The following is a 72,089-nucleotide window of genomic DNA, read 5'->3' on the forward strand; positions in this document are numbered from 1 at the left end:
TAGGGGGTTGCCATTATGAAAGTTTATGGATTGGGGATGATATACTTTTGGGCTAGGTTAGTTAAATAGATGATGTTTAGTTCAATTCTTGGAAATCTGTTGAAATTGTTTATATATATATTGGTTTTGTAAATGATATATGAATATGATGCAAAGTTTTGGAAATGATATTGAATGGATGATGTTTAGTTGTCATTTGATGTATATTTGTCGTTTATATATAGTTGAATTTTTGGACCAATGAGAGCATAATTCAGGAAGAATAATATAAAATAAATTACAATTAAAAAAATGAAAAATTGCTTGACGGTTTTCAAATGTCATTAACAATACATTTCTTGATGGTTTGCAAATGTCATAAATAACAAAATTCTTGACGGTTCTAAAATGTCATTAAAAAGCACTCTTGACGGTTTCCAAATGTCATGGAAAAGAGTACTCTTGACGGTTATTAAATGTCATGAAAAATGAACTCTTGACGGTTTGTAAATGTCATGAAAATTGAATACTTGACGATTTTAAAATGTCATGAAAAATGCACTCTTGACGGTTTTCAAATGTCATGAAAAATTCACTCTTGACGGTTTTGAAATGTCATGAATAATCGTATTCTTGATGGTTTTCGGGCTTCATCATCTCTTGACGGTTCAAAACAGTCATAAAAACGTATCCTCTTGACGGTTCTCAACTGTCATGAAAAATTGAATACTTGACGGTTAAAAAGTGTCAACGATATCAATTCTTGACACTTTTTACAATCGTCAAGAAAATGGCCTTTCTTGACACTGGATTCAACGACGGTTTTAAAACCGTCAAGAATACTCATTCTTGACCGTTTAAAACCGTCAAGAGAGTCAGTTTTTGTAGTAGTGGATACACTTGATATGTTGTTGATACAATTGCTCAACTGTTGATATACTCAATCAATTAAATACACTTTGGTGCACTAAGAATGATACGCTTTATATATCGTTGATACATGTTATATATCGTTGATACACTTGTTATTGTTTGTTGATACACTATTTAATACACTTAATCACTTGCTAAACTTTGTTGATACATATTATTAGTTTGAAACACTTGATATGTGGTTGATACACTTGTTCAACTATTGATACACTCAATCAATTAAATACACTTGATGCACTAAGAATGATACACTTTATATATTGTTGATACACTTGTTTGTTTGCTAATACATTTTATAGATGTAATACACTTAATCACTTGCTAAACTTCATTAATACATATTATTAGTTTGAAACACTTGATATGTTGTTGATACACTTGTGAAACTGTTGATACACTTTATGTATTGTCAATATAGTTGATGCACCTGATGCACTAAGCATGATACACTTTATGTATTGTCGATATAGTTGTTATGGTATGTTTACAATCTTAAGAACATGTTGAACATCATTATTGTCTATAGTCAACAAATTAAAACTAAAAGTTCAATACATGACTCAACCTGAATTTCAATATGAATCAAGTTCACAAAAGAATCAAATGATGATATCACTCCATCAACCAAAACACAATTTGTTTTGTAATCCACGTAGTAATGTTGCTCATCCCATTGACCACTCTGAAAAACAATTACTGCCAATTTAACCATAACTACAATGAACTGCAACAATTTTGGGAAAATAAAAAACACGTAGTAAGTTATCAGTCAACTAATACATATAATATAAGTATATCATACCGCTGATATAAAAAACTGATACAAATTAAAAAAAAAAAAAAACAGAACCGAAACGTAACTAAATAAAACCAAACTGATCTACAAAGTTCCTTTCGATAAAAGATATTAGGAACAAATAAAAGAGATGAGGAAGAACAAATCGTAGCCCTAATTTTAATAAATAATATATGAGCAATTCACAGAAATAATATTAGGGCTTCAAAAAAGGGGAAGAAATACATACATAATTCTTATTTTCCCTAAAGAAAAAATGAGAAGAATAGGAGAAGAAGACGAGGAGAAGATGATAAAAATAAAAAAATAAAAAAAATAAAAGAAGCTGACGAAGAGGGAGAAATCTAAAAGAACAAAATTGAAGAGAGAAGAGAAGGACGAGAGAAGAGGCAGAAGAAGACGAGGAGAAGAGAAATAGGTGAATAAGAGAAATGGTGGTGAAGAAGAACGACAGAGAAGAAAAGAAGAAAACGGAAAATGAAGGAGAACAATAAAGAAAAACGAGAGAGAGAAAATAGCAGAGAAGGGCAATTTTGGAATAATAAAAAAATAAGATAAGAAATATCAACCAAAATTAAAAAGTTGCTATATTTGCAAAATTGAAAGGTACTGCTAATATCTAAATTAGATTTTTATTGTGTCATCTAATACAATTTCCCTAAATAAAATAATGATAAATTAGTAATTTACCTAGAGAGCTCACACTTTAATTATACGTATGTTTAAAATACGTCTAACATATAAAACCTAAACCATGCTTCTAGGGTTTCGATTTTCAACAACATCTGCCATTGCCATTACAATCACCTGAATGCAACTTTTAACTTTCAAAGGAGATGACCCGAGAACGGAAAATAGAACAAAGGTAATCAATGGCAATCACTAGTACAAGAGTGATGAGTGGTTCAAGGGCCCGAGTGAAAACCAACTGAAGTTATTGAAATGAAGAGAGAAAAGGAAACGGAGGGATGTCTGTTTAGTTTTGTTTCATTTATTACAACTTTGTAAGGTTCAAGTTTAAATATAACTGTCTAAGTTTGGTTATTCTAAGAATTTGCTTGAGGTTTTATGATATTCAGTCTAACAATTTCCGCAAATGCTGAATCACTTGTGTGATCTTTGTGCAATTATGCAATTTTTTCTGTTCTATTGGTTATGTAGGATTCTGCTAATGGTCAAAGGCAACCATGTTTAGATTTATTTTAATATTTCCTAAAGGAAGAAGGAATTGGATGTACTATTTCTTTAATGTTTCTTCCTCCTTCCTGTATTCTTCAGTTGTTGCAACCCAAGTTATTTAGTAATTAACCTCTGTTGTATCTTTCCCTTCTACAGTAATTTTACCACCTTTTGATGCCAAAAGTAGTGAACAAAAGAATGAGGTTCCAGTTGACATCAAATTACCAGTGAAACATATACTTTCCAAGGAACTTCAGGTAAATGACTTCTTATTGGCCTATATTTTTCTATTAAAGTTTAATTAATTGATATCTAACCTACACGTTTCCAAACATTATTTGCAGCTTTATTTTGACAAAATCACAAAGCTTGTTGTTCGTAGATCCAGTAGGACCTTTTTAAGAAGGCATTAGTGAGTTTAGCTATGGACTCGGGACTTCACCCATTGGTTCCTTATTTTACGTGTTATATAGCTGATGAGGTATAAATTTTGAGCACAAGAGATCTCTATAGATTGGATTAGAATTTCTTGAGATATTTTATTTTAAATTTAATGTTGTTGATTCTCTAAAGATATCAGCTGGTTGCTCGTGGACCGGGTGATTATTCCCTTCTTTTTGCTTTTATGCATGTCGTTTGTAGTCTTCTTCAGAACCTTCATATCCACATTGAACCTTGTGTAAGTTGAATTCAACATATCCGTTGTATGTTGTATAATCTTCTTTTTCTGAAGGTTGAGTTGAGATTCATGAATGTCTAAGTTCAGTAGTATTGCGAGGACAACTCATTAATCTTCTAACGTGGCTATATTTCATGAGCAGGACATTTCAATTATACTCCTTTTGTGATAAACTCAAAGTCAGGTGAGTTTTTCTGCGAGATTCTTCGGGTTGTGTCTTAATTAGCCTTTACGTGTAGTATTCTTGTTTTTTCCTCCCTTCCAATTGTATATGATCAATGAAGGTAACATTTGTTTGATTGTGTGTTTTCTTTTGTTTTTATTTATATATTAGGGCTTGAAAAACATTGAGGTATGTTTTCTTATATCATTTTTTGGTGTCTATGAGTTCTATTGTATTTCTTCATGTGATAAATATTTTCTGTATTCAAGAGGTACGTGTTTCACATTTTTAGGTGATATTTTCACACTTTTATGAAACTTTTTAGTTTTCAAGTTCATAGATTTGATGTAAAGTTAACTAAGTTTTCTTATGTTTAAGTTTTACATTGATTTGGAGCTTATCTATGTGGTTATGTTGTAGATTATATTGTTTTGTCAGTAAAGTTTGATTTAGAGCTTAATAGTATTAATGCAAGTGACGTTCACATATTATGTTTATTCTTTTGTTTTTTTTCTTAGTTGTATCGAGATATGTTTTCTTATATCCTTTTTGTTGATTTTTAGTTTTTCTTGATTATTTCAACACTAAGCATGGTTATAGTAGCTTAAATTCTTAAGTTATTTAGCTAACAATGAGAATCTCTTTCAAATGTTTGTTGGCCATATTAGTCATGCTTATAATTTGAATAATTTGTGTTTGTAGTTCATCTTTTATTTTTACCTTAGCTTCTTTTAAAAAGTTTATTTGTGTGCTTATTAAGAAGGTAAAATATACTCGACACATACTTAATGAATGTTGATTAAAGTTCATTTTCGATAAATTTACAGGTATTTGAAGAATTCAGGACCATGAGATCGATCGAATCCATTTATTGCATTAGTTTGATTAGATTTGGTCACTCATACATGTATTACAGTTAATTTATATAATTATCTCTTGGATTGTTGTAAAACCTTTATCGACAATGTAATTTAAATTTTTTATTATCAATATAAAGATCTTTCTAAACATATGTGGGTAATGTTGGATCATGAATTTTACCATTTTTTTTACAGCAGAAAAATGTCAAAATAAGTAAATATATGAAAGAAAATTGTGTTGTGAATTGAAAAATAACGACTCTAGAAAAGTGTCGACATATAAGCATTTATTCAACATATAAGCATTTATTACATAGGAACAGTATTGTGAGAGCACATTTCTTGACAAGTCATATGTAATAAAACGTTAAAACATGACACGAAATAAGTGTCATCGATAACGAAAAAATGACATGAATAAACAGATTATCACATGAACAACAACATTTTTTTCACGTCGAGTTATAGATAATGGTGACATATTTATTGCGTCAAGGTAAAGGTATTAATAACACAATCTTGGTGTCATCTAAGCATATTTAACCACACTTTTTTCGAGGTGTCGTTAAATAGTCTTTCTTGACAGGGCTTCAATGACGCAAAAATGGTGTTGCTGAAACTCTTTACGATGATTTTGTTCAAACCTAAATTAAATGTATAGACATTTGTAAGGTCATTGGATTTTCGAAACACAATGTATTTTTCAAACTCAGATATTGTGTTAGACCCTAACCTAATCTATTATTTCTTTGGTGTAGAATATCAAACCAAATCTTTCCTAAATCTTTATATATCCATAATATCTCCATTTATTTATCCTAATCGAACCTCTATATCTAATAAATGTTTATATATTTATCTAATAAAAATATTTCCTAATTGAACATTTATCTTTAATAAATGTTTTTATATTTATTTTCAAAAATTTCTAAAATATATATTTAACTAATCCATTATATCTATTTTTCTAAGGTTTCCAAAAAAATATAGGTTTAATAAAGTTTCGAGATATCTTATTCCTTTTTATTATTTTAATCTTGAATTATACTAATTATATCTATCTTTAATAAACTTTTATTTAATTTTTTTTTCAAAAATAACAAAATATTTCCTTAATAAACTTTATAAAACAACATATTAAATATTTTGTTATTATATTAGATCCAATTTCATTTATCTAAAATATGAAAAAAAATTCAGTCCATCTAAACCTCTTAACTAGTTTGGAAATTGCCATATTTCTTAAATAAAATTCAAACTCTTAGAAGATTGTAAATAGAAGAGAAGGTTTTCACTTGATTTTGCAGAAAACAAGGAAGAAAACATTTCCATTAGATTGTAGACAGAAGAGAAGAAAAGGTTTTCAAACCGCTATTTTAAAGAAAATGACAAATGGCAGAGAAACGACAGAGTTCTGTGGCGTTTTTCAATGGTTTTGTAGTATACCTCGTCGCCACTGGTTTTCAACAATTCCGGCTCTGTGAATGTATGTTTCTGGGAGGTTGGCATTGATTCTCAATGAAGATGAAGAAGATGAAACGATTTGGAAGAGAATTTAGGGTTTTTATTGTTTGTTTGAAGTTTTGGATTTTGGTTTTGGGAAAAACTAAGAATGTTTTAATTTGATGTTATTTTGGAATATGTGTCTTAATTATGGTGTATTTCTGTTTTCACGATTGTACTTTAGAATATGTCATTTGTACTAGAGTAGAAGTATTTAAGTCCTATTTATAATAATTTATTATTTCATTTTTTCGTTTTTGCCATTTTTATAATCAAAATAAAATTTTGCTATAAACTTCATTTTTGGCTATTCATCTAGTTGCCCCTATTTATTCTGTTAGCCCAAAATCAACTCCTCAATGACAAAACTAATTTGATTTGATTTTGAATTGAATTAGTTTATGCTCGTTTTAATTATCACATAGGTTTAATGCTAAGATTTAAAAAACAAGTCTAAAAAAGGATTTTTTTAAAAATAAAAGTTTAGTTTAAGTTTTTTTTGCCATTTTAAAAAGGGAAATTTTCATAAATATAACATACTACTAAAATATTTACGGCACGTGTAACAAAGTTCATAAAGTTAGCAATTTTCTAAATATTTTAGGTTTCCCTTCCGTTTTTCTTCTTCTCTCCGCTGCAATTTTTTTCTATCGCCTTTCTTCCTTTACTTTTCTTTTTTCCGCTGCAATTTCTTTCCATCATCTTTCTTCTTTTTATCTTCTTTTTTTACGTTGTTTAAATTTAAGTAACCAAATCTGATTTCTTCCTATCGTCTTTCTTCTTTTTCTTTTTTTTTCGTTGCATTCATCGTCTTTCTTCTTTTCCTCCTTTTTTTTACGTCGTTTAGATTAGAGTAACTAAATCTAAAAGATCGTGTGTAAAGAATCTTAAAAAAAATCGTTTAGATTGAAGTAGCCAAATCTAAACGATCATGTAAAAAAATAAATGATCGTGTACCAAAAGAATTTTGAAAAAACAAACGATCGTGTAAACAAATCTAAATGATTGTGTACCAAAATAATCTTAAAAAAATTCGTTAGCCAAACCTAAATGATCGTGTACCAAATTTTGAAAAAAAAGAATCGTTTAGATTTGGGGTAGCCAAATCTAAACAATTGTGTAACCAAATTTAAACGACCGTGTAACCAAATCAAAATGATCGTATAACTCAATTAAAAGATCATGTAACCAATTTAAACGATAGAATTGAAAAAATAAATCGTTTAGATTTGGCTATCCAGATCTAAACGACCAAATTTAAACGATTGTTTACCAAACAATAGCCAAATTTAAACGATCCTGTACGAAATATATTACGCGTGTTGTTGACGGGCCATTTTTGGTATTTTTTATTGTGGATCTGTGGGTTTTTTTTCATTTTTAGAATTGTTCTATACGGTGTAAATATTTTTTCACTTTATTATATTTTTTAAAAGACCCATTTTAAAAAGTAGCAAAATATTGAAACTATTTACAAAATATAGGAAAATTCATCAAACTTTCTATAGGTCACTTAAGTTTTTTTTTTTCGCTATATTTCATAAATAGTTTCTTTTTTTTTCTATTCATAACCATTTTCTCCCAAAACAAAACATAAAAATTAAGAATATAAAGTTAAAAATAAGGTTTTTTTCAAAAATAGAACAAAGCGCGAAAATATTTATACCGTAAAGAATAATTTTGAAAAAAGAAAAAACCCACAAACCCACAATGTGAAATAACAAAAATACCTTGAGATTAATCGATCACACAAGCATGAAGAAACAATTTTATACTCGGTGTAAATGTTCTTATACCCTTATACCAAGTCTAAAGATTTTGTAACCTAAACGATCTTGTACCCTTGTATCTAGTCTAAATGATCTTGTACCAAATCTAAACAATATTATACCAAGTCTAAACAATCTTGTACCCTTGTACTTAGTCTAAACAATCTTGTACCCAATCTAAACGATCCTGTGAGGTTCTGATCTGGAGAAAAGAAGTTTTATCGAAGAGAATCCTTGCGGGAAAGTTATTTCAGATAAAGTGTAAGTATAGGACATCCCGCGAGAAAGGATGTGAAAAAAGAAAAGGCGATGCGAAGAGAAATGCTTAAGTTTAAGGTCTATCGGGTGAAGTTAAGCGACCCGATAAGAATAGCTAGTAAGGAAGAAGCTTACTGGATGCCACGAGTTAGGCGTTTAAAATGTAACACTCTAAAATTTTGAGGTCAATTTCTTAACACTATTATCCTAATTTTTTTTTAGATTTTATTTTTGTCGGGTGTTATATTTTTTGGGTTGGTAAGAAAAAGGAAAAGAAAATGAAAAGGGAGGATATAAGTTTTATAATAAGACAATATAATATAATATAATATAAATTATATTATTATTATTATTATTATTATTATATTGTTAATATTTCATTTTTTAAAAAAAAACTAAATTCATCATCGTCTTCTTCATTCCCAACCGACGCCCCCCCCAACTCTCATCTTTAATCTCTTCTCTTCTTTTCTTCGTCCGCCGTCACAGCCATCGAGTCCCTGTCTTCTCCCCGTGTGTCATTCGACGAAGCCCATCCGCCACAGCCGCGCATCCCTTCGTTCGCCGGCTAGATCTATCTTTGTTTGCAAAGTCTGGCAGTCGCGCATAGTGGAGCATTTTGCGTCGTATTTCCAGTCTTCCTTTATCTGTCAACCGCTGCCATCTGAGTCCCTCTTCATCCTTCGTCCGCCGCGTCCTCGCAAGACCCAGCCACCACTTCTGTCTTTATCTAACCCGACCCCAGCCATCTCCTTTTCCTAGCCGAGCCACACTTGTTTCTCCCTTGCTCAATGTTGTCTGAATCACTTAGTGTTCTGCCGCTTTTGCTTCATTGTAAGTTTCGAGGTAAGGACAAAATTGTGAGTTTTATAGTTGTTTCCTTAGCCGTTTTAAGAGTAATGGTCGGATTAAAATGTTGGATTAATTGGTCGAGTTAACTTTTGATCCTTGAAGGTGCTTTAAAGAGGTGACACTTGAATTCTTGGATTATATAGCAGGTTTGGTTGGAGTTCGATTCTCTATTTTGCTTGAGTAAGTTGTAAAAAATTGGTTTTGGATGTGTTGGTTGAGTGACTTTGCTTGTTATAGTGTTTGAACCCTTATATCTACATTTAGGTAGATTCATTGGACTTTGACTTAAGCAAGGATAATTTGTTGTTATCTCAAGGTAAGGGAATTCCTACTACTGGACTCCATTTGAAATGTAGAATGCAATGACTGATATGAACGATAGATTATATTGTCGTACTTGACTGAATGATATGCATTTCTATGGAGAGTATTAATAGTATACGTCTTGACTGATTTCATACGTTTTAGTTGTTATGCATAGTTCGTAAATTGTGATCGGGATGTCATGTGTAGTCTAAGCATACCGAAGGGTTGTGCTATTGATGGAGTTTGAATGTTTGGGCTCTTTTGTGAAAATTGCTTTGACTGATAGGTCGTGCTGTTGACTGAATATAGATGATAGGAATTTGACATAGATGGTGGGGATTGACCTATTATGTTTAACTTGGCTGTATTGACGGGTCGTGCTGTTAGTTGAAAATAGATGATGATCAGACTATCAGGTGTACTTACATATTAATGGTTTGTACTCTGGAATGGAATTTCATTTCTAACTGTGGTGTGTAGCTTAGTTGCATTTATTGGCTAAGGGCACTGTGACTATACTCAGATTGCTTGACTGATTACGCACAAAGATTGTACCATTAGTTGAGATGTTTCATATATGATTGTTATGGACTGTTTAGACTGGACTTAGGGGTAACTGTTAGCTTTATCTATGAGGTAGCGTACCTTGCAGGCTTGGTGTCCTTCAGGATCACTAGACTGTTGTGTATCCTTTGGGATCGCTAGATTGATATGTGTATCCAACGGGATCACTAGGCTGATATGTGTATCCGACGGGATCACTAGACTGATATGTGCATCCCACGGGATCACTAGACTGTTATGTTGCAGGGTACCCCTTAATAGAAAGCTAACCGTTATTTCCCCCTAACGGGACCAATAGGGGGTTCCTTACTGGGTATATTTTATACTCACCATTTTTATATTTAACTTTTTCAGGTAAAGGTAACATGCGAGGCAAGTTGGTGAGGGGCAAGAAGGATTCGTGAATGTCATAGGGGGATGTCTAATTTAATGCTTCCGCTAGACGTTTTTTTTTTTTTTTTTTTTTTGTTATCTTAAATTATTTTGAGGATGGAAATGAGTCAAATTTTAGGATATTTAATTGTTTTGTTTGATAGTTTCCTAGGCGGTTATGTGAACCTTTGAAGTTTGTTTTAAACAGGGTTCGAAAACAGTTTTTCTATAGTCTTAGATGTTATTTGAATTTAAACATGATTTATAAAACTACTTTTCGTTTTGGTGATGTGTCTTGGCAACTTAGTCTAAAAAGTTGGGTCGTTACAGTTTAAGCATAGTAAAGTAGGGAGAAATACCTACACCCAAGGGAAAGAGGCAAGAAAGTAGATGTCTTGTTGAGATGACTTGACAACTCGTTGAGGAAAGTAAATGTCTGTCACTTCTTGAGAAGAGAATAAAGAGAGTCGGGCGATTAAAAAGTTTAGCTTTCCAAAGAGATAAGATGGACATCTCATGGGAATGTCTAATCGTCGCTGGCATTTAGCCTACAAGGCTTGGGTTGGTAGCATGGCGTGGTGAATTAGTAAGGTGACACATGTAAAGCATGGAAGTGACCCTTGGATACGGACGACCACTATAAATAAGGCCAAAGACCAAAGGTAAAAGGGATTTTTGTTCGAAAATGTTAGATTTTTTAATAAAGATAATAAGGAAAAGTTCTAAGTGTTGAATGGTCGGTTGAAAGAACTGCTAGGTGAGAAGAGAAATCCAAAAGCAGAGTAGAAAGAAGTTGAGGTTAAGTATTTTCGTGAGTGATAAAACAGATTTCAAATGCGATTTCTAAATTATTATTTGTGGTTAAATATTTTTTGTGCTTGAATACTAGTTTATGAATAAATGTTTGTGAATGATTTTTCATAATGTAAAAAGAGTATTTCTATATAAATGAATGGTTGTCGTAACGAGAACGTTTATATTTATGATCTTGGTATTGGAAAGAAATGCTTTTATGAATGTGGTGTTGCATGTATTCTTTCATAATACTGCATGACTTTATTACTCTTGTGATAATCTACGATAGGAGTAAGCTATAAGCTAATACTCCCTTGTTGTTATCGTGTGGATTATGCATTGTGGTGTGGTATGATATATTGCAAGACGCTGGTAGAAATCTCAAGTAACTCGTGTGATGCTGGTAAATTGTGAATTTTCGGTCTCGGTGAGGTTGTGATGAGACATTAGTTGAATGTGAATCCCAGATCTGAGAAAGATTGAATGTGACGAGGCACTGGTGGAAATCCGAAGTAACTCGCGAGATGCTAATTGAGTGTGACTCCTAGGTCCACGCGAGGGGAGAATCTTAGGTTTTAGTGATGAGCATGATTGCGAGATGATCTATATGGTGCTTGTTGTACTGATAGTTGAATTGTTTGTGGCTTGATGTGAAGAGATTTATATATTGCGGTTTAACCTTATTATTGTTGATTTGTTGTGTTTTCCCCCAAAAAGGTTTTCTCAAACTCGTCACTTATTAAGTCCATTTGACTAACTTTTTAAGTTTTCTCCTCCTCAGGTCATCAGATGTTGAAGCCAAGCAAAGGATGGATCCCAAACTTTGTAGCCTAGTTAAGGAGGTAAGTCAGAGTTACTCTATAGTCTTATGCAGCATGATAACTGTGTCATCTTATCTCGCGTCTAAGAAGCCAGTTGGTAAGCGCATTGCTCCTTGGCGCAAATGTCTCAATTTAGAAGGAAGGTGAGTGTAACACTTAGGTTGGTGTAGCCAAACCCGAGAAGGGCAGAGAGCCAAAGAGCTGACATAGAAAAAGGAAGCCCTAAACGTTTTTTGCAAAGTTAGGAGGTTAGGCGATCGAGGTAAAGAATGAAGTGACGTCTTTACACCTCTAGGTACCTTGCCACAAGGAACAATGTTTATCGGTGAAGAAGGAAAATGAGTCTTATACTCCTAAATACCTTAGTGTGAAGAGAAAAGCACCTTGGTGGAAAGAAGAAGGACGATTTGAATATGAGACTTGGTTTTATTTTTATGCAAAGCAAAGTTAAGCATTGCATTTGTATTTTATGAACATTGTAAAAGTGTTAGATTAATAAAGAGAGAAAGTTTGATTTATTATTCTGCTGAGTTTATCTTTGTGCTTATCGTCTACAAGTTGTTGAGTTTAAGTAATAAAGGTTAGGCGACAAAGCTAAGTTGAAGAGTTGTTTTTCATTGCACGAGTTTTGAAAGTCTCTGAGACTCAAGGAAGGAGCTTCGCAAAGAGACAAGTGAATGAGTTGCTTCGTTTACTAGGCGTTCATGCGTCATCTTACAGAAAGGTACGCGAGGGATCTCTAGCGGCCTATCTGGTCGCATGGAGTGACATTTAGGGTGGGGTGTGACAGATTTTGTACCAAATCTAAACGATCTTGCACCCTTGCACCTAGTTTAGACGATCTTGAATCCTTGTACCCAGCCTAAACAACCCTTATATCTAGTCTAAACGATCTTGTACCAAAGCTAAACAATCTATTAGTGATAATTTGCTTTCGGATAGACAATTAATCATTTACATATATGTACATGATCGTTTATATCCTATACAAATATTGTTTAGATCTTGTAGCAAGAAAAAAAAAAGAAAATGAGAGATGAAGAAGAAGTAAGAAATTTTGGAAAAGGAAATGAAGAAATTCCAAACAATAAGTGGAAATATGAAGAGGAGAAATAATAATATGATGAAATTAATAATATGAGGAAGAGAAAAATAAATCACAAAGAAGAAGAAGAAGAAAAATAATTGAAAATTAGTCTCGCAATAATCAAAATCTAATAATGGCTAATATGAAATTTATGAAAATGTGATTGGCTTCACGAGCTTTTCGTAAATGGTTATATGAATCTTTAGGGGCCGTTTTGAGGAAGGAAAAGATTATGGGGGGAAAAGATTATGTGTGGAAAAGATTATGATAATACTTGGGTTATGAAAAAAGTTGGATTATGATAAGATGTGTTTGTAGGAAGAATTATAGGAGAATGATTATGAAAGTTATTTATTATTATTATTATGTTTTTAAATTCGTATTCTAAATTCAATACACAAATATTTATATATTTAATTTACCAAATTGTCATGTTTTCATAAAACAAGTTCTATTAGTTTTCTTAAATACGATGTCCATTTTCAACGTTTTTTACGCAAGCATTTCGTGCCAATAAATTATTAATTTTTTAAAAATTCGTATTCTAACTCTAATACACAAACTATATATATTTAATTTACCAAATCGCCCTAGTTTTCGTAAAACAATTTCCAGTAATTTTTTCAAAGACGATGTCCATTTTCAATCTTTTTTAACGTTGGGTTGTTATGTGGGAATAAATTATACTTTTGTTTTTTAATTGATATTCTAAATGCAATACACAAATTGCTTATATTTAATAATTGATTTAAACCAATGACTGACAACATAATTTCATTCAAACGAAACGATATACGAAGAACAAAATATTTTATAGGAAGAGAGTTAGCAAAAATTATTAATTTTTTTAAATTCATATTCGAACTCTAATACACAAATTTCGTATATTTAATTTATTAAATAGTCATATTTTTCATAAAACAATTTGCAATAATTTTTTAAAATACGATGTCCATTTTCAACCTTTTTTACGTAATTGTTACGTGCAAGTAAATTATTAATTTTACTTTAAAATTCATATAATAAATCCAATACACAAATTTCGTATATTTAATTTATCAAATCGTCCTTGCTTTCGAGGAGCAAAAAAATAAAAATAAAAATAAATAATCAAACGATGTAATCACAATAAATTACCTAATATAAGAGTAAAGAAAAGAAATGAAACTTTTAAATTCATGTAATTGTACCACATTCCTAACTTAAAAATAAGATATGTTTTTTAAATAAGAAGATTAAAATTAACAAATCTCATGAGTATAGAAATTATAAATGAGAAAAAAATAGATTAAATAATATTTAAACTTCAATGAGTTAATTGTAAATAAGGAAGGGTTGAACAATCGAGAGATTGAGGAAGAGTTAGGATAACCCTTCCCCAAATGTGGATTATGTTATATAATTCTTCTATTCCTCCAAACACAATCTAAAATGTAAATTTACCTTAAAAATATATTCAAGACTATTACAAAAATCACTTAGCATGTGTCATCGTTATCAAAAGAAAATGGATAATGTAGATTCTTCTTTTTCCAAAAATATAATTTCTAAAACATTTTATCATATTTAACATTCACGTAAAGTTTTGGGAAACTTACATAAATGTAACAAAACTCTAAACTATTTACGGTCCGTGTAATAAAACCCATCAAGTTAGCCATTTTTTAAATATTCTAGGTTTGCTCTTCCATATTTCTTTTCTTCCTCGTGATTCGTCTTATTCATGTTATTTTGTCTTCCCCGTCTTCCCCTACGATTTCGTCTTTCTTCTTTTCTCTTTTTCTTTTCTGCGATTTCTTTCCATCATCTTTCTTATTTTTCAATTCTTTATTTATATCGTTTAATCTTTCCATCGTTTTTTTCTTTTCCTCTTCATTTTTTTCACTTCGATTTTTTTCCATCATCTTTCTACTTTTCCTCTTCTTTTCGCTGCGATTTCTTTCCATCGTCTTTCTTCTTTTCTTTTTTTTACGCGTTTACATTTGGGTAATTAAATCTAAACGACTATGCATAAGACTGTGTACAACAAAATAACAAAATCTAAAAGATCGTGTATAAAGAATCTTGAAAAAAATCATTTAGATTGGAATAGCCAAATGTAAATGATCGTGTAAAAAAAAATAAAAGATTGTGTATAAAGAATCTTGAAAAAAAATCATTTAGATTAGAGTAGCCAAATGTAAACGATCGTGTAAAAAAAATAAAAGATCGTGTATAAAAAATCTTGAAAAAAAAAAACATTTGGATTGGAGTAGCCAAATGTAAACGATCATGTAAAAGGAAAAAAATAAACCATCATATAAATAAATCTAAACGATCGTGTAAAGAAATCTAAATGATCGTGTACCAAAATAATTAAAAAAATTGTGTACCAAATTTTTAAAAAAAAATCATTTAGATTTCGAACGATCGTGTAACAAAATTAAACGATGGAATTGAAAAGAAATTGTAGGCATATCTAAACGATCGCGTATAAATTGTAGTCATATCTAAATGATCGCGTTGTAGCCATATCTAAACGATCGCTTATAAATTGTAGTCATATCTAAACAATCGCATATAAATTATAGTCATATCTAAACGATCGTGTTGTAGCCATATCTAAACGATCACGTATATATTGAACCATATCTAAACGATCACAAATATATTACGAGCCGTTATTGACAGCATAGTTGATCGAACATTTTTGGTATTTTACACGGTGTGCCTTTGGGCTTTTTTCGTTTTTAGAATTCTATCGAGTGTAAATATTTTGCCGTTTTTTTTATATTTTTGAAAAGACACCTAAAGCTTTTGATTATGTTTATATGAAAAATTGAGACTTTGACATACTCACGTGGAGTTTTTCATTTCATAATGTAAATATTTTGTATATGGGTCTTTTCAAAAATATAAAAAAGTGGCAAAATATTTACACCCTATAAAACAATTCCGAAAATGGAAAAAGCCCAAAGACCCTAAAATATAAAAAATGCCCCGTCAACAACGCACGCCTAATATATTTGCGATCATTTAGATTTGGTTATTGTTTGATACGTGATCGTTTAGATATGACTACAATTTATATGCGATTGTTTAGATATGACTACAATTTATCTTTTCAATTTAATCGTTTAATTTTGTTACACGATCATTTACTTTTTTTACCCGATCGTTTACATTTAGCTACTCCAATCTAAATGAATTTTTCTTCAAAATTCTTTATACACGATCCTTTACATTTGCCTACTCCAATCTAAATAATTTTTTTTCAAAATTTTTTATACACGATTTTTTAGATTTTGTTATTTTTTTTTTGTACATAATCTTTTACATAAATCGCAAAAGGAAGAGGAAAAGTACGAAAGATGATGGAAAGAAATCGAAAAAAAGAAAAAGAAAGTCGAAATCGCTACAAATGACTAGAGATGAAAGACCTAAAATATTTAAAAGATGATTAATTCTATCGACTTTATTACACATTAGATTGACACTAAGTTTCCCTTTTGTAAATGTATATTTTTACGATTTCCCTTATCTTAAACAATAAATAACCTTATTTGTAGATACAATGTAAAAAAAAAAAAAAAAAAAAAAAAAAAAAAAAAAAAAAAAAAAAAAAAAAAAAAGAGAGAAAAAAACCAAATTGAGAAGGCGATGAGGAAGAAATTGCGAGGATTTCCACGCACAATTCAAGATTAGGGTTTCCTTCTCTTTCCTCTTTTCGTGTTCTCTCTCCTCTTTTTGTGTTTTTCTTCCTCTTTTCTTCTGCAGTTCTTCCCTAATTGGGGCTTTGATCTCTGACTTTTAAATTCTCTTCCTTACTTTGAAATTTGTTTCCTTAGTGATTTGATCGACTTTCTGATGTTGCTTGCCTTCAATTTCTGAATTTGAATGAATCTTTAGAGCACGTTCGTTGAAGAAGGCAGAGATGGATGATGGAGAGGGTGGGTTCGGTGAGGGTGTGGATCAGATTGATCAGTTCCATCGGAACGAGGCCATTTCGGCCGTTGCTGATGATGGTTTCTTGGGCGAAGATGAGGATGAATACGAGGACCTGTATAACGATGTTAATGTTGGGGAGGGGTTCCTTCAGTCGTTGAGGAAGAACGATGATTTGGGATTCAAGAGGGAGGAGGAACCCAAGATGGAGCCTCCTGCACCTGTACCACCCACTTCCGGTGCTTCCATACCTGGTATCGGTGGAGGTGCAACTGAAGTTACTGGTCTAGGAGATGCCGGTGGGCATACTGTTTCGGAGAGAGTAACAGAGGGTTACAACCAGATTCCAGATTCAAGAACGAATGAGATGGCTATCAGAGGTGGGGTGGGATCGGGGCCGCCTGTAGGTGGCGGAGTTGGGATTAGGGTTGAATTAGGGCAAGGGAGTAAACCCAATGAGTTGGAGGAGCGAAGTAGCAATAACGTAGCTGGGCATCAGGCTCCGCAACAGCCACAGCTGCAGCCGCAGCCACAGCCGCAGCACCATCACCAGCCACCTCAGAGCGGAGTCTTAGGAAATCCTGGGAGTGTAGAAAATGAAGGTCTGCTAAGGCAAGGTGGTGGAGTTAATGTCAATGGGGTCGGTGGAAATGGGTTCGGTAATGTAGGGAGTGCAGGGGGAGGTAGCGGTGGAACAATTTTGTTTGTTGGTGATTTGCATTGGTGGACTACAGATGCGGAGCTTGAGGTGGAACTCTGTAAGTATGGTCCGTTGAAGGAGGTCAAGTTTTATGACGAGAAAGCCAGTGGAAAATCAAAAGGCTACTGCCAGGTTGAATTTTATGATCCTTCTGCTGCCACAGCTTGCAAGGAGGGAATGAATGGACATATTTTTAATGGACGTCCATGTGTAGTTGCATATGCATCACCGTTTAGTGTTAAGAAGATGGGAGAAGCCCAAGTTAACAGGAACCAACAGATAGCCCAAGCTACTAATCCTCAAGCAAGGAGAGCTCCTAATGATGCTGTAGGTAAAATTGGTGGAAGTAGTATTGCAACGGGTGGTAACTATCAAGGTGGTGATAACAATAGAGGTTCTGGGAGAGGTAATTGGGGAAGGGGTAATGCTCATGGGATGGGTGGTCGAGGACCAGCTGGTCCAATGAGGGGCAGGGGTGGTGGGATGGGTGGCAGAGGTATAATGGGAAATGGTGGAAATGGATTTGGCCAAGGAATTGGTGCTACCCCTCCTTTATTGCATCCGCAGTCAATGATGGGTCAAGGTTTTGATCCATCTTTTGGTGCACCCATGGGAAGAATGGGTACATATGGTGGTTTTCCTGGAGCTCCGGCTCCCCCTTTCTCTGGAATTTTGTCATCCTTTCCTCCTGTCGGGGGTGTTGGCCTTCCTGGTGTAGCTCCTCATGTGAACCCAGCATTTTTTGGAAGAGGTATGCCTATGAATGGAATGGGGATGATGCCAACATCGGGTGTTGATGGGCCTAATATGGGAATGTGGTCTGATCCTAGTATGGGTGGATGGGGCAGTGAAGAGCAAGGTGGTGGGAGAGCTGGCGAGTCTAGTTATGGAGAAGAAGCTGGTTCTGACCAGCATTATGGGGAAGGCAGTCATGAAAGAGGGCCTTGGGCAAATTCTGCAAAGGAGAAAGATAGAGGCTCTGAAAGGGACTGGTCACAGTCTTCTGATAGAAGGTATCGAGATGATAGAGACGTTGGATATGATAGAGAGAGGTCCAAAGAAAAAGATCCGGGACCTGACCATGACTGGCCAGATAGAAGGCCTCGTGATGATAGAGATATAGGGCGTGAAAGGGATAAAGATAGGGATCGAGATAGGGACAGAGAACGATCCCGAGATTATGAGCGTGGCCATCATGAACGTGATCGTGAACGTGACAGGGATCGTGATCGAGATAGGTACAAGGAAGATAGGGACAGGTATTCTGATCATCATAGATACCGAGACCGGGAACCAGAGCATGAGGAGGATTGGGATAGGGGACGGTCATCAAGAACTCATAGCAAATCCCGATTATCACAAGAAGAAGAAAATCGTTCTAGATCAAGGGATGCTGATTATGGGAAAAGGCGGAGGCTTACTTCTGAATAGCTGAATCCTTTAGCATACATGCTTTAAACTATATAGAGTATGGCTTTCTATGTTCGTTTGGGTTCTCTCTTCAATGTTATGGGCTCATTGATTCATCATTACCTTTTTGCCTATGCTGTTTATCGTTTGAACTTCACGTATGACTTCTACCTACAGGAGCATGGTCATTTTTGGTGCAAGAAAAGTAAGCTCATACAAGCCTTTCCCTTTTACCAATTCTTCAAAACTAAATTCTGGTAGATTTGCAGGCTTTGTTTTATACATTAGTGACGTTCTAAGGTCTTTGAATATGATCATGCTAATTGATGAACTTGTTCAAAACTTATTCTATTGATGCTCTAATGAAATTTTTTCTTTAATATAAAATTGCAGAAACTGTAGATTTTTGGTGCTTAGAATTATAATCATTGTTGATTTTATCACCATAGTTTTACCATTTATTGTTGTTTGGTATTCTTTACAGACCTCATTTTTACCACTAGTTTTATGTTTCCATTTCATAATTATAAAGGATAGCATCCGTTGATGCCATTCTAGATTAAGATACTAAAGATATGGGCTCATTAACATTTACATTATATAACATAATAATAATAATAATAATAATAAATTAAGCACAGACATGATCAGGAATTTGGAGACTTCTATTAGATATTTCTAATTGTTTTAATTTTTCATACATTTGGATTTTCACATCTAAATTTGAAAGCTACTCTGTGATATTTTGTTTTGAAATCTTATGTGATAGATATGACGAAATATGCCATACTTTATGACGTTGGAAATTAAAAGGTTAATATGGTTTTGTTCTGGAAAGTTTGTCATTATCCTTTTGTTTCTAATTTTATCTCTACAGCCGTAAGTTTTAGATTAGACTGATTAGTTTCTCGAATTCTTACAAGATCTAGAGGGAAAATTCATTTGGTTTGGCTGAGTTTGATTGAAGAACTGAACCTGAACAGCCAAAACTACAAAGTACGAAGTAAAAAGGCTAATTGTAGTTTTGTTCTGGAAAATTTGTCATTACCCTTTTGTTTCTAATTTTCTCTCTAAAGTTGTAAGTTCTAGATCTAGATTAGTTTTTATAATTCTAACAAGATCGAAAGGGATAATCAATTTGGTTTGGCTTAGTTTGATTGAAGAACTGTAGCTGAACCGCCAAAAATACAAAGTGCAAAGTAAAAGGCTAAATGAACTGCCCTTGAACCTATCAACTGATGGCTTAGTTGGTTTGATTCGAGATTTACCATTTGGTTTGATCTATTTTGATGTTACTGGGCTTAGGCTGCTAGGTTGGGCGTAATACACGAACACGTAGATATAAACACTGGGCTTGGGCTGCGGGTTTGAGCTTTCAAAAAATATCAACTAGTCTAAAACATTTACCTTTGCTGGACAATTTCTCTTTGACACCCTTGAAACAAATTTGGCAAGGAAGATGTTGCACCAAGCTTATCAAGTAATGATCCAACTGTTTTTCTATTTTCCTTCCTAGGGAGGGAGACATCCATTCTAATCATTCCAAAATACCACCATAGTGGTCTCCATGCTTGTCTTGTAAACTTCTTTTAACAGTAACTATTCAAGAACATGATGGGTTGGAATGAGGAAGAGTACGGTCATGTCACCCTCTCCCTCTAGTGAGTTTTTTTTTTTTTTTTTTTTTTTTTTTTTTTTTTTTTTTTTTGACTCTGGAGAATTAAGATCCCTAGTAAAGCGGAGGTTCTTTCTTTAGCAAACTTTACATGGATCGTGAACACTTTGGATCAGCTCTCAGAAGGCGGTGGAAGACATAGAACACATTCTTTGGAGATATGAATATGCTCATTCTGCCATATACGAAATCTTCGGCTCAAATATGGAATATTTGGGGGAAAGGATCAATAACATATGGAGCCTAGTGATATTTGGTTTTTATTAGGCTTCATTTTTTCCTTTGGGCAAAAAAATGAAGCCTAATAAAGACCAAATATTTTTCTACAACAATCTTTTGTATGATTGGTTCCTTTTTTTGTGGGCTTGGTTTTTGTATGTCCTTGTGTTCTTTCCATTTTTCTCCATGGAAGTGTTTTGTTTCAATTAAAAGAAAAAAGCACCTGAAGCTACATTGTTCATGCTTCATAGGATTCCATGCTCCCTTACCGTTTGAATTATCTTGTTCTCACTGCGGTAACCTTGGTTGTATTATTGCCTAAATAAAGAACAAGTTGCTTAATTCTTTTGTTTGAGCTTAAATGATTATTTTCATTTTCTGAAGCTCTATTCTTTCTCACTTTTATCTGATCGAGGGATGAAGTTTTATTTCTTCTAAACAAAACATTTAGCGTTAATTCTACTTTAGACATTGGATGTCAAAACTGTCTCATCTACTCTCAGTAACTATCTATATAGATTTTTGTAGCTTTATGTTGATATACTAATTATCAATAGGAGAGCACGACATTAACTTTGATTCTGATTGAAAGTACCTCTCGTTTTCTGTTGTTTTGTAGCTTAAAAGGACAGCGGATTCCATTCGTAGAACAAAAGTTGGTTTGGGGACGACAGCAGAGGCCTCTGATTCTCGTCTGCCTAGAGAGAACCCATGCATGGCAATGCCTTCTCGCTCTATAAATTTGATAAAGAAACTTCTTGGTTTAAACAGTTCTCACGTTTCTTTTGAATGATGTTTCTTCTTGACTTCTTGGCACTTGATGACATTGATATAATTGGTTGTAATGGCTTAAAATATTGCTGGAGTCCCAGTCATGTCTGAATGTTATCGGACATGTAATAGCTTACTATGTTGTTAGAGTATCTTAGTGTGGCAGATGTTGTGTTGTGGGTTATTTTGTTTTATGGGTTGTTGTATCATATATTCACACCTCTTTTTTTTTTTTTTTTTTTTTCCTTTTGTTTTCTTTGATACCACACCTTAGTCATTCTACTGTGAAGATGTAGAGCTAACTCATTCTTTTAGAGTTGTTTCTTTACCCTTCAAAGGTTGTATGTATCTGTTACCGATTCTCTAGATGTAGTTCTCTCTTGTATGTACACGTTCTCAGATGACTAGATGTAGTTTTTCAGAGGTTGTATATAACACTATTCTTGTATCAACCTGTTATCGTTCCCCTAGAGATGTAGTCATGTAAAGCTGTTTTTTTTATAGCTTCTTGTCTTTTTTGGGACATTTGTTTGGTTGTTTTGATAGAATTTGTTTTGGTAGAATTTGTTTTGGTAGCACTTCAAATACAAAATAATAAACCGACATAAATATAGTAAAATTTTAAATTCTATTTATAAATCTATTATCGATAGAATTTAAAATTTTATTATATTGTGTAAATATTTTTGATAGATTTGTTATTTACAATAATTTTTTTTCCTAGTTCCGTTGTTAATGGAATTATGTGTTAGTATGCCTTTAGATGAATGAGTTTTTAGGTGTACGCCTTTAGACATGAGTTTTTAGGTGACACTTCTCATGAAAGGAAGAAATTAGTTGAATACTGTCTGGTGTTTTCTTAATCTGTTCTTTTTTTTTTTTTCCTTTTTTCTTTGTTTTTTTTTTCTTTTTTTGTGTGGTGGGGATACCATAAATCCTTTTGGTTGTCAGCTTGTACCAACCAGATAATTATATTCATTTTATTAATATTTTGACCCAACTTAAACTTTATTAATTTTATTTTTCACAAAATATTGTCACATTGTGAAGCATAACAAAGAAATAGATACATCTTTATACATTCATTAGACCTTTTGGGCTTTATGAATGGAAGATATGAAGTGCATTACTTGAATAATAAGATATGAGAAAGATATAAGTAGTTGGAAAACTTGACAAGTACTCTATCCTTTCCAGCAAGTGGAACAAGACAAAAGCGCGGACTAAATGAAACTAGTAAGGGCTCACGAAACAAGGAGAATTTATAAGGGAGTGCACAACTGTGCCCCAGCCCCTCTCTTTGAACTGTTCCGTGTGATTCTTCCACTCAAAAATCAAAGACCTACCTAATTAAGCTTCCATGTTAACTAAAAGTATTGCTCAAAATGACAAAAAAGAAAAGAAAAAAAAAAACAGTTTTTTAGCGTATATTAAAATCCACCAAGATGACACAAAAATATTACAAACTTTTTTTCTTTTTTAGATGGCTTTTATTAATTGTTACTATTAGTTTGAAAAATAATCAACTTTTATTCTACATTTCTTTGGTTAATTTGTTAATTTGTTTAATAATTTGATATTTTTATTTTACTAGGTTTTAAGTAAAGTTTTATAGACTTCTGTCCCTTTTAAGTAATTTGAACAAGGTTATGAGTTTTTTTAATCATAAATGCTAACTTCAAATTGAAACAAACTAGTATTTTAATCTAAATTATTGAAAAATCTGGCAATAGATAGATAATCAATTTTCAATTAGGAAAAGAAAAAGATAAACAAAATCTTCTAAAATGAAGCAAAGATTAATTTTAAACACAGGAGGGAAGAAAGAAAGTCTAATAATAATAATAATTTTTAAAAACTTCAAAAGAAAAAGAATAGAAGAATAAGAAATGTTAATTTTCATAAATATAACTGTTCATATGAGATTTCTGGAGAAATTTGATTCATGGAGTTAAACTTGTGTTGATGTTGTATTTATGTTAATTTGATGCAATGTGGTTCGATCTTTAGAATTTAATTTTCTGATTCTCTCTCAGATAGATGCTTATACTTGGGGTCTTAAAAGAAAGCTTGTATCTTCAAAAGAGTTTCAATCTTTGAGAACGATCGATTTCAAGAGTTGGGGAATCTTCTAGCTCATTGGAGAATTCTCTCTAGGTCTTCTAGAGTAAAAAATTTGTAATTTTTTAGTGAGTCTTTATGAACTTTGGGCCTAGTTGGACCATGAATTCAACCACATGGGTTTGAATCATATTTAGCCTTTGAGCTAAATTAAACTTTTTTTTCTTAATTGAATTTTAGCCAAGTAACTAATATTTAATTGAACCAAAACAATTAATTTGATCTAATTGTCATAATAAAGACATGTGACATCATTGAAATTGACCAATTTGTCTTTAATTTTAATTTTGGACACATGTCAATTTTTAGTTAATCCCAATGAAATTATTTTAGTAAATGACGTGACAATTTGTGATTGATTTCAAAATTTCTTATTCAACAAATGCCCCTTTTCGAGATTTATACACATATGTGGGTGGGTGAATCTAAAAAAAAATAAATTTTAAGTCCAAAAATGAGCATTTTTTTTTCTCAATTCGACATATCAAATTAACCTAACTATGAATATAGTACATGAGTTTGATTTAAATTTGAAATAAGGGTTGAAATATGAACAGTCCTTAATTTGAGAAAAGTTCAAGGTTTTATCCTCAGTACTTTGATTTGAGTATAAAAATTTAAATTTGATTTTTTAATAAAATTTTGGACCAAATTTTAATTGAGATAAAGATGAGGCGTCTACCATACCCACCAATTTTAATTTTTAGATAAAATGACCAATTTTAATTTTGAGATATTGGATAAAAGTTAGATTTATAGCTCCAAATCAAACTTGAGATAAAAATGGAGGTCATATATGTAAGGGGTCTTTTAAAAAAAGGAAAACGTACATAAATGTAACAAAACTGTAAATTATTTACGACCTGTATAACAAGCTCATTAAGGTAAATTATTTTTTTTCAGAATTCCTTATTTGCCCTTAATCTTTTATAACGATCTTTCAAATCTGATTTTCTTCTTCTTCCCAATTTTTTCACGATCGTCGTTTCTGAGTTATTCATCTCATCTTTTATATCTTTCATCTGGATCAATCGAGCTATTTCGATTTATTTTTCGTAATTTTTGACAACATTCACTCTGATATCTATTATCTTCGATACCATCGTTTCTCTTCTTGTCATCTTGGACAATCAAGATCGTGTATACTGCTGTGTTGATATCATCTCAATTTTTCTAGTTTCGGTGAGTATTCTAAATATCATTTTTCTTTGAACTATTTAGTTGATTATAAAATTTCGTTCAGAATTTATATATTTCGGTGTGAAGATAGAATGTTTAGCATATGTAGGTATTACTGTAAGACATCCTGTATTTGGTTATGAAGATCGCTGAAGGTTTTGATTACTGATTAAGTTGATTTAAGAATTCATACTTCAATATGAATGTCGTTTGAGTTTTTTGTTGTTTGTAAGAATTTAAGGTTTTTTATTTTGTTTTGAACTTTTAAGAATCACTGTAAGATGTGTAAATCATTATGAAGATCGATAGTTTAAAGTTTTTCAGAATAATATTCATTGAATTACTTGATCGTTTGCCTCTTTCAACATGATCGTTTAACAATATACAGACAATCGTTTTGTTATATGAAGGCGATCGTTCATCTTTATGAACACGAAAATTTTTAATATTTTGTATGATCCGCATCTTTAAACGATTTTGTATCAAATTCAATACGATTGTTTAAACGATGAGCGTTTAAAAACAATCGTGTATCAATTTCAATAAAATGGTTTAAACGAACAATATCTTTTAATGATCGTGTATCAAATTGGATATGATGGTTTAAATGTAAACGATCGTTTAATTATTATATACGATCGTATATTTGTGTTAAACGATCGTTTAGTGTTTATTAACTACTTTGCATGATGGTTTAAACGATTAGTGTCTGTAAACAATCGTGTATTGGTGTTAAACGATTTTTTAGTATTTATTAACTTCTTTGCACGATGGTTTAAACGATCAATGTCTTTAAATGATCGTTTAATTTATTATATACGATCATGTATTTGTGTTAAACGATCGTTTAATATTTATTAACTTCTTTGCACGATTGTTTAGTATTCTCTTATTCATCTAAATACTTAATTATATTTTCTTTTTTTTTTTCAGATTAGAATGTCTATTCCTATTGTTGTTTTTATAGAGGTCAATGGAATGACTGCAATGTTTATGAGAATTACTCAATGTTCGGAATTTTGGTAGATATGCGAGTCAGCTTTAATTCTTTGGTTTCTTTGATATGTGAACAACTTGAATTGGATGAATCAATAGAATTATCTGTTTTACTTGATTTTGGTAAAAGTAATATTTAAACTGTGGTGCCGATAAAGAAGGACAATGATGTTGCTTGGTATTTAGCTTTTGTTAAAGATGCAACTAGTAGACATCCATTAGTTGCGCATGTAAGTGTTGATTGTTTGGGAACGTCTTCTTCATCTAGTATTGTATGAGAGAATGTTGATATGTCACTGAATATAGGTTTTTCTTCTTTTGTTTCAAATGATGAAGTTATAAGAAACATCTCTTATTATTCTGATTTGAAGGAAAAAAGTTTATTTGAAAGTAAAGAAGTGCTTTCAAAGTGTTTTTGCATAATAGCAGTGAAGAACAACTTTCAATTTAAGACTACAGTATCAAATTTGAGGTCTCTTGAATTTAGATGTCTGCAAGAAGGCTGCAAATGGTATGTAAGGTCATTTCATTATAAGAAGAGTGATTTGTGGATGCTACAAAAATACGCTTCTGAGCATGATTGTTCATTGAGTACTGTCCAAAGTTCTCACATGCAAGCTTCTTCAATAGTAATTAGCAATTGTTTGATAGATGATTTTAGATTCATGTCTACTGATCGTTCCATTCCTAAAGAGATTGTGCATAAGGCTCGTACAAATCTTGGAGTTAATATAAGTTACCAGAAAGTTTGGAGGGCAAAAGAACATATGGTAAAGATATTACACGGTGACATAGTTGAATCGTATACATTGATTCCAAGATTCTTTGATAAATTGGTTGAATCTAACCCAGGTATGATCAATTTTTTATATCAAATTTAAATTGATTTGCAAATAGATGTGGATAGACTAATATCACAGTCTATCTAGATAGACCAATATTGGCATCTTTGATATTCTTTCTGTTCTTTTTTGTTTGTGCTGATAGAAATGTGTTTTAAATTACTATAGGTACATGCACTGCTTTAGAAATGGATGATTGTGGTCATTTCAAGTTTTGTTTTATGGCTTTTGGTGCATCAATTGAGGGGTGGTAATATTGTAGACCTATTATTTCTGTTGATGAGACATTTTTGAAGTGTAAGTTTGGTGGCATCCTATTAACAACTTCATCACAAGATGGTAACAATCAAATCTTCCTTGCTTTTTCCATTGTAGATTATGAAAATGATGCATCATGGATATGGTTTTTTGAGAAGATACAAAGTAGTTTTTAAGAGTGAGCTAATTTAGTCATTGTTTCTGATAGGCATCTTAGCATCCCCAAAGGAGTTTTAAGAGTGTTTCCTGATGTTGAGTATTGTGTGTGCACAAAACATCTTTTAAGTAACTTGAAACTCCATTTTAAGGATCCATTACTTGATAAGTATTTCTTTAGCTGTGCTTATGCCTACATTGTTGAAGAATTTGAGTACCACATGAGATGCATGGAGTCTGTTTGTTCAAATATTAAAGATTATCTTAGTAGTGTTGGTTTTGAGAAGTGGTCTCGGGCATATTCACGTAGATGAAGGTATAAAATGATGACATCAAATTGTGTAGAAAGTGTAAATTCTGAGTTTAAAGATCTTAGAGAACTACCTGTGGCAACGATGCTTTGTTCAATTAGGTATGTATTGCAAAAGTGGTTTTATGAACGAAGTAAAGTTGCTTCTACAATGAAGAGTCATTTGACTTCTTGGGCTGAGAACATTTTACGTTTAGAACATGAAAAGTCGAGAAGATTATTGTTAAGATTATTTATTTATTTATTTATTTCTCGAACAGTTAGAGATAGATTGCTATCTTAGCTTTGTCTATCCAATAGATAAAGATAGCAATTTATCTCAGATAGGCACTGATAGATTAATATCTATATATATCTGATGTATACAGAGATTGGAATCTATTTCTTCTTATGTTATTAATTGTCTTTATTTGTGTTATGTATTAGGTTGATCCAATAAGTACAACTGAATACCAAGTAACGAATGGAAATCAACAGTTTATTGTGAAGTTAAACGTGGAATGTTGTAGTTGCCGAGTATGGGATGTTGAAGAAATTCCTTGTGCACATGCTCTTGTTGTTCTACGAATGCTTAATTTAGATACCTATTCTTATGTATCTGAGTTTTATTATAGAGAAACACTGTCAGAAACATACAATGGTTGTATTCAACCTGTTGGATCTCATTTTGATTGGAGAGTTGTAGATTCTGTCATGAAAATATTACCTCCAGTCTTTAAAAGGCAGGCTGGAAGACCAAGAAAACAAAGAATTCCATCTGTCGGGGAATTTAATAGTTCAACCAAATGTTCCAATTGTAATCGTAAAGGACATAATAGTAGGACTTGTAAGCAAGGCAAGGTTTGAACAATTAATGAAAATTCATACTATCTTTTTTTCTTTATTATGTATACACGTTTGATATTAAATTTGATGGAGAGTTGATATCGTTTAGACATTAGATATATAAACGATCGCTTAAATACATATACGCGATCTTTTACATTAGTGTGATACATATAAACGATCGCTTAATATTCTTCGCATGTACGTTAGGAAATCGCTTAATATTCTTTTAGATATTTGTATGATTTATAGAAACGATCGCTTAATATTTTTTATTTTTATTAAGAAGATTGTTTAGACTTTACTAAACGATTGCTTAAATATATATGCGCGATCTTTTACATTAGTGTGATACATATAAATGATCACCTAATATTCTTCACTTGTACGTTAAGAAATCGCTTAATATTCTTTTAGATATTTGTGTGGTTTATATAAACGATCGCTTAATATTTTTTATGTTGATTAAGAAGATCATTTAAACTTTACTAAACGATCGCTTAATATTTTTTTATTTTTATTAAGAAGATAGTTTAGACTTTACTAAACGATCGCTTAAAGATATATGTGCGATGAGTATTTCTGTACACGAATGTTTTTATATTTTTATACAATTGTTTTGTGATATGTATCTAAACGAATACAAACATTAACTCAAAAGTAAAAGAACCAAATATATATTTATTTACCAAAAGTATTTATTTGCCTAAAGTTCCAGTACATACTGTTGTCTAAACAGTTTCATGTTTTTGACAGTTAGACAATCATGATCAGCATTTGTTAGAAGGCATTCAATAAATTTAGAACAAAAAATGTCACAATCCAATGAACACCCTTTCTGCAATGTGGTAGTTGATCTGAGTACTGGCCAAGGGCCATATTTAAATCTTTTTGAATGGAGGTCCACTCCAATTGCAGTTGCGAGTGAGACGATGCATCGTGCAGGTATTTCAAGAGCTTGATCAACAAGTTTCTTCTCAACATAATTTGGCATCTAATCAAACACGTAGATCTTGCATTTCCTCATATCAGCAGCAATATTCAACCACAACTTACTATAAACGCGGAATCTTAACGAATATTAATTAGCTCGGTCGGAAAGAGTTTAGCCAGTTAATCTCATATCGTTGGAGCCCATGATCCATAGGTGCATTAGGTTACCCTACTAGCTCATATGGAATCAACTTAGAACAATAGATTATTAGGCAAAGTATGTAAGCAGCAACTGGGAAACAATCTTGTCAAAAGCTTTATAAGTAAAGTTTTGTTTACAGTTTAATGTTAAAGCTACTAAGAAAAAGAAATTCTTGTCACTTGCAGACCTAATGGAACATAGGAATAAATTCACTAGTGGAGAACTAGAGATATTCGGGGTTGACATATTTAGGGATTTATCTTTCCAACCGAAGTTGAGGAATGGATCAATAGAGTAAGGGAAAGTTACAAGATCATAGGTTGTTTGGAAGATCAAAAGGTTAGGCTAGTAGAGTCTATCTTATAGGAAGAGGCTAGGGAATGGTAGAATACAATAAGGAGAAGTTAACCAAAGAAGCAAATCCAAATTGGGATGTGCTCCCTGAAATGTTTGGAAAAGAATTCTACTTCAAACACTTCTAGAAAATGAGGATGAAGGAACATGAACCTAGCACTAAGCAAGAATGAGTAGAATCTTGCTCATGGGTTATGTCCAGGATAAAAAGGAGAAGACATTGTAGGAAGTGTCCGAAGTTTCATAATGAATATCTGTATTATGAAGCACCTGCAAAGGTATCAGATCTACAATAGTACTAACAAGAACAAAAGAATCAAGAGCAGTTAGAGCAACATAGAGTTTAGAGTTAACGATAAAAACTAACTCGAAATCATTGAAGTCTGCGTTGTGGAACACATTGATTTTCTTTTAGTTTTTAAAAGAATGTAAAACATTGATACAAACATTTTAGTTTACATTAGAGATCATTATTAAAAAATGGTTCAACAATCATATTCTTTTAATTATAAAAAATATATTTATAAATTTTAATAAATTAGAGACAAATGAATAAAAGATAAAATATAGGGGTCTTTTAAAAAAATATAACAAAGCGGAAAAGTATTTACACTATATATAACAATTCTAAAAACGAAAAAAGCTCACCGACTCACAATGGAAAATACAAAAAATGCCCCGTCAACAACACGTGTAATATATTTGGTACAACGCGTGTAATATATTTGGTATACAAATGTTTAAATTTAGCTATTGTTTGGTACACGATTGTTTAAATGTGGTTGTTTAGATTTGACTAATTTATTTTTTTCAATTCTATCGTTTAATTTGGTTAAACGATCATTTAATTGGGTTACATAATCATTTAGATTTGGTCATTTAGATTTGATTACGCAACGATTTTTTTTTCAAAATTTGGAACACAATCGTTTAGATTTAGCTAAAAGATCTTTTTCAAAATTTTTTGGTACACAATCATTTAGATTTGTTTACATGATAGTTTATTTTTTTGAAGATTTTTTGATACACGATCATTTAGATTTAGCTAAACAATTTTTTTTAATTCTTTTAAAACGATTTTTTTCAAGATTCTTTTGGTACACAATTATTTAGATTTGTTTACGTGATAGTTTATTTTTTTTCAAGATTCTTTGATACACGACCCGATTTTTTTCAAGATTCTTTTTATACACGATCATTTAGATTTGGTTACCACCACAAATCTAAACGATGTAAAAAAGAGGATGAAAAGAAGAAAGACGATGCACGCAGCGGAAAAAGAAGAGAAGAAATCAGATTTGATTATCCAAATCTAAACGACATAAAAAAAGATAAAGAAAATAAAAAAGAAATGTACGGAGCCAAAAGAAGAGAAAAAAATAAAGACGATAAAAGAAATCAGATTTGGAACATAAAAAAGAAAGAGGAAAAGAAAAAAAAAAAATTTGCAGCATAAAAACAAAGAAGAGTAAAGGAAGAAAGATTATTAAGAGAAAAAGATGGAAGGATAAATTTGAAATATTTAAAAAATAACTGATTTTATGAATTTGGTGTAAAATATATTAATAATTTATTATATTTACAAAAGTTTCCTTAAAATATAATCTATAAAAGAATTTAAACTCAATCGGAATTGATTTAAATAAATTGTTTAGTTAGATTAATTACAAACTAAAACGAGTTTGAATGCAATATATATATATATATATATATATATATAGAAAGTGGATAATTTATTTAGTTAGATTACAAAATAAAAAATAAAAAAATAAAACGGAAAAAAAGAAATCTAGACTAAATCTCTAAATAAACTTATTCGTAGAAATACAATTAAAAAAAGAAAAAAGAGAGAAAAAACCAAATTGAGGAGATGATGAGGAAGAAATTGCCAGGATTTCCACGCGCAGTTCGAGATTAGGGTTTCTTTCTCTCTCCTCTTTGTGCGTTCTTCTTCCTCTTTTCTTCTCCAGTTCTCCCCTAATTGGGGCTTTCATCTCTTACTTTTTACTTCCCTTCCTTACTTTGAAATTTGTTTCCTTAGTGATTTGATCGACTTTCTGATGTTGCCTGCCTTCAATTTCTGAATTTGAATGAATCTTTAGAGCACGTCGTTGAAGAAGGCAGAGATGGATGAAGGAGAGGGTGGGTTCGGTGAGGGTGTGGATCAGATTGATCAGTTCCATCGGAACGAGGCCATTTCAGCCGTTGCTGATGATGGTTTCTTGGGCGAAGATGAGGATGAATACGAGGACCTGTATAACGATGTTAATGTTGGGGAGGGGTTCCTTCAGTCGTTGAGGAAGAACGATGGTTTGGGATTCAAGAGGGAGGAGGAACCCAAGATGGAGCCTCCTGCACCTGTACCACCCACTTCCGGTGCTTCCATACCTGGTATCGGTGGAGGTGCGACTGAAGTTACTGGTTTAGGAGATGCCGGTGGGCATACTGTTTCGGAGAGAGTAACAGAGGGTTACAACCAGATTCCAGATTTAAGAACAAATGAGATGGCTATCAGAGGTGGGGCGGGATCGGGGCCGCCTGTAGGTGGCGGAGTTGGGATTAGGGTTGAATTAGGGCAAGGGAGTAAACCCATTGAGTTGGAGGAGCGAAGCAGCAATAACGTAGCTGGGCATCAGGCTCCGCAACAGCCACAGCTGCAGCCGCAGCCACAGCCGCAGCACCATCACCAGCCACCTCAGAGCGGAGTCTTAGGAAATCCTGGGAGTGTAGAAAATGAAGGTCTGCTAAGGCAAGGTGGTGGAGTTAATGTCAATGGGGTCGGTGGAAATGGGTTCGGTAATGTAGGGAGTGCAGGGGGAGGTAGCGGTGGAACAGTTTTGTTTGTTGGTGATTTACATTGGTGGACTACAGATGCGGAGCTTGAGGTGGAACTCTGTAAGTATGGTCCGTTGAAGGAGGTCAAGTTTTATGACGAGAAAGCCAGTGGAAAATCAAAAGGCTACTGCCAGGTTGAATTTTATGATCCTTCTGCTGCCACAGCTTGCAAGGAGGGAATGAATGGACATATCTTTAATGGACGTCCATGTGTAGTTGCATATGCATCACCGTTTAGTGTTAAGAAGATGGGAGAAGCCCAAGTTAACAGGAACCAACAGATAGCCCAAGCTACTAATCCTCAAGCAAGGAGAGCTCCTAATGATGCTGTAGGTAAAATTGGTGGAAGTAGTATTGCAACGGGTGGTAACTATCAAGGTGGTGATAACAATAGAGGTTCTGGGAGAGGTAATTGGGGAAGGGGTAATGCTCATGGAATGGGTGGTCGAGGACCAGCTGGCCCAATGAGGGGTAGGGGTGGTGGGATCGGTGGCAGAGGTATAATGGGAAATGGTGGAAATGGATTTGGCCAAGGAATTGGTGCTACCCCTCCTTTATTGCATCCGCAGTCAATGATGGGTCAAGGTTTTGATCCATCTTTTGGTGCACCCATAGGAAGAATGGGTACATATGGTGGTTTTCCTGGAGCTCCGGCTCCCCCTTTCTCTGGAATTTTGTCATCCTTTCCTCCTGTCGGGGGTGTTGGCCTTCCTGGTGTAGCTCCTCATGTGAACCCAGCATTTTTTGGAAGAGGTATGCCTATGAATGGAATGGGGATGATGCCAACATCGGGTGTTGATGGGCCTAATATGGGAATGTGGTCTGATCCTAGTATGGGTGGATGGGGCAGTGAAGAGCAAGGTGGTGGGAGAGCTGGCGAGTCTAGTTATGGAGAAGAAGCTGGTTCTGACCAGCATTATGGGGAAGGCAGTCATGAAAGAGGGCCTTGGGCAAATTCTGCAAAGGAGAAAGATAGAGGCTCTGAAAGGGACTGGTCACAGTCTTCTGATAGAAGGTATCGAGATGATAGAGACGTTGGATATGATAGAGAGAGGTCCAAAGAAAAAGATCCGGGACCTGACCATGACTGGCCAGATAGAAGGCCTCGTGATGATAGAGATATAGGGCGTGAAAGGGATAAAGATAGGGATCGAGATAGGGATAGAGAACGATCCCGAGATTATGAGCGTGGCCATCATGAACGTGATCGTGAACGTGAAAGGGACCGTGACCGTGATAGGTATAAGGATGATAGGGAAAGATATTCTGACCATCATAGGTACAGAGACCGGGAACCAGAGCATGATGAGGATTGGGAAAGGGGACGGTCATCAAGGACTCATAGTCATAGCAAGTCCCGTTTATCACAAGAAGAAGAAAGTCGTTCAAGATCCAGAGATGCTGATTATGGGAAGAGGCGGAGGCTTACTTCTGAATAGTTGAACCATTCAGCGTACATGCTTTAAACTCTATAGAGTATGGCTTTCCATGTTCATTTGGGTTCTCTATGTGATGTTCTGGGCTCTTTGTTTCATCATTACCTTTTTGCCTATGCTGTTTATTGTCTGAACTTCAGCATGTGTCTTCTACCTGCAGGAGCATGGTCTGATTTGGTGCAGAAAATAAGTAAGCTCATACAATTCTTTTCGTTTTACCAAATTTTCAATATTAAATTTTGGTAGATTTCCATGCTTTATTTGGTAGAATTGTTATGTTCTAAGGTCTTTTAATATGATCATGCTAATTGATGAACTTGTTCTATAAAAAACTTACTCCATTGTTGCTCCATTGAAGTTTATTCTTTCCTATAAAAAAATGTTGCGGCATTGGTAAATTTTTGGTCCTTCGAATTAATATAATTGTTGATTTTATCACCATAGGTTGTACCTTCTATTGTTGTCATTTTTCACCACTAGTTCTTGTATTTCCATTTCGGTTAGCATTAGTTGATGCTATGCTATATTAAGTCACTAAAGATATGGAACCATTAACATTTGCATTTTCTAAAATAATAGTTAAAGAATTAGGCATAGACTTGAATAGGAACTTTGGACACTTCTATTAGATCTTTTAAATTATTTTTTTTCATACTTTTGTTTTTAATGTTTTTCACATTAAATTTTAAAAGTATGTTTACTTTGTGATATATAGTTTTGAAAGATTAGTTCAATGAAATATTCCATACTTTAGGAGGTTGGAAAAGTTAAAAGGTTAATATAGTTCTGTTCTGGGAAGTTAGTAATTATCTCTCTAAAGTTGTAAGTACAAGATTAGACTGATTAGTTTCTTTAATTCTAATAAGTTCTTGAGGCGCAATCATTTTGGTTTGCCTTGGTTTGATTGCTGAACTGAAGCTGAACTGCCCAAAACACAAAGTACAAAGCAAAAAGGAAAAACAGAGCTGAAATGCACTGATGACTAATTGAACCGTCCCTGAACCTATAAACCGATGGTTTAGTCAGTTTGATTTGGCAGTTTTCCATTTAGCTTAATCGATCTGGCCTTATGCTGCTACCACCAAGTTCGGTGTAATACACAGATGTAAACATTAGAGTCGTGCTGCTGAGGGTGTAATCCATGCAAGCGTTGGCCTTGGGATGCTGAGATTGTTGGACTTACCTAATCTATTCTAAACAAAACATTTCAAGTTAATCATTTTAGATGATCGATGTCAAATCAGGCTCATCTACTCTCAGTTGTCAGTTACTATCTACATAGGTTTTTGTTGCTTTTATATATGTTGATATACTAACTATCAATAGGAGAGGACGCCATTAACCTTGTTTCTGACTGGAAGTGCCCCTCGTTTTCTGTTGTTTTGTAGCTTAAAAGGGCATTTGATAGTGAAGATTTGATTCAGTGGAACAAAAGTTGGTACGGGGACAACTGCCAGGGGCCTTTAAATTATCGTCTGCATTGAGAGACCCCATGCATGGCAATGCCTTCTCGCTCTATTAATTTGATAAAGAGACTTCTTGGTTTAAACAGTTCTCACGTTTCTTTTGAATGGTGTTTCTTCTTGACTTCTTGGCACTTGATGACATTGATATTCTTGGTTGTAATGGCTTAAAATATTGCTGGAGTCTCAGTCATGTCTGAATGTTATCGGACATGTAATAGCTTACTATGTTGTTAGAGTAACTTAGCCTGGAGGATATTGTGTTGTGCGTTATTCTGTTTTATGAGTTGTTGTATCATATATCCACACCTCTTTCCTTTCTTTTTTTTTTTTTTTTTTTTTTTTTGTTTTCTTTGATACCACACCTTAGCCATTGTACTATGAGAATGTAGAGCTAACCCATTCTTTTAGAGCTCTCTCTACCCTTCAGAGGTTGTTTGTACTCTCATACTTGTATGTATCTGTTACCAATTCACTAGATGTAGTTCCATTGGTTGTATGTACATGTCCTCAAATGACTAGATGCAGTTTCAGAGGTTGTATATAACACTATACTTGTATGTACGTGTTACCAATTGATTAGATGTAGTTCTTACAGGTTGCTTATGTATACCAATACTTGTATGCACCTGTTTACCAATTGAGTTGATGTAGTTTCACTGGTTGTGTACTCCATTCTTTTATGTACATGTTCTCAAATGACTTGTAGTTCCAGAGATTGTATACAACACTATACTTTGTATGTACCTGTTACCAATTCCCTTGGATGTAGTGAATAATATGAGTTCAAGGAAGGCTGTTTTGTTGCTTCTTGCTTTTTGGGAACAATGTTTGGTTATTTGGCAGGTTTTTTTTTGTTCCATTCTTTAAGGAATTATGCTTCCCAAATCTTAATGTGAACTAGTTCATGATTTTCCATGAAGTAAGCAAGTTACGTTAAAGATTATCAAGTATCTATGTATACACAAGGATGTTTGTCTTGTGAATTTCTTGAATATTTGTGTTCTTTGGATGGTCGGTTTGAAGGAAATATAATCTTAACATGCAATTACTTCTGTTCAATTATGGGTGTTTTATCATATATATTTGGATGCTTTGATATGGATGACTGTTTATGACATTTTCTCAAATTGAATTCTTGTGTATGGAACTCACTTATCTAGTTTGGCTACATTGATGTTCTCTTTGCATACCATCTTTGTAAGTCTGCGCTATTGTTCTCTAAGTCGCTCTCTATATTGTAAGTTATGCTTGTTTGGGTTTACTTTTGTTTAATAAGTGATTTTTTTTAGTTTCAGTCTGTTATGATAGGAATCTAAATGATCATATAATTTTGAAACTAAGAGAGTCGATCTCTTTAAAAATTTCATTGCAAGATTGCAATGGATAGCCTTTTGGAAATATGATATAGTGAATATAGCGGATTGTTTTAGAATTTTGTAAATATGATAATTTTTACTTTTTAAAATACTCTACATCTTAAATTTATTATTATTTCCAAACCATCCAACTTATTTCTTCTCCCATTTTGAAGTCCTAATCATCATCTCTTTATATGGGAAAAACAACCTATTCTTCCTATCTCAATCTTGATTTTAAGATATCAACAGTATATACATAGTAATATGAAATATAATGGATGTTGATTGAAGTAACTTAACTTCGTTTGTGATTTTTCTCTACTTTCTTGTGTATTTTGAGTTGAATTTGATTTCAAATTATTATGTTTTATTTATTTATTTTTTACATTTGTTTTGTTTTGGTTACACTTTATATCAGTATATTAATAATATATTATTTTTTATTTTTTCAAATTTTATTAAGTATATGAATTATATAACTCAATTTATCATTATCAAGTATATCAATAATATATTATTAAAGTATATCTGTCACACTCCCTCTTAGATCAGCTACTCTTGACTCGAGAAATGACGTGAAGTCAACTGATGTGCTTCCTTTATGAACAATACCAGCTGACCCTGACTTTTGAGCCTTTTGGAATGCTAAACATCTCGAGTAAAATAAAAAATTATGTAGTGGACTAACTTGATAAACACACATTAAACAAGCTTTATTACATAACCTCAAAATAAGTTAGGGTTAGATGCCATCGTTTACAAACAAAACACATTTAAGCAAAAGAAAGATAAACATCTTGACTAGCTTTTAACCCTAAACAAAACTTATGCACGTGACATGGATTAGTCTAGAACTGACCACAATAACAAATGATTAACGACTTTGCACAGCAGTGTGGAGACAACGATCAGGCCCTTTGATTACGATCTCTACCTATAAAGTGGGAAAACATTTGGATTTTGTAAAACATACTTTTAAAATAAACCAACTTTAAACTGGTCTTTTGAATAAATAAATTATGAAACATAACATAAAACATAAATTCTTTAAAACCTTTTTCTTGACAAAGTCTTTCTATCTTTCAATGGCTCTTTTATTTGCTAAAATAAGAATCAACTTCAACAATTTCACTCAAACTTTCTTTTCAATTGATATACCACATGAATCACAAGGATGGAATCTGAGACACTTTTGTGGGTCCTCATCCTAAGATATGATATTTACGAGATAAAATCTAGGCATTAGTAGTGCCTTATCTCGTTATACCTATAATGAGGTGGGAAACCTATAGATCTTCATCTCAAGGGATGGGAAAACTAGATATCATATCTGTAGAACTCTCATCTCATTAGTTTGTCCTAGTGATAGGAAACTAGGTATCTAATGAATACCTTCATCAAAGGAACCTCTGTGCACAGGCAATATCTCCCGAAGGGTTGCTATATATTTGTAGGTATAGTTTGAAACATGCTAAATTCATTCTTTAACTTAAATATTTGGGAAACTTTTCATAAACATATTTGCTCGTAAATCTCATGAGTTAATTCATCGAGAAATACATGATTGTCAAATATTTCTAATCTCATGCCTTAGAAATACTTTTTAAATCAATATACTCAAATATTTGAACATAAAAAGCATGCTTAAAACATTTAATGATAAATCATATTTATAAATCAACTTTAAACTCACTTTGTGATTCACAGATGGTAGCTTAAACCCTTGGCATGTAAATTTTCCTGATCTTCTATTGACTTGAAATAATGGGAAATAATTTATTCAACTCCCTTTTATAATAAAAATAGCAAAACTTCTCTTAAATTTCCTAAAGATCATAAAAACAGTCCAAAATTACATGTGGGCTTAGGTTGGCACATAGGACGTGGGTGGTAAGGGCTGGCACAGGGCGCAGGGCCTGGGTAGGCCTTGCCGCGTGCTATCCTCGCAAGGGCACGCCACGTGTCACAATCGTAACTTCTCAACATGATTGTACGGCACTTGTTTAGCTCGATCAACAAGTCAGCCATTCAAAATTCGGAATCCGCGGAAAAACTCGCAGTATGATGTAGCCTCCCTCCTCGTTCTTGAGAAAATGTTTTTATAAAACGGGAAAGAGAAATTAAATAGTTGAAAACATCATAAAGAAAGCATTGAAGACTGTCAATTGCAAAGAAAATAGCTTAACTTGCAAAGAGTGCGACAAGGCTTGGGTGGGGGTCGGACTAGTCATGTACCCCCTATAGTACATATTGAGATTTTTGGCCTTGGCACGCTTGCATATGAAAAAGCCGAAATGTCACACTGTGACTCGGCGACACCTAAACGAAAGAATTAACCTAAACTACTTTCAAGACATAAAGATAAAGTGATTTGGGGGTGTTCCGGCATACGACCATCGGTAAATAATACCTTGGACGATTATGCCCTTGACATTCTCCCCCAGCTAAATGGTTGACGTCCCCGTCAACTGGCGAAGCTTGAAATCTTCAATCTTCTGCTTCCACGCTTCAAGGTCTTCGACACGCTCCCAGCTGGTCTCCTCCACAGGAAGGTTCTTCCACTTTACTAGGTACTCGTGGATCCTTCGTGTGGGTCTTTTGCCCCTCCTTACTCGCTCGGCCAGAATTTCTTCAACATCTTTGTCTTCCTTCTGACTAAGGTCGATAATTGGGCGAGTTACGATATTCCGCTGCAGGTCCTCCGTGTCTTGATGGCACGGTTTCAGGTTACTAACATGAATTACTGGGTAGATTTTCATCCATGTGGGCAACACAACTCTATAAGAAGTATTCCCTACCTTTTTCAGCACTTGAATTGGTCCTTCGTACTTCCTGACGAGACGTTGGTCTTTGTGTCCTCGAAACCTGACTTGCTCGGGTCGTAGTTTGATGAGTACCTGGTCTCCCGCTCGAAAATCAAGAGGTCGTCGCTTCTTATCTGCCCACTTCTTCATCCGCTTCGATGCTTTTTCTAAGTACGCTCGGGCGATGTCGTTTGTCTGTTTCCACTCCTTCGTGAAATTGAGGGCTTGAGGGTTCTTCCCTGCAAAGGGATGATCAACAAGGTGCGGCAGTACTGGTTGTCTCCCAGAAACAATCTCAAATGGGCTTCTCCCTGTAGATGAACTTGTCTGAGCGTTGAAACAGAATTGGGCTACGTCCAATAGCTGGACCCAGTTCTTTTGCCTTGCGTTTACAAAATGGCACAAGTATTCTTCGAGCATGCAGTTGAATCGCTCAGTCTGGCCATCGGTTTGGGTATGGTAGCTTGAGGATATGTTCAGACTTGTCCCCAAGAAGGAAAATAATTCCGTCCAGAAGGAGCCAATGAATCTACCATCTCTGTCGCTCACTATACTTGTCGGGACTCCCCACAACTTAACAACATGCTTAAAGAACAATTGAGCTGTCATTTCTGCTGAACACTGCTTGGTGGTGAGGATGAAGGTGGCGTACTTTGAAAAACGATCAATGACGACTAAGATGGCTTCAAAGTCGCCTACCTTAGAAAGATGGGTGATGAAGTCCATAGAGACACTCTCCCAAGGTCTTGTTGGAACCGGTAGAGGGTCGAGAAGTCCAGCAACCTTCACTTTCTCTACTTTGTCTTGTTGGCAGATGAGACATGTCTTAGTGTACTGCATGACATCAACTCTCATATTCGGCCAAAAGTAGCCCTTCTTCAACAGGGCGTACGTCCGCTGCCATCCGGGATGGCCAGTCCATAGAGTGTCGTGACACTCATACAACAATTTCTTCCTTAAGTCCCCTGCTCTTGGAACATACAGTCGATTGCCCTTTGTGACTAACAAGTCTTCCTCGACCCAAAACTGTCATGTTTTGCCCGCCTTCACTAAATTCATGACATTCTGAGCGGCATGATCCTTCTGTAGGAACTCTCTCAAGGTGTCTCTAACCGACCCGCCAATCTCGCTCCCCCGGAGGTGAGCTAATAGGCATATGGCAGCATGTTCTTGTTTTCGACTTAAGGCATCAGCAACCTGGTTGTTCGACCCCTTCTTGTGTTCAAATTCAAAGTCGAACTCGGCCAGAAATTCCTGCCATCTTGCTTGTTTCGAAGTCAACTTTGGCTGGGTAAAGAAGTGGCAGGTTGCACTGTTGTCCGCCTTCACTACAAACGTCGAACCTAGTAGGTATTGTCTCCAGGCCCTCAAACAATGTACTACTGCGAGCATTTCTTTTTCGGACACAGTATACCTCCTTTCGGCTACATTTAATTTTCGGCTTTCATATGCAATCGGGTGTCCATTCTGTAGGAGCACACCCCCAACGCATAATCAGATGCATCTATCTCGACTTCAAAAGGTTTGGTGACATTCTCAATCCCTAGAAGTGGCCCCTCCATCATGGCTTGTTTTAGGCCGTCGAAGGCGGCTTGGCACTCGGGGTCCCAATTCCAGTGAACGTCTTTTTTCAGTAGTTCCGTCAGTGGGCTTGCTCGTTTAGAGAATCCCTCGACAAATCGACGATAGTAATTTGCCAGCCCGAGGAAGGAGCGTAGCTCCGAGACTGATTTCGGTATTGCCCAGTCGCGTATCGCAGCAATCTTCCCTTCTTCCATTCCAATTCGGCCACACTCTATCACATGGCCCAAGAAGTTTATCCGCTCTTGTGCAAAAGAGCATTTTTCCCTTTTGACATACAGCTGATTCTCTTTTAATTTTTGAAAAACCTTTTGCAGGTGGTCTCTATGTTCCTCCATGGTCGTACTATAGACCACTATATCATCCAGGTAGACTACTACGAATTTATCGAGATATTCGTGGAAGACCTGGTTCATCAACGTACAGAAGGTGGCAGGGGCATTAGTGAGACCAAATGGCATTACGAGGAATTCGAACGCACTATATCGGGTGACACAGGTTGTCTTCGGCTCATCTCCCTCTGCAATTATTACTTGGTAGTACCCCGACCGCAAGTCTAACTTTGAAAAATATTTCGCCCCATGTAAGCGATCGAACAAGTCAGTAATTATGGGAAGAGGATACTTGTTGCGAACCATGAGTTTATTCAGGGCACGATAATTAATGCACAATCGTAAACTCCCATCTTTCTTCTTCTGGAAAAGAACCGGGGCCCCATACGGAGCTTTTGCAGGCCTAATGAATCCTGCATTCAGTAACTCATCTAACTGTTTCCGAAGTTCAGCTAACTCCGGAGGCGCCATACGATAAGCATTCTTTGCAGGCGGTTTTGCCCCTGGCACCAACTCGATCTCATGATCAATCATTCTCCGAGGTGGCAAAGACTTGGGCAAACTATCGGGCATCACATCACGGTACTTCTCTAGTACGCGCACGATCTCCTTAGGGACTGTCTCCCCTGAGTTCTCTGACGAATTGAGTAGGATGGCCATAAATATTGGTTCGTCTCGAGAGAGACCCTTCTTTAATTGCATGGCGGAGATCATTTTCAGCCCATCTGGCTGACGTAGGTCAGTCTGTACAACCGAGGGTGTAGGTCCAGTGATCACCAAGCATTTGGCCAAAGGCATTGGGATTACCTGATGTTCGAGTAGGAACTCCATTCCCAGTACCACATCAAAGCCATCCATTTTTACCACTACAAAGTCTACGAGGCCACTCCATCCTCCTAATTTTATCATCGTTCGTTTCACCAGTTCGATGATAGGTAGGGTAGCAGAATTCACAGCTTTCATTCTTCCTGCATCCTTCTCCCAGCGGAGATTCAAACGTTTAGCTTCTGCTTCTGTTATGAAATTGTGGGTGGCACCAGAGTCAACCATAGTGATTTTGGTTGGCTTCTCGTTGATCCAGGTGTCAACGTACATTAAGCCCCTTTCCACAGGTGTGTTCGTCTCCCCCACCTTTTTCTGGAGAGATGACAGAAATTTCAAGGCCCCCATTCGAGGGTTATCAACTTCTTCTGTCTGGTCTGCTTCCCTCTCGGTCTGATTTTGTAGATTGTCTGAATCTGAGGCCAAAGATGCCTGGAATGCATTGAAAGCAGTTTTGTTCGGGCATTCCCTGGCCATGTGTGGTCCCTTACATATGAAGCAACTAAGAGGACGATTGGACACATTCTGGTTACTTGGTCCTCGCAAAGAGTTTCCAGTGTTCGATTGATGGGATCTACGATCTCCATTAAAACGTCTGTCCCCTCCCGTAGTTTTAGGAGAACTTGGGTGGTTGTTCCTACTTCCTCCAGATGAGGAACTTGGATGACGTCTCGTATCTTGAGAGTCGTTGGACAGGTCAAACAGCCTTTCGGCTGCAGCGTACGCGGACGTGAGGTCTTGAACTCTTTGTTCATATAGCTTTGTCTTCGCCCACTGCTTCAATCCTTCGACAAAACAGAAAACTTTGTCTTTCTCGGACATATCGCGTATATCCAACATCAGTCCCGCAAACTGTTTCACATACTCCCGAATACTACCGGTGTGTTTCGGCTTGCGTAACTTTCGTCGAGCCAAGATCTCGACATTTTTAGGGAAGAATTGTGAGCGAAGTTCTCTCTTCAAAGCGTCCCAAGTATTTATCGCGCAACGTCCCTCCTGCATGTCAACAAATCAGGACCTCCACCATAACTTGGCATCCTCAGAAAGATGCATCGTCGCCAACGTGACTTTGGCTTCCTCTGTAACCGTGTTTGTGGCCCTGAAGTATTGCTCCAGGTCAAAGATATAGTTTTCTAGGGCCTTCGCGTCTCTTGCCCCACAGAAGGGCTTTGGTTCCGGGATCTTCACTCTACTAACCAGAATGGCTCCCCCAGCGGGAGCTTGATTTGCCATTGCTCGCATTGTGAGGCTCAGTCTCGCATTCACATCTGCGATTTCATTTCTGACGACATCGAGGGTAGCTCGGAAGTCCTCTGACATGTCGTTCATCATCTCTAACAGCATCTTTTGAGAGCTATCCAGCTCTTGAACACGTTCCTCAATATGGGCAACAGAGCCCGTCGAACTGTCTCCACTCTCGTAGTTGACAGTTCTTCCGATGTTTATAGTTGTTTCCAGGGCGTCGACCCTTGTCATCAACTCTTGTATCGGAAACCCTTCGACACGGCCAGCTACCGCATCGATCGTATTAGTTTTCTCAGAAATTTCATCGAGACGAGACTCCAAGTAGCGGATGGAGTCGGGAACTTCGACTAGGTAGAGCATCTGTTCTTCTAGCTCTACTAGTCGGTCTTTCTGGGCCTTGCTCGATGGATTCGACGACGACATGTTTCGGTCTTATCGTCAATTAGCCAATTTGGCTCTGATACCACTTGTCACAATCGTAACTTCTCAACACGATTGTGCGGCACTTGTTTAGCTCGATCAACAAGTCAGCCGTTCAAATTTCGGAATCTGCGGACAAACTCGCGGTATGATGTAGCCTCCCTCCTCGTTCTTGAGAAAATGTTTTTATAAAACGGGAAAGAGAAATTAAATAGTTGAAAACATCATAAAGAAAACATTGAAGACTGTCAATTGCAAAGAAAATAGCTTAACTTGCAAAGAGTGCGACAAGGCTTGGGCGGGGGTCGGACTAGTCATGTACCCCCTATAGTACATATTGAGATTTTTGGCCTTGGCACGCTTGCATATGAAAAAGCCGAAATGTCACACTGTGACTCGGCGACACCTAAACGAAAGAATTAACCTAAACTACTTTCAAGACATAAAGATAAAGTGATTTGAGGGTGTTCGGGCATACGGCCATCGGTAAATAATACCTTGGACAATTATGCCCTTGACACCACGCGCACATTGTTTGGTCCCCTGCCTTGTGTCTCACATAGACCTCCTCGCACGCAAGGCTTGTCGTGCATTGCTTGTCTTTGTGCGCAGGGCAGGCGACATGGCACATACACGTGCTTCCTGTTGCCTGGTTGTGCGTTGTCCTGTGTTTTCACGCTCAACACCACCATAATAACCTTTTTCAACCTAAAATTCACGCTCATCTCGCCTAACACAACACACTACTCGACCAACCACCTTCATTGCCCATAATTCAACTTTTCGGCCAAAACCTTAACTCTACCTTAGAGGTGAATGTCTTAAAATCCAAAACCCAAATGAAAATATTTCCTCCACAAAGTTGCTAGAAAACATCTTAACTTTGTTACCTCAAAATTTCAGCCAAAAACTCTATGTATTTCGTTCTGTAACCTCCTTAAAGTGGAGACTGCCCAGGTTTTCTCCAAGAATGACATTTTTTCCTTCTTTCAACTCAAACTCAATCCTCCTCTCTTCAAATTAAACCAGTAGCCCCAGTTTAGAAAATAGACTCAGAGTATGAACTTTTGATACCTATTTTAGCAAAAACGCACAAGCAATTTGGAAGAAATTATGCTATGAAATGACCTATTTATACTAAGCCTTGCATGAAACATTCTTGACACCTCTAGATTCCCGAAATTTAACCTAAGCATGCACATGACACCTATAAAGCACTTCACAAATTCCATCTCTTCATCATCTCACCTAACCTCACGCAAAACACCTTGAGCCCTTGGAAATGACTTATTAACCTCATTTGGCATGGTCGCTAGCCTCATCTCCCATGGCCATGTCTTCCACATCTATCTTCCATGTCTCACTAACCTTTATGCAAGCTTTATCGCCAAATTACCTAAATGCCCATCAAACCTCTAAGGACACACCCTCTCACCTAGTCTAAACGCCTAGCACTTCTTAGAGGTTTTCTCATCCTTCTCGGCCACACACACAAACCACATTAGCTTGCTGCCTAGCCTACCACCTTCTCACCCAAATAACCTATTTTGGCTGCCCACAAGCCCAAAACGCCTATACCATGGATTTAGCCAAATTTTCCCCTTTTCAACTTAATTCCTTTTAACTTTTAAACCATTCCTTCATAAATTTTCTTCTTTCCACCTACCATGACACACTTACAATGACATTTCTCAAGCCTACTTTCCCATCTTAACTTCATTTAAACTCATCCTTTCAAACTCTTTGAAAAATCCAAGTTCTTTAGGGTTCGAGGTTTATATATATCAACATATCAGTAAAGTGAATCATTATCAAGTATATCAATCAAGTTTACAAGTATATATCGATAGTGTATCAAGTGTATAAGTAGGACTTCAAGCATATCTAGTGTATTTAATCAATCAAGTGTATCAATGAAGAATACTAAGGGTATCTGCAGTATTTCAGGTGTATCAAACGTATCACATGCATCAAGCATATCAATTTGTTTAGTGTACCAATGAAGCATAACAAGTTTATTAGTCATGCATCAAATGTATCAAACTCATCAGTGAAGCCTTTTAAGTGTATCAATAATTAAAGGCTATTAAGTGTATTAAGAAGAATCAAATGTAACAAGGAATATTAGGTGTATCAAAGGGTATTAAAGAGTATCATGGTGCATCAAGTGTATCAAAGTCCAAAGGCTATCAAGAAGTGTCAAATGTACATCAAATGTATCAAGAAGTATCAGGTGCATCAAGGGATATTAGATGTATTAGGTGTATCAAATGTATATTAGTAACAAGGGCATTTGTAGCATTTTACACTTTGTATATGTGGGCTGGTTTTTTTTTTCTTTCTTTTTTGTCATTTTTTCAAATAATAAATTTGTGTTTTATGAACTTAATTATTATAACTTGTTTTGCCTTTTTGCAAGTGCCCCTTGTTTTAAATTCATAATAAAATCCATCCAACACCGTAGCAATAAGATGTCTAGCCACTAATGTTTGCCAAATACATACCTTCATACAAAATCAACAACATGATAAAAGTGAAGAGAAGAAATGGAATAAGAAAACTCTACTTCGTGTTCTCCCATCTTTGGATTCTACCAATCTCGCCTCAGTCAGCACCTTGACATCTCAAACAACCTCCAAATTGGTCCCTTCACCATCTCTAAGTTTTAAGGCTCTTAATTATTTGTCAAGGTTGTTGATTAGTCTTCAAATAGAAAGAACAACGATTGATTGATTACCAAGTTCTTACTAAGAATACAAAAAATTCAAATTTTGAATATTGCTCTACACTGCTGCTCACTATCAGGCCCCTCGCACGTTGTCCTTTATTGTAGTGCTACGTCATGCTATGATATAACACAACGATGATGCTCTGTTTTTTTGCGATTTGATGCTTTCTTCACTTTTTCTAGTAGATCTGGTCCAATTTGGTTCTTTCGGTTTTCAAAACTCATTTTCTTGACAATTTTGGTTCTCTTTGGAATACCTTAAGAAAAATGTTTTTCAATTAATTTAAACATTGTTTCTAAAAACTCCTTAAAATAAAAACATATATTTTTTTTGGCAATATTATTTTCAAATGTGTTTTTAAGTAAAAGTTTGTTTGAATTTTTATTGGTTCTTTTGTTTTCAACTCATTGTCTTGACAATTAGGGTTCTATTTGAAATAATTTAAATTTTTTATTAATTTTAAATTACAATATAAAATTTGTTTCTGGAGGTGATGGTCGGAGTTGGTTGACGATCATTAAGAATAAAGTCAGAGTTTGTCATTGAAAACGGTTGTTGGAAGTTGATCATCGGTGGTCACATAACAATTCTTAGGGTGGTGCAGCACAACAAGGGGAACTCTTAGATGGTTCAGGTCATGGATTGGACCCAATCTTGCCTCTATCATTTTATAACCAAACTAGTAAAAGGCACGTGCATGGCACTAGATTAAAGTAAGTGTTGCATGTATATGTTTAAGTTGTGCTAAATTTAAAGGTACAAAATTCAAAATGTAATAGAATTAGATGTATATGAGAAGAAGTTACAATAATTAGATTAAAATATAAGAATTTAGATGTAAGACTTGCATATATCAAAAAAGATTTCCTTATAAACAATATTCTTTTTTGTACAATTTGAAGGTAACTTATTGTCAATTATGAGTTTGATCCAAACTTTTGTTTTCACTGAAATTCCTCTTGATAGTGCAACATAAAGTTGTCCATAAGTAAACACATTTTTCAAGAAGATATATTCCAACATTAGAAATTTTTTGTCCTTGTGCTTTGTTAATTGTCATTGTAAAGCATGAATGAATGGAGAATTGTTTTCTCTTGAACTTGAATGTATATTCATTGTCATATGGTGGGCTTAATGGTATTTGTGGAAGAAAAAACCTGTTTTCCTACATGATCACCCATTGCTAAATAATCGACATACCAATCTTGTCCCATTACACAATTTATTGGATGGATTCAAATTTCTCAATAACAACGTTGGTAGAAAAAAAAATCAAGGAAGCCTTTTATATAGTAGAAAAAAATGTTACAAAAACTTTTCAACTTTCAAGTTTTTAAATTTTTATTATTAATTGGAATTAATAAGATATTTAATTTATAAATAATTTCTAAAATGTAAATGAAAAACCATTTGCATTCCAACTCTTCACATCTTATACTTTAATTCAACTAAACTTAAATATAATTAATTTAAAAAGTAGTGGGTAAATGAAAAACCACTTGCATTCAACTTTTCACATTGTGCATACTTTAATTCCACTAAACTTAAGTAGAATTAATTCAAAAGTAATGGAAGAAGGTGTGCCTTTTATAATTACAAAAAAAAAAAAATAAAATTAAAAATGAATTTACCATAAAATCAAAGAGTAATTTGAAATATAGAACTAAACTCAATGATATAATGGAGAGAGAAAAGTTTCTCCACATTGAGGCTTTTATACACTACGAGAAATAAGGCTTTTAATAGCCTTTGAAGATATCCCATTTTAATTAAATTAGGCTATTAAAAAAAGAAAAAAGTAGAAAATAAAAAAAAATAATTAGCTGGTCAAAATTTTGGAGCCTTCCCCTCATTCTTTTTCACGAATCTCCCTCTCATTTTTCACAACTCTCCTCTCATTTTTCACCATATACCCACAGGGGAATCTTTGCTTTCTTCTTTATAGAATAGAGTGAATTGAGTACTCTTTTTTATATTAAGGAGAGGAAGGATCGTACGTAACCCACTCAAATCGACTGTGATACCTCCCTCTCACGGCTGTCTTTTAATCGATGACAACTCTCTGTTCGTCGTCTCTCTGTCGTTCGATGTTGTCTCTGTCCACCGTCACTTCATCACTCTTTGTATGTTCGTCGTTGTCTCCTTTTTCACTGTTACCTAAGGTGAAACGTAATCACAGTTGTCATTCAACCGATGACAACTTTCTGTTCATGGTCTCTCTGTCATCCGACATTGTCTCTGTCCACCGTCACTTCTCATGACCATAAGGACCAGGTTCCTCTTACTTTTCTATTTTTTTATTTTTACTTTGTTTTGGAATTTGTTACTTGTGTTAGTGATTTTGCATTTTCTCTAAAATTTTGTTTCGTTGTGTTAACGATTGGTCTGGGGTAAAGTTTGGTGATTTTTATGTTTTTAAGGCTTTTAGAGGTTGTATTGATGATGTTGGATTATTTAGTGCCGTCATTTTTTTTTATGCTGAATCATGGAGGATTATAGAGATTATTAAACATTGGAAATTTTTGTTCATCAAGTCTCTCCTTGTTTTTAGCTTCGTAGATTTGGTTTTCTCAAGGTTTCAAACATTATCTATCTTGAAGAAAATGAAAATTGAGTAAAATGTTAATGACTGGCTTTTTCTCTTTTGAATGGATATGACTATGGCTGGTTTTTGATATAGGAAGTTGGTAATTTTATCTGAGGATTCTGTGAGTATAGGAATTCTTTTACTTCTTACGTGGTCTTGGCATTTTGCATGGTCTGGAGAGATCCTTTCGAATTTTCAAAATTTTTGGACTTTTATAGAAACATTAGAGACTTGTGTTTGTTGCTAAGTAGGTTTACGATCTGTCCTTTTCTTTGATTTTATTTTCAAAACTTATTATCTTGGCTCTCTTTGGCTTCCAACGCTTCATTGGAAGATGGTCGATGTTGATCTTTGGGGTGTTAGAAGCTTTTTACAGTTAAATTATGTTACAACAATTTGACATCTTCTTGTATGGATAAAACTCATTATGCAGTAATTTGGAAATCAAAGCGCCAGAGAAAAATTAACATTAATGATCTGGGTAATGCTGAATGGAAGCATCGGTTCAATGGATATTTTGCAGAAAATGTTTCCAAGTATATTCTTATGCCTTCGGTTTGTCCCCTTTGCTTAAAGGCAGGGTAGTCTCTCATTCATCTATTATTTGAGTGCACCAACGCAAGGCATATTTTGTTTACTTTCTTTGAGATATTTAAAAATCAATGTTTTTCTAATAGCTTGAGAAATAATTACTCGATGATTGGATCAAGAAGGAGTTCAGAGGCCTTTTGTTTATGGATAAGTTCTATTAAATCTATTATATCATAGTTATGGTTCGAGAGGAATCAATGCATTTTCAAAACTCTTTTTGTTCTAGTCTTGTCAATTTTGAATAAGCTCGCTTAAAATCTTTTTTGTAGTGTCCTTTACCTAAGAGGTCCTTTACCTATTATGTTATTGATATATTAGAATGTCAAACTAAAGGTACGGCCCATCAAAATTTATGGTGAATATTTGCTTCCATCAAGCACCATTTAGATTGGGAAATTGCCAAAAATAGGTTAAAAAAAGAGATTTAAATGAATTTTGGGACAAGTTTTCAAAAGAAAGACTTTTAGGACAATTTGGGTGTGAATAGACAAAAATGCCCTTCCTTTCCTTTCCCTCTTCCACGTTGCTTTCCCTTCTCTCCACCATCGATTCGTTCTCTTTCGCGTATAGTTCCGTTTCCCTTCTCTTTTCTTTCGTGTAGAACACCTGAACCTACTCCGGCCATCGTCAGTTGTTCATCGTCACTTGCCCATCGTCGCTTGCCCATCGTCGTTTGCCCTTCGTCGCTTGCCCTTCGTCGCTTGCCCTTCGTCGGTCGTTGTCCAGTGCATTTCGTCGCTCCTATTCGGACCATTCAATCAACTTCGAGCGTCTTATTTAGGTGAGTTTCATGTATAACCGATTTTCAATTTATCTGCTGTAAGTAAATGTTTGTTAGGGTATTTGGTGCTATTTTCATCCGTAATTGTCTGGTTTTTGGAATTGGACTTATTTGCCGTAAATTAGTTTAGTCAAATTTTGGTTTTAGGTTCTTAGAAAGTTCAATGTTCAATGGCTAGTGAAAAATGAATTGAACTAGAGGATGAGGATTTAGTTGGATCAAATAGAGGAGGAGTAAGCAATAGGAATAGAAGGAATTAAGGTTTTTTTTTTTTATCTCGCATTTTTTTTTTATCTCGCACTTATCTCGCACGTATCTCGCACGTTCCAAACTTTCACTATTTATTTCAAAATCAACTTGGTACACCTCCTAATCCATTTAGAGCTATTCTTTGCATGTTTAGTAACTCTCTTAGGCCCTCATGCTTTATCTCGCACGTATCTCGCACACATCTCGCACGTATCTCGCACACATCTCGCACGTTCCGAACTTTCACTATTTATTTCAAAATCAACTTTGTACACCTCCTAATCCATTTAGAGCTATTCTTTGCATGTTTAGTAACTCTCTTAGGCCCTCATGCTTTATCTCGCACGTATCTCGCACGTATCTCGCACACATCTCGCACGTTCAGAACTTTCACTATTTATTTGAAAATCAACTTGGTACACCTCCTAATCCATTTAGAGCTATTCTTTGCATGTTTAGTAACTCTCTTAGGCCCTCATGCTTTATCTCGCACGTATCTCGCACACATCTCGCACGTATCTCGCACACATCTCGCACACATCTCGCACGTTCCAAACTTCCACTATTTATTTCAAAATCAAATTGGTACACCTCCTAATTCATTTCTTTACATCTTGCACGCATTTTGTAGGTTCTTAAGTTCAAATCAATTTTTTAAGATACAAAAGTACTTAAGGTAGTTTAAGGATGGCACATGTTCGGATTTTAGTGCGTCACGGTGGTGAATGGGATGAGGGACGAAGAAAATATGAAGGAGGAGTGTTAAAAGGCATTGTTGTCCCTAAAGAAATAACACACAAAGATTTACAGTCTGAACTATATGACCTTGCAGAAGTTGACCCTACAAAGTTTGACATAAAGATAAGATGTATATATGAGATCAAAGGGGAAAAGGAAGCTCCTCCATTTGAGTTAAGCAATGACCGTGATTTGAAGTTTTATATTCTTAGTGAAAATCCATTGGAGGTCCCCCTATACCTATCGTTTGAGCCTACAAGCAATCGAAGCATGAAAGTGTTAAACAAAGATTACAATTCAGTATCTGGGAGCAACCAAGTTCAAAATTTAAACCCTCATCCTCCTCCAATTGGAATGGATAGATTAGATGAGAATGAAGTTGATATTGGTGAAGTTGAGGGTGGCTTGTGTCATAACATGATAGGGACCAATTCGGCTATATGGGAATCATATGAGTCATATCATTCAATAGATGATACTTTTACATTGGAGTCAGTTGAGATGTACAATGAATTGTTTGACATCCCAGAACAAAGAGATGCTCCTACAAAAGATTGCAAAGGAAAAGGTAAAGTTGACTACAGGTCCTCTAGTCGGAAGTTGAAGACAAAAGGAAGTGGCTGGTCGGAAGAAAGCTCTACAAGTGAAGAGTTGGATGTAGGACAAATATTTTTTTGCAAGAGAGATTTGTCAATGAGATTAAGTGTGTTGGCAATGAAAAAAAATTTTCAGTTTGTAGTAAAAAAGTCTACAAAAGAGGTTCTTTTCGTTAGATGCATCGACAACAAGTGTGGTTGGAGATTACGAGCGGTTAGACTGAAGGATTCAAATATATTCAAGATTAAAAAGTATGTGAAAGTTCATTCATGTTCTCTTGAGTTTTTGAATCGTGACCATAGGCAAGCAAAATCTTGGGTTGTTGGAGAATTAATAAAGTCCAAATTCAAGGGGCCCGGTCGCATATACAAACCACGTGATATCATAGAAGACATGAGGCAAGACTATGGCATAAATATGAGTTATGAGAAAGCATGGCGTGCCAGAGAAAATGCATATGAACGAGTGCGAGGGTCTCCTGAAGAGTCATATAATCTTTTGCGTAGATATGGTGAAGCACTCAAATTTACAAATTCAGGTACAATATTTCACATGGTGAAGCACTAATTAATGAATGTTTGTTAATGATGTGTTTTCTTAATGATTTGTCCCAACATTCTTACTTTCTGTGCTTCCAAATGGATGAAGAAGACGAAAATAACGATTGACTTATTCATTTAAGAACACAAACACTGGTTTTATGATCGTTTAAAAATAACTAAATGTTCGTTTAAAAATATCTAAACGATCGTTTAAAAATAACTAAACGATCGGTTAAGAACAACCAAACGATCGTTTGAAAACAACTAAACGATAGGTTAAACAAAACTAAACGATCGATTGGTCGAACAAAACTAAACGATCGTTTAAAACAACCAATCGATCGTTGGAAAACAACTAAACGATCCGTGAAACAAAACTAAACGATTGGTCAAACAAAACTAAACGATCGTTTAAAACAACCAATCGATACCTTGAAATTAACTAAACGATCAGTTAAACAAAACTAAACGATTGGTCGAACAAAACTAAACGATCGTTTAAAACAACCAATCGATCGTTTGAAATTAACTAAACGATCGACTATAAAAAACTAAACGATCGTTTACATAAACTAAACGATCTTTTGAAACAACGAAAGACACCCGCGAATTGTTTACAACCGCGATTCAACATTTCAAAAAAAGTATGCGAATTTACAATATTGCCCCTTTGGTAAAAACGACCGATATATATATACGTTCCGCCTTCTCACTTTTCGTTTTTCGTCACTACGCAATACACAACCGCACTGATCACACCTTCGTTTTCTCTCAGTCCATTGTTCTCTTAGACCATTTTTGTCTCAGTCCACAGTTTTCGTCAACGTTAAAAGGTATTTTCCCAAACTTTTCCTACTATAACGTTACACTTTTCCTTTGTTTATATTTCAAACGTTTCAACTTCTGTCTTCAAAAACTATCATTGTGTTCTTATATTATTATTGTGAAGCGTTTAGGGTTTCGGGTTCGACTTCTGTCTTCAATATATTATATTCATTTCAGGATGGCTGTACCTAGCGAAAAGTATTTCCCTGCCACTGTGTCATGCCAAGTGCACAAGATCGGCAGTCTTATTAAGGATAAACTGACCAAGGACCAAGGACCAACTACGTGATTACCTGCATCAACATAAAAGAACACTGGTTGGCTATTGCAGCTGATATGAGAAAATGCAGGATCTACGTGTTCGACTCAATGCCAAATTATGTTGAGCAGAAACTTGTTGATGAAGCTCTTCAAATGCCTGCACGATGCATTGCCTCACTCGCGATTGCAATTGGAGTCAACCTCCATTCAGATCGTTTCACATATGGCCCTTGGCCAATACGCAGATCGAAGGCCACATTACAGAAAGGGCGTTCATTGGATTGTGGAATTTTCTGTACCAAATTTGTTGAATGCCTTGTAACTGCTAGTGACCTTGGTTGTCTAACTGTGCCAAACATGAAACTGTTTAGACAACAATATGTGCTGGAACTTTGGGCCAATAAATACTTTTGTTAATATTTGTATTCGTTTATATAATTTTTTTATGTAATTTTTATAGAGAGAATAACATATTATAATTTTAAACTTTGTTATAAAATAAATACTTTGTGATATTTTCAATTAAACGCGACCAAAATTGAGAAAGAATATTTGAGTTAATATTTGTATTCGTTTAGATACATATCACAAAATATTCGTGTAGAGAAATACTCATCGCGCACATATGTATAAACGATCTTCTTAATAAACGATGTCTAAACGATCTTCTTAATAAACGTCAAAATATTAAGCGATCGTTTAGTAAAGTCTAAACGATCGTTTGGTAAAGTCTAAACGATCGTTCGGTAAGTGTAAACGATCTTCTTAATAAACGATGTCTAAACGATCTTCTTAATAAACGTCAAAATATTAAGCGATCGTTTAGTAAAGTCTAAACGATCGTTTGGTAAAGTCTAAACGATCGTTTGGTAAAGTCTAAACGATCGTTTGGTACAGTCTAAACGATCGTTTGGTAAAGTCTAAACGATATTCTTAAAATCATAAAAAAATTCAGCGATCGTTTAGCTACAAGTAGTTTTGCAACATAGAGAATAATCGATACTACTAATTGAAATGTCAATTGATACTAATTGAAATGCAACATACACAATAATAGAACAGCCAATTGATACTTGTGATTTATGTTAATATTTCAATACATAGGAGTGTTGGTCCATACTTGAAATGCTAATTGTTTTCTAAAGTATGACATGTTTTCTTGACATAATGTATCTAAACCAACACCAGCAGCTATGTACTCAAAATACTTAATTGCGAATACGCCACAATCACAATTATTTCGTTGAAGTGGAATTGGGTCAACAATGACAACTGGCCAAGGTTCCTTATATGTCGATGATCTACCTCTCCTATCAAAGAAGCCAGTACTATCTAACAACTTTGGCACCAACTGTCGAATGGGCAGTAATATGTTTGTCATCTCTTCGGCAGTTGTAAGTGACGGAAGCGAATCCCATACCTTCACTTGACAACTTACCAAATCCAAGCATAATAGAACCCAATGGTTGCCATGGACATTGAATGGAGAGTAAACGTAATCAACACTTGCCCAAGGATCTTGGAAGTCCACTTTTGACCCGACAACATAGTCAACCAACCTATACTCTTCGTCCCAGTCAAACGGGCGATTCTCTTTAATACATTCTTTGTATAGGGGCCACTTCGAAACTAAAATGCGCTGCAAAGAAAAACATACAAACGCAAATATCAGACCGAAAGACAAATATCAAACGCAAATACATACATAAAGTAACGAGACGATTACAAACCATAAAGATTGTGTCTGCAGTTGTGAAGTTCTGAGAAGAAGGTATCCCGGCTGCCTTAATCTTCAAGCGAATGAAAAGAAAAAGTGCATCCAAATGCTAATACAAACAAAAGTAAGCAGTAAATGTATAGAACCATAACAATGACAAAATTATAATTGCATAAATGATAAGATAATCCCATACCTCATCCGACAACCACCGGCGACACATAAACAAGTCTCTGAAAAAAGCCTTCGATTTTTCCCATGAAAGGTTTCACGCAGCTCATCGTCTGTACGCTTGTCTGTAATCCAAGCTCGAAGTCTATCTAAATGGACGTCAAGTATTTTGTGCATAGGATCATAAACAATTGCTTCAGACTCAGAGGTGCTGGTGGTTGATGTCAGAGACCGTTTAGGTAGAGTTGTGAATGGGGTTGATAGGTAAACACTTGCACGCTTCCTACGGGCGGGCCGAACGTGTGGTCGTTGAGTGAGAAATGGTTCTATCTCTATGACGTCCTCATCGTCAACGACATCTATTGGCTCCTCTAAACCAATATCAACCTTCTTCTCCAACACATCTTCGTCACCCTATGGAAGCTCATAATGCATTAGTGTATATAATGATAGAAATTAAACATCAATATTAGCATGAACATGGAACCAAACCTTCTTTTTAACTTCAATGTGTTCATCCTCCAAGCCTTCGGACACCTTGTGGTCCCCTTCGTCACCCTATGGAACCTCAAAATGAATTAGCGAGAACATGGTTACCAAATATGAAACAACTAACGTGAATACACTTAACAGTTTCATTCCTAACCTTTCTTTGAAGTCCAATGTGCTTCAATATGGTTGACATCAGGCCCTTCAATTCGTCAATATCGGATTTTATAGTATTAAGTTGGCCTTCAACAACCGCTACTCGATCTTGGAGATTTCGAATAGCCTTTTTCATCTTAATCTTGGACTTCTGTTTCTTACTCTTTTTCAACTCATCTTCATCGTTAACAACTTCTCGTACTCTTTTTGAACCACCATTCTTCGACTGAATAATGGTAGATGAGCGGAAGTTTTCAAAAAGTTCACCTGAAGCAATTTTCAATTGCTCCTCTTCAGGTGTCATCTCAATGACCGCCTTAATTATAAACTGCAAATAGAAAAAGGCAAATGTATTTAGGACAAAGAAATAAGCACAAAATCACGCGATCCTTAAGTAAGTTACTATTGCTTGCTACTTACCATTGGCGAGTCAAACACCTGGCTTATAGTTTGGGACTTTGGTGATTGTTGGCACACCCACCTCAGCATTCGTGGTATGGCATGATCGTTTACTTTATCTACACCACATCCAATGATGGTTGGTATAGACTCATATGCCCAAACCTATTCCACATTTGACAAACAAGTTTAGAAAGTGCCACAAGATATATATAGATATATAAACAAGTGGTTATACAATCGTTTGAAAACAACTATACGATCATTTAACATAACTAAACGATCGTTAAAAAAAACTATACGATCGTTTAACATAACTAAACGATCGTTAAAACAACAACTAAGCGATCGTTTAAAAGAACTAAACGATCGTTTAAATAACTAAACGATCGTTTAAAATAACTAAACGATCGTTTAAAATAACTAAACGATCGTTTCAAATAACTAAACGATCTTTTTAAAGTTTTGAAGTAAGAAGTAAGAAGTCAAATACCTGTAATGCATGCGGAAATCCATTGATAGTATATTTTTTTGTCTGTGTTGATTTCTTCTTTCCCTTGGCATATTGCTTGTCCAAGGCTCTTTTCAATGCACTTAGCGTGCGTACAAAAACAATCCGACCCCAATCATAATTATTAAATGAATTCCAATCATCAGCAATCTTCAAAAAACCAATGTCCACTTTGGTTCGCCTATCTTTTCCCAACAAAGATATCTCTATAAAGTAGACTAAAGCTAATTTGACGATATCATCGTCATCACCCTCGTATTCCAAAAATATATCTTCTAAGTCGCTAACGTAAACACAGTCCTTGTCTTTGAAAAACTTCTCCAACAGTCGACTGTTCCCACCCAACTGAATATAGTCCTCTTTAGGACCCCATAGTCCAGTTACGATGTTAAACTCTCTCCTACCGAAAGTACAAACAACGCCCCCTAGTAGGAAACTTATAGAATCCTTTCCTTCATCTTCCACCTCCCTTAACAGTAAGTAGTGGATGAGTGGCCCATTGAAGACAATATTTAGGTCCAAAAAGTGCCCAAACTTTGTTTTCCTAAATAAGGCTAATTGATCGGGTTTGAGTTTGGCCTTAATATTATGTGTTGTCTTTTCCAAATGAGACAAACAGCTTACTAGGGAATAAAAATGATGGGAAGGATTAATCTTGTAGAAGGGTCCGTCGGTCGATGTTGAAGTCGATGTCATGATTCAAGCCAAGAAAAAGCAAATATATTGAAAATGGGTTACAGATAAAACTCACTGAAATAAGAGAACACGCTCAAAGTTGATTCTTAGGTTCGAAAAGGAGAAGCGACGAAATGAACTGGAGGACCGACGACAGACGAACAGTCGGAGTATCTTCGAAGAGCAGAGCGGGAAATTTGAAAAGCCAAAGAAAGGAGATGTTTTTTTTTTTACTTCAGGTGTTCTATGCGAAAGAGAAGGGAAAGCGAACGTGGGTAGGCGAAACAATCAATAGAGAGCGATAGAAATTTAATGAAGGGCATTTTTGTCTATTCACACCCAAATTGTCCTAAAAGTCTTTCTTTTGAAAACTTGTCCCAAAATTCATTTAAATCTCTTTTTTTAACCTATTTTTGGCAATTTCCCATTTAGATTGTGGTGTATGTTGGTTATTGTGAGAACATAGCAGAATTGGGTATCGATTAAATTTACTTGAGAATCTTTGTCTCTCCCTCCTGCTATGATTAATTATAACGTTATTAGACCAAAGTGCTATTTCTGTTCATTTAGAAGTTAAATGGGCTAGCAATTCTCCATGGGTCAACTTGAAGAGAATAGTTATTAACATATTTGATGATTGAAATTTGAGATTTTATACTCTCTGTGGCTTGGGAATTTTTATTGCTTATGCTTATTTAATATGACTATCTTCTCAAGTAACAGTATTTACAATTCAGTTTTTTATGGAGTTGCTCATTATTGAAGAGTTGTCTAACTTGGCATTACCTTAGTTTTTTTTTTATCACATTATCATTAATATTTTCTTTATGCAAGAAATAGGATTCATCCTTTATCTCTGTTTGGCATAAATCGACTATAGTTACGATCTCTATCTTTCGAAATACTTTATGATTGTAGCATTTCATTTAACATTTTTCTTTCTCAAATATTTTAGATGAGAAAGGGAAGTTTGATAAGCTGATTGAGGATCAAAATGTGAAAATATTGATTGATCCAAAGACTCTGATGCACGTAATAAGAACAAAGATGGACTTTGTTGATGAAAAATTAAGGCATTTGATAAATCTCTTTCCTAGAATCTTATGTATTCAGCTCTATATATACATCCTTAAGTTGATGAAATATTCTGCTTGTTAACGACAATATCAGGCTGAAATGTAAAAACTTGTATACTACTTATATTGAAATGTCCATAAGAGTTAGTGAATCAGTGATGTAATTGCTCTAATTAGGATTTATTGTGGGTTGTATTAAGTCAATCATAAATACGAACCATCTCAGTGAAAGTGGCTAAAATATTGTACTTTGTTGGAGTAGTTACGTTGAATGGTACGATACTAAGTTTGAGATCGTGGGAATGGGAGGGTTGAGATTAAGTTTTTATGCATTTGATGTTTCTTGTTGGATGTTTCGTGTTGCTCCTGTTGAATGTTTTTAATTACATATGTGTAGAGTATGTGAAAGTAAGATGGCCTTAGACTTTACAATCTTCTTTCTCTTTGAAAGTGATTGAGATATTGTATTTTGTTGGTTTTTTTGTTGGATGTTTCTTGTTGCTTTGGAATATTGTGTTTATATATTGCTTGTCGCTAGGAGCGTATTGAAAAAACTAAGGTTGAGACGACAATTTCAATAATAAACGTGGTTGATGATGCTTTGAGTAAAGTTCTTTGCCCTGATTCTGGTCATGTAAGAGGATTTAGGTTTGGTGTGACTTGTTTAAAACTATCACTTTTGCTCAACAAGATCACAAGTATAAGGTTATTGAAAAAGAATATTTGAAGATGAAGGAAGAAATGATAGAAATGAAAGCAATAAAAGACAAAATGATAGAAATAAAAGCACTTATGTCATCTTATTTAAACAAATAGATTCTTTTTTTTTTACTTAGATTCTTTTTTTTTTTTTTCTGTTAGTAGTTAACTATATTCTTGGTTTCATATGAGATTACCATAGGTTGAACCAAGTGAGGAACTTTCAAATGCTATTGCAAGTGTGCTTAAGCAAATAAATATTCCTCCAACTTGTCCAATGTCTTCTCCATCAGTAAATTTACTTTGTAATTTGATGAAAATTGTTTATGATGTCATTATTTTCTTATTCTAGTATCTCATTTTTATCTTTTGACAGAGTATCAATAACAACAATCAAATTAAGTTCAACTTATTAGATTGGTATGGCTCGAGAGAGATTGTTGCTGAAGGAAGATGGCCTTCTAATGATTCAGATGCTCTAGTTCATCATGTTCCTATTGGTCCACATGCGATTAGAGTATGGATTGATGTAGCAAAGAAACCGAATGCATATTTGTGGAGGCTAACATAAGAAATGACATGTATTGAAGAAGCTTTGGGAAGTACAGTTGCATGACCATCTGATAAAGTAACCATTGGTATGTTATCTAATTCTAATCTTTTTTGTCTACATTTGTTAAAAATTTTTTTATACTTTTTTAATTAATAGCCCACTATTATTGGTATCTACATAATCATACATAAATATATGTTTTATAAATTTATGTAGGTGAATGAAATGGAGTCTTAACTAGAGGATTAAAGAACCAACAATGACAGTTAGCTCATATAATCTTGAACACTTATGATGAACTTAGTTTGTATTTTGAGGGTTAATTTGTGTGGTTGAACATTTACTAAATACTTTATTTACCTTCGTATCATTTAGACTACAACATTAATTAAGTAAATTACTAACTACTTTATTTTGTAATTTTAATACATTATGGATGGAAGTTATTAGTATTCATTGTGCGATGAAGTATTTATGTGTGTAGATTTAACTAAAGTTGTGTCCTTGAACTAAAATTTATCAAAAGCTAATTAATTCAAAAATTATTTTTGAGAAAAATTTACCTCTTTCATAGCCATAAGTTAAAGCTATAGAAAGATTTATATGGCCAGAAATGAAATGGTATCAAAAGGTTATTATAATTATTATAATAATTGAATTAAAACGATTAAATAGCATTATTATAGTTTAACATTACAGCTGTAAATACTATATTATAGTTTAACATTACAGCTGTAAATACTATATTATAGCTTAATATTACAGCTGTAAATACTATATTATAGCTTAATATTATAGTTATAAATACTATATTATAGTGTTAAAAAAAAGCTATTATATGTCAAACATAGCACATTATTTAAGCTATATAAACTTATTATAACTCTAATGAAAAACGCTATCAAATGTTTTTATAGAAACGTATATAAGCTATATCTTCATACTCTACGATAACACTCATTATAACTTCGGAAAAGCACAATAAAAAACCCCCGACTTTTAATAACATGGGCTATCATATATATTATTTCTTGTAGTGATATATATTATAGATTCTATCAGACCCTTTAGTTTGCCAATTTCAAAAATAAATTTTGTCTAAATTTTGAGTTTTTTTTTAAACCTTCATTTATATTTTAACGAAAAATTTTAAAAAAATAACAATAACAAACTCTATTTAGTTATAAATAAGAACAATAACAATAACAATGATGAAAAACAAGAGTAAAAAAAAGTATAGAAGAGAAAGTAAAGAATAACAATTGAACTCAACTGTGATGTATTTTACAAATACATCATACATTACTATTTATAGGACATGGAATGATGCATGTTATGTAAACTTTAGTTTCATGATTATACAATAAATCCTAACATTGTATATAACGATAAGCGCCAAGATCTTTGAACTAGATAACTTTACAAATTAAAATTAGTTAAAGAGCAACATACCTTGATCCATGAATTAATCTTCTTGAGGAATTGTGTTTCTCTCACTTGCCTTCCTTTAGGACTTAATTTAGGTTTCTTGATGGGAAGAATAAAATAGTTAATGAGGTAGTGAGAGGACCAATCCCTATAGTTCTATTTATAGACACCACCCATCATAGTGTTAAATTAGAGCATTATCTTTTAACCTAATGGGCCTAATGAAATAATAAGCCCAAAAGGGATAAATAATAGATAATGCGATTGGACCACATTAATGATAATATTATATTTAAGAATAAATCTAACATTCTCCCACTTGGCCCATTGACATTATTTACCATATACGTTCATAGACATAATGCACAAAATTAAACTTCATAACATATCATGTCAAGTAAAAGAAACTACTAAAGGATCATGGCGGTCATGCATCATTGCATTAACATACTCCCTTCCATGTATCACTGAAATAGATCTTCTATTAACATGATCTATAATAAAGATAATCAATAGTGGTCCAACAATAAGTGTCTTTATCAAAGACGATGTCCTGTTTGGTTTACTTAATTCTTTTATGTATATACTAATCATAAGAACAGAACCATAAGATAAAATCAGAAACAATAAATAAATGAGTTCAAAGTGTCAAATAACATAATCTTGATCTCAATAATGATATCTATTGATGCTCATACGTTCAACGTGATCATTCAACGTCTTTGATGGTAAACCTTTAGTTAGTGGATCCGCAATCATAAGTTTAGTGCTAATGTGTTCAATTGACACCCTCTGTTTCTGAACTTCTTCTTTAACGACAAAGTATTTTAATTCCATATGTTTAGCACCTTTAGAATACTTGTCACTTTTTTAGAAGAAAACATACAAAAAAATGTTATTGATACAATATATACAATAAAATATGGGTTTCAATAAATTGAAGTATTGCTAAGACTTTTTCAAAAACTACCCATGTCATAAGAGTATAGATTACTATGGACCAACTAACCCAATGACTATACATGATTCTATAAATGAATCAATTACATATCAGTTCCAAGAAATTAGAGGTTATGGTAAAACTTCGTTTAAAACGATGTGGTAGAAAGTAACGTGCGACTTGAAGGACATGATCCACTGTGGATTCTTACACCCACCATTTTATATTATATAGGAATGAAGATGCTCTTGACTCGACATAGTTTGTTCGGTTGCACTCGAGCTTTTTTTTTTTTAGGATTTTTGATGTAAATAGTACATGATGGGCAGAATTATCACAATAAATTCTCAGCGGCTTGACAATACTGTCGACAATTCCAAGTCCTGAGATAAAGTTTCGCAGCCATAAACCATGAATTGTAGTCTCAAAGCATGCTACAAATTCAGCTTCCATAGTGGATGCAGCGATAATAGAATGCTTTACACTTTTCCATGAAATTGCTCCTTCAACTAACATGAACAAATAGCCAAAAGTGGATTTTCTTGTATCCACACATCCAGCAAAATTTGAATTTGAATATCCAATCACCTCAAGATAATCAGATCTCTTGTAAGTAAGCATATAATCCTTTGTTCCTTGCAGATACCTTACAACTTTCTTTGCAGCTTTTCAATGATCAATTCCTGGATTACTTTGATATCTGTCTAGCATACCCACAGCAAAACTGATGTCTGGTCTAGTGCAAGTTTGTGCATACAATAAGCTTCCAATAATAGATGCATAAGGAATAGTTTCCATCTGATTTCGTTCCAATTCATTTTTTGGACATTGCTTGAGACTAAATTTATCTCCCTTCTGAATTGGAACTACAATTGAAGAGCATTTATCCATCTTAAATTTATCTAAAACTTTATTAATATAGGTTTTTTGAGACAATCCTAACAATCCATGTGTTCGGTCACGAAATATTTCAATTCCAATCACATAGGATGCCTCACCCATATCTTTCATTTCAAAGTTTTTAGAAAGAAATTCTTTGGTTTGACATAATAAACCAAAGTCATTTGTAGCAAGCAAGATGTCATCAACATATAGAACAAGAATCATAAACTTACTCCCACTGATCTTTAGGTATATACATTGATCAACGATGTTTTCTTTAAAACTAAAAGATGTGATGGTATCATTAAACTTAGATACCACTGTCTAGAAACTTGTTTAAGTCCATATATTGACCTCTTTAATTTACACATCATATATGTTCCTTTCCTTTAACTATAAAACCTTCTGGTTGACCCATAAACACTTCTTCATCTAAATTTACATTTAGAAAAGCAGTTTTCACATCCATTTGATGAATCTCTAAATCATAATACCAAAGCCATAATAACTCTTAATGAGTCCTTTTTCGAGACAAGAGAGAAGGTCTCTTTGTATTCAATGTCATCTTTCTGAGTATAACCTTTGGCAACAAGTCTAACCTTGTATAGTTAGATATTGCCATTTGAGTCACGTTTGGTTTTAAAGACCCATTTACACTCAACTCTTTTACTTTCTTTAGGCAATTCTACAAGATCCCAGATTTCATATCATTCATAGATTTTAACTCTTCTTTCATGGCATCTAACCATTTGGCAGAATTATCTCTTTTAACGCCTTGTGAAAATGAAACCAGATCATTATCAATGCTTAAGTCAAATTCTGACCCATGCAAATAAACCACATAATCATCAGAAATAACTGATCTTCTTGATCTTACAGATCTTCTTAACTCTTTTTCTTGTGGTCCCTCAGTTACAGGTTCATTTGTTATAACATCATCATGTGGTGTTTGACCATTAATTGTTGTTCTTGTGGATTGTTAACAGAGTAAATAACTACAAGAACAACAACTTGAGAAGAAGTTATAGATGAAGGAATTTCCACCTTAACTTCTTCAATTTCCAGTTTACGTGATTCCAAACTCCCACTAGTTATGTCATTCTCAATGAACCTTACATTTCCAGTTTCAACTATTCTCATACCGTGATTAGGACAATAAAATCTATATCCTTTTGATTTTTCTGGATAACCAATGAAGAAACCACTGGTTGTTCTTGAATCCAATTTTTTTTCATGTGGATTATAAATTCTTACTTCCGCTTGACAACCCCAAACATGTAGGTATCTTAAACTAGGTTTCTTTCCTGTCCACAGTTCAAAAGATGTCTTTAGAACTGACTTTCTAGGAATACTGTTTAATAAGTATTGAGCAGTTCTTAATGCATACATCCACAAGGACACAGGTAAAGATGAATTAATTAACATGTTTCTAATCATATTCATTAATGTACGATTTCGTCTTTCTGCAACACCATTTTGTTGTGGTGTTCCTGGCATTGTGTATTGAGCACATATGCCATCGCTTTCTAGGAATTTAGCGAATGGACCGGGGCATTATCCATTCTCATCATATTTTCTATAATACTCACCACCTCTATCAGATCTTAAGATTTTCACATTTCTATCTAATTGCCTTTCAACTTCATTTATAAATACTTTTAAGGCATCTATTGCTTGAGATTTTTCATGCAATAAATAGATACAACCATAACGTGAAAAATCATCAATAAAGGTGATAAAATACTTTTCTCCACCAAAAGATGAAACATCAAAAGGCCTACAAATATCAGTGTGTATAATTTCAAGAAGTTGTGAGCTTCTTGTGGCTTCTTTATTAACTGTGTATTTTGTTTGTTTTCCTTTAATACAATTCACAAAAATTCCAAGGTTAGTAAAATCCAAATCTGGAAGAATTTCATTATTTATCAATCTTTTAATTCTTTCTTTGGATATGTGACCCAAACGTTTATGCCATAAGTAAGCTGACGATTCATTAGTTTGACCACGTTTAGTGCCAACATTATAATGCAAGGTTAACAAACTCTTAGTTAAAACATTATCAAGCTTTAATTTATGTAAGTCATCACAAAGAATACCAGAACCAATAAAACCGTTCTGTTTGAATAAACTAAAACACTCATTCCCAAATTTAAAGTAATAACCTGAAGTATCAAGTTTTGACAAGGAAATCAAATTACGAGAAATAGAAGGAACATAAAAGGTATCAAAAAGGTCTAAATAATGTCCAGTATCTAAAGTAAAACGATAGGTTCCCACAGCTTCAACTGGAACTTTGACTTTGTTTCTCATAAAAATGAATCTCTCATTTGGGTTTGTGGTTTGGGTCGTAAGGAATCCCTGCATTGTATTGGAAACATGAATGGTACAACTAGAATCAATCCACCATGTATTGTAAGGAACTTCAGTTAAGTTTGATTTGAAACATACTAAAGCATTATGCTTACCTTTATTCTTGAACCATGCCTTACGTTTTAGACAATCTTTCTGATAGTGTCTGGGTTTGTTGCAAAAACGACACTTATCCTTAATTTATCCTTTTTTGTGGATTAGGACAGATGATTTTTTTACCTTTAATTGTCCATGGTTGCCCTTGCCATTCTTTTTTTCCAGGTTTCTTTCCAGCTCCTTTGTGACCCATGAGATTGGCAGAGTGAATTATTGGTTTCTTAAGTCTCGCTTCCTCTTGAATGAGCATACTTTGTAATTCATGCGCATTCCATTTATCTTTCAGAGTGTTATAGTTCATGTGAAATGGACCATACTCTGAAGGTAAGAAATTAAGGATAAATGTTACCGAAAAATTCTCATTAACTTCTATTCCCATGGTCTTTAACCTTGCTATCAAGTTCGTCATTTCAAGGATATGCTCATGTATAGTACGAGAACCATCAAACTTGATGTTGGTTAAAGTATTCATAAGTATTCCAGCAAGTGACTTGTCAGCCGACTCTGACTGAGAACATTTTTCCACAGATTTCATAAATTCCTTAGCATCTTCAGTTTTCTTAATTATGGACTTAATATTGTTTGCTATCGTCATTCGCATAAACATTAAGCTCAATTTATTTGATCTTTCCCAAGTTTTATAGAAAGATCTATCCTCATCACTGCCAGTAGAAATCATTGCAGCAGGTTTCTCACTTAAAAGTGCTAAATCAAGATCCAAAACTCCAAGATGGAATCGGATTTGTTCGCACCAATTAGAGAAATTGAATCCATTAACTTTATTATAGATGTAGCATGCGAATAAAGAGAAATAGGAGCAGATGCTGCAATTACAAAATAAATATGCTTATACATCATTGCTTTGAGAAATAAACTTAAAGATATTGACATATGTTCAGATAATATTAAATAACTATTAATTTATATATTGAAGTTCTTCTTTGGAAGGCACAACAATGTACAACATTTACACTTAATTGATGCTAGATTTAGTTTCATATAATTGGTAATTTAAATGCTCAAATTAGATACATTAGTTATCTTTGGATATACTAACAATATCTAACCAAACACCTCAATTAACCACAATAAGATTCAAAATTATAAAACTACTAATTACCTTTGGACAAATTAAATGTTCTATAATGATGAAAATCAATATACTCATGATAAATCATTAATGTTTCATAATATTATCTTATTTATTAGCATCAAATGGACATGAGTAATTGAATCAATTAATTTGATGTCTAAAGATTTACCAATTTGTCCACTTTGGTGACTAACAAATCGTTCATAACATAGGCATCATGATAAAACAATTCCAATTAACCATAATAAGATTCAAAATTATAAAATTACTAATTACCTTTGGGCAATTTAAAAGTTTTATAATAATGAAAATCAATATACTCATAATAACATCTTTATTTTTCATAATATAAAATAATTCATCATCATCAGATAAATATGAGTAATTGAGTTTAACCTTAATTTGATATCTATTGAACTTATTAATTTGGTCACTTTGGTGATTAACAAATTATTCCTAATATATAGATATCGAACAACATAATTCCAAGTGATTTACCTCATAATTTACAGTTAGATACAAGAATTTCATCAAAACTTTATACATTCATACATTATCCTCCAAAAATTTAATTGTGTAATTTACATTTTAGAAATAAATGGATACTTTAAACATAACGCATAAAATATAATTAACACATGATCATCAATTTCAACATAAACTAAATATATGCAATATTTCGAAAATCATTAAAATCTAAAATTTAACTAGATTTATGATTAATTAGATTTTCGACAATATCGTAATCTTTATTAGATTTTAATTCCTCAATCAAGGAGTTGAGCATTGTTTGAACATTAGTTATCAAAAAGCTTGGCATGCACGTGAAGCTGCATTGGATGAAGTTAGACGATCTCCTGAAGAATCATACATGTTACCATCTTTGCATACATCTTGAATGTAAACAACCCAGGCATCTTTGTACTATACACCGTACATAAATTATATATACTTATTATATCACGCCTTTTACATTATTTGTTACATTAATATATCTATTTTTCATGTCTATAGATTATGTTATTGAATACAAGGTTGATGCTAAAGTAAATTTCTCTATTTCTTTATGGCATTATTTGCTTCAATTTTCAATTACCAGCATTATCGTACTATTATTTCTATTGATGGAACTAGTCTAAAAAATAAGTACGATGATACTGTTTTAATTGCATCGCTTCTAACACTTGATGCTAATGATAAGATCTTTCCTTTAGCTTTTTATGTTGTTGACTCTGAGAACAATTCATCATAGACATGGTTTTGCAACCAGTTAAAAAAAAATAATTCGTGGAATGAATGATGTTGTCATAGTATCAAGCATGCATAAAAGTATGCAAAGCCATAGAGGTAGTATTTTCCAATGTTTTATGTTGCATGTGCATAGTTCATTTACTAAGGAACCTAAAGTTGAAGTATAATAGAATAATTGATACTGTATTTCATGCATGTGGCAAAGCTTATACTCTAGAAGATTTTGAGTATGAGATGCGTTTGTTTTTCGATTGGTCTCGTGCGTACTCACCACGTAGAAGATATAATGTCATGACCACTAATATATTAGAGAGTTCGAATTTTCTGTCATGCTTAAAGCTAGGGAATTAACAATATGTTCAATCCTCGAGGTATTGAGAATGGTATTGTAACACCCCAAAATTTCGAGGTAAATTTTATCTTTTTATGTAAATTTTCGGGAATTTAAAATTTTGGTATTAATTTTTTTTGGTTGGTTTTGAAGAGGGAAGAAAAAGAAATTGAAGGATATGAATTTTTTTAAATATAATATAGTGTAAATTAATATAATAATAATATAATATAAATTATATTATTCTTATTAATTATATTATTATTATTATTATTATTATTATTATTATTATTATTATTATTATTATTATTATTATTTAAATATATATATATATATATATATATATTTTAAAAAAAAAGAACCCTAACCCGTGTGTTGCCCCCCTTCTTGTCCTTCGTTCCTTCTCCCACAGCCGACGCCACCGCCCGTCTCTTCTTCTCCTTCTTTTCCGTTCAACACCGACCTGCAGCTGCCGTACGTCGAAGCCTCTCATCGTCGTCGCCTCATTCGTCCGCGGTAGTTGAAGCTTGACCATCGTCCGACTCGCCGCCGGTCCTTTTGTCCTTCCGTTCGACGCCGACCCACCGCTGCCTCCAATTCTTGTATGTTCCTCTTCAGGCCGTAGATCCTAACGCCATCGACCACCCCCAACCATCTTCTGATCGCGTACGCCAAGTCGTCGCCGTCGTCGGGTCTCCTTCTCCCCCTTCAACCCGTTTCGTGCGACATCCACACCCGAGCCGCGAATTCGAGCCGAGTTGAGCCACGAGTCGTGAGCTGAGTCGAGTTGAGTCGCGAGCCGAGCTGAGCCGAGTTGAGCCGCGAGCCGATAATTAAACCGAGCCGAGTCGAGCTGACTCAAGCTGAGTCGAGAAGTGAGCTGAGCTGAGTCGAGCCGAGCCACCTAAGTCGTTTTCTTTCCACGTCGTGTCTTGGTGAGTCTTGGTAAGGTCAATGTGAGGAATTTCTAATGTTTTCAATATTCCGTGAAAGCCTAAATGTCGGATTAAAATGTTGAACTGATTGATTGGGTTATCCGTTGATCCCCTGAAGGTGTTGAGGAGGTGACGTTCGAGTTCAAAAATTTTACGGCAAGCGCAGTAGAAGTCAACTCTCCTCTGCTTGGGTAAGTCGGTAGTTGTTGCTTTGGAGCATTTTGTACTGTGGATTGTGGTGATGTCATTGTTAAACCAGTATGTTTGTGTTTAGGTGGATTCGTTTGGACGCGGACTTGAACGAGATTTTAGCTACATTTCAGGTAAGGGATTTCTTACTACTGGACCTCGGATTGAGGCTGGAAACGTAGTAACCCACATGAGGATTATACGTTAGTAACGGTATTGAGTGGATTGACGCATGTTTAACTAACACATATCACTTATATGCTCTTGACTGATTAAAGGTAACGTGACCGTTAATTGTAGCTTATGTGCTATCATATGTAATGAGTTGTTTACGGATAGACACCGATGCCCGAATGTTCTATGTATTGTAGTTATGTTGGTGGGCTACGTTGTGAACTGGTATAGTATGTCGATGGACTATAAAGTCTTAAGGTTATGTAAGTGGAAGTCTGTTGTCGGGATATTGGTTATGGAGTTATTTCGTGAGGACTAAAAGTCCGAGAACCTCTCGTGTACATTAAGTATACGTCGTTGAACTGTGCTATGAACTGATTATGATTGTCAGATATAATGTGAGCATTACGCATAGCGTAGATTACCTAGGGATACACTAGAGTTTGAACTGAGTCGAAATATCGTCAGATAACTTTACAAAGTGAAGATTTGACTGATTAACTGGATTTAAATAAATGTCACAATGATGTGTGAATTGGATATGCATATAGCAACTGAGGAGATAGTTGTTTAAAACTATATTTTCTGACTGGCTAAGCCTATGACTGAACTGTTAGTTTGAACGTTATCGGGATGTGACTGTTGTAGATGGTTTTGTATAAGCTGTGGGGTAATGGTTAGCTTCATCTATGGGGTAGTGTACCTTACTCATATGTGTATCCTTCGGGATCACTTGACTGATATGTGCATCCTTCGGGATCACTAGACTGATATGTGTGTCCTTCGGGATCACTAAACTGATATGTGTATCCTTCGAGATCACTAGACTTATACGTGCATCCTTCGGGATCACGAGACTGATGTGTGCGTTCTACGAAACCACTAGACTGTTTATGTAAGGTACCCCTGAATAGGAAGTTAACTGTTATTCCCTAACAGGCCCAGTCGTGGGTCCCTTACTGGGTATATCTTATACTCACCCTTTTTCCTCTTTAACTTTTCAGGTAAGGGTACAACGAGGGGCAAACCGACGAGGGGCAAGAAGGATGCGTGAAGGCCATATGGACGCGTCTGGTTTTCTTTATGCTTCCGCTGATGTATTTTGTTACTTGTTATTTTCATTGTCAGATCGAGTCATGGTTAGAATATTTGGTTTGTGGTTTTGTGTTTGATGATTTGAGCACTGTATTTTGGAACTCTCGTGAATGTGATTTAAAATAGGGCCCAAAACTGCTTTTGTGATATTTTAAAACGTTTTTAATGAATCGTAACCGGTCCTTTATGAGCTTGTGTGTTTTATGGTCGAGTCTTAGTACTGAGTAGTGACCTCAGCTTAGTCCGAAAAGTTGGGTTGTTACAAGTATTACATAAATGGTTTTTTGAAAGAAGAAATGAAGTTGCTTATCAAGTTACTGATTCCACAAAATCCACAGAGCAATTTTTAAAGGGAACAAATTGAACGTAGTTGATCGATTAAAGTATTTTTCATTTACCTTGGCTTACATAGTTATTATGGATATACATATTCATATTACATACATATAATATATAATATTGTATTTATCTACGTGTATAGGTCAATCCCATTAACAATATGAATTACCAAGTCATCGATGGCACCGCTCAATATGTTGTGTACTTTTCTTCAAAGATTTGTAGTTGCAGGATAAGGGATATATTTCAAATACCATGTTTGCATGCTTACGCTGTTTTGACCATCAAGCATTTGTCAATAATGTCATATGTCTCTCCTTTTTTATTTGAGTAGCATTTTGACTTTAATATATAGGGGACTAATAAATCCCTTAATCGATCATCGATAATGGAAAATACCTGATGATGTTAGATTGTTTGTCATCCTCCCACCGAATGTCAAACGTGAACTTGGTCGACCTAAGAAGATTAAAATTCCTTCTAAAACGGAGTTCAAGAGATGTGTTAATGTGACCGTTTTGGACATAAAT

General features: G+C 34.4%; 3 protein-coding genes across 5 annotated transcripts; 2 read left to right on the forward strand and 1 right to left on the reverse strand.

Annotated features, from left to right (window-relative positions):
• Positions 1-16,515: 16,515 nt before the first annotated feature.
• On the forward strand, positions 16,516-35,846 carry LOC103501283 (uncharacterized). 3 transcript variants are annotated; one of them, XR_007821837.1, is made up of 4 exons: positions 16,516-16,773; positions 31,863-34,102; positions 34,223-34,252; positions 35,451-35,846. XR_007821837.1 is itself a non-coding variant. In XM_051086448.1 (3 exons), exon 1 carries the CDS (start codon positions 31,918-31,920, stop codon positions 34,063-34,065), a length of 2,148 nt encoding a protein of 715 aa, XP_050942405.1. In that variant the 5' UTR covers positions 31,631-31,917; the 3' UTR covers positions 34,066-34,079; positions 34,223-34,252; positions 35,451-35,846. The 3 variants fall into 3 exon arrangements, 1 of the variants encoding a protein (XP_050942405.1); XR_001764300.2 differs by lacking the exon at positions 16,516-16,773 and having other exon boundaries at positions 31,631-34,102; XM_051086448.1 differs by lacking the exon at positions 16,516-16,773 and having other exon boundaries at positions 31,631-34,079.
• Positions 16,768-21,850, forward strand: LOC107991956 (uncharacterized). Its single transcript, XM_051086452.1, has 2 exons — positions 16,768-19,155; positions 21,464-21,850. Exon 1 carries the CDS (start codon positions 16,830-16,832, stop codon positions 18,969-18,971), a length of 2,142 nt encoding a protein of 713 aa, XP_050942409.1. The 5' UTR covers positions 16,768-16,829; the 3' UTR covers positions 18,972-19,155; positions 21,464-21,850.
• Positions 35,847-66,009: 30,163 nt separating the features above from the next.
• Positions 66,010-66,747, reverse strand: LOC127148366 (uncharacterized). The gene is made up of 2 exons (XM_051081857.1): positions 66,276-66,747; positions 66,010-66,044 (listed from the first exon to the last, which is right to left on the reverse strand). Exons 1-2 carry the CDS (start codon positions 66,745-66,747, stop codon positions 66,010-66,012), a joined length of 507 nt encoding a protein of 168 aa, XP_050937814.1.
• Positions 66,748-72,089: the final 5,342 nt, after the last annotated feature.

Source organism: Cucumis melo, chromosome 1 (assembly GCF_025177605.1).
Source record: "Cucumis melo cultivar AY chromosome 1, USDA_Cmelo_AY_1.0, whole genome shotgun sequence".
Taxonomy (NCBI): Eukaryota; Viridiplantae; Streptophyta; class Magnoliopsida; order Cucurbitales; family Cucurbitaceae; genus Cucumis; species Cucumis melo.

Bases quoted from the DNA above. Each gene is read 5' to 3' on its own strand.
- LOC103501283 (XM_051086448.1), top strand. From the start codon at position 31,918: ATGGATGAAGGAGAGGGTGGGTTCGGTGAGGGTGTGGATCAGATTGAT.
- LOC107991956 (XM_051086452.1), top strand. From the start codon at position 16,830: ATGGATGATGGAGAGGGTGGGTTCGGTGAGGGTGTGGATCAGATTGAT.
- LOC127148366 (XM_051081857.1), bottom strand. From the start codon at position 66,747: ATGACGATAGCAAACAATATTAAGTCCATAATTAAGAAAACTGAAGAT. The intron at 66,045-66,275 runs GTAAAAAAATCA...AATACAATGCAG, and splicing joins GCAACCATGGACAATTAAAG to GGATTCCTTACGACCCAAAC.